Source organism: Plectrocnemia conspersa, unplaced genomic scaffold (assembly GCF_051122295.1).
Source record: "Plectrocnemia conspersa isolate PC_06_02 unplaced genomic scaffold, ASM5112229v1 ptg000009l, whole genome shotgun sequence".
Taxonomy (NCBI): Eukaryota; Metazoa; Arthropoda; class Insecta; order Trichoptera; family Polycentropodidae; genus Plectrocnemia; species Plectrocnemia conspersa.
This window is the reverse complement of record NW_028277173.1, coordinates 20,181,041-20,243,240: the sequence shown is the minus strand read 5'-3', so window position 1 is coordinate 20,243,240 and position 62,200 is coordinate 20,181,041. Positions and strand designations below refer to the sequence as shown.

Genomic DNA, 62,200 nt, shown 5'->3' with positions numbered 1-62,200 from the left:
GTCGTATTGGATAGCGGCAATGTCAAAATATATTTGTGTTCGATTAAGCTATTTCACTTGAATACTCGTAAACTTACTAAAAATATTATTATATTTAATATAATAACAAATTTTAGCAAAGCATCTGGAATCAACGTAATTTATTGATATTTTGACTGACTTGAGAATATTTGCTTTAATTAAAATATTACATTTAATTGTTAAGCAAAATTGTATCCGACTATTTATCTCTCTATGTGCCATATTTTGACAATTGTATAGCAAACTTGTAAATAAGTTTAACTCTGAATAATTGTACGTTTATATGTTTAATATATACAATAAGCACGTATATATTATTTTAATTAATGTTATATTGAATCTAGAAGGTAACATTGTTCGCTCAAGACATTTCTATTGAACTGTTAATATTACTTATTAATATATAATTTTTCTCACAGTAGTAGTTTATTATTATAATTAAGACCGGTTTCAATTAAACGCTCATCATCGACTATTGTTAAGCATTTATAATGGAAAATAACTATTTTTACAATATGATAATAAACAATTGATATTTATTAGGAAAAATTGGTAATCTATTTAATATAAAAATACAGTAAAAGTATTTATTAATATAAAAATAACCCGTCACGTGCAGCTTATGGTTAAAATATCACTGACCGCATTGCAGTGAGATACATATAAGTAGGTATAAGAGAAATATTTTTTAGCATACACGCGATATTTTTACATCGTTTACAATAAATGGTGTAAAAATGCACTTTACCGTAATTGCCTTTATAACTAAGAAGTTTATTTTGTATTTTTGTATAAAGATTTACTGTTGTGAAAATGTTAAATACATAAAATACGTTTTGAATAGAGGGATTTTTAAAGAATCAGACACATTTTTATTACTATAATATATATATTTTTATTATAAATATATGTTACATATTTTCCTTTTTTTTTAACGTTAATTGTTGTATTATTGATGACAAATTTGTACTGTATTAATAACTATTTATTAAAAATAAATTTAATCAACAATGTTTTTACTAGATTTTATAGATGTAATTGCAAATAAAATAAAATATTCAACTATATCATATTATGCTTTAATTTTCATTTTACTATATGTTATTTATTCTAGAGAATTTAAGAAAAAATTCTTTGGAAAAATATAGCTATAGATAATTTAAACTAAAATTTATTTTTATTGAGGTAACTTATGATTAAGACTATATCATTATATCATTATCTATTATATTAAACTATTAAGCAATTGTTATTTTATATACAAAGACAATACCATATTGAATAATAAAATTTATAAAATATGTCAGCGTATTTTATATTAAAAATATAGGTCTTAATTTTTTTTCTCAGATAGCTAAATCGTTTTGGCATTATACATTGACTTAAATACTTAGCACTTAAACTATTATAAAAATTACTTTGATATAATCCCTTAAAACTAATTAAGCGTTCAAAATAAACATTTCATAGATATATTTATTATATATTTTATGGTCTATTAAACCTTGTTGGGCATAAATCGATTGATTAATTAATGGGCATCGCGGAAAAAACTTTTTGTGACAGCATTGTAAACGATTATCCAAATAGTAAAATTTAATAAATTCACTCTTGCGACGAATCCAATACTAAAATATACCATAACACAATCTTAACCACTTCCACGATATTGCTTTTCCATTATTTGCAAAGCGTGTCTTAGTAAATCCGTGGAAATATTACATGAAACCTAAACACGAAAACCAGGCATTTCTCATAATTTATTCACGCGTATTTTGTCGCTACGGTGAATTTTCGTCAAATGAGTATAATAATTCAGCCTATATAAATAAAGTTACCTACTGAAAATGATACAATATACTTAATTTTACATGATGCTTAATTAGAAGCCCACTCTATTTTTAGGTTCATAAAATATGTATTAACTAACAATAACCGAGCTATAATTAATAATATGTGGTACAGTATTAAATATATATTTAAACGATAATTAAAATAATTTGATAGTCTATTTTTAATAAATGTTATTAATTAATTTATATATATTTAATATACTTTTTAACGAACATAATACTGATATATACATAAGATACTTATTAATCAAAATTGTAATTATAGTAATCATATAGAGCTGAGTCTTGAATTATGTTTCATTCTGTTTATTTCAAGGTTAATCTTAGTGAATCTTTGGAATCAAGAATATCTTAACAACAATGTAGGCATATTTCGAAACAACTATTAATCACTTTGCCCCTGTGCAGAGATCATACACATAAGGAAGGTTAACAACTCACAGTAAATAATTAGCATTGCGGCCTTCGCAATTTTTTCCTTGCAAACTGACATTTAACTCTCTGATCCGCTTGCAATATTTGTTGGCTTTGTTTCAACATCTCGGAACATCTCTAAATAATATAATATACAACATATACATACATACATATAAAGGAAACGCTTATCTACATAAGTATACCTGCTTAGCAATCTTGACAGTTTAAATTGAATAGAACTTTCAACGTAGACATTTGATATTCGGAAAATTTTCGTTAATTAAATGCCGTGTTGCTGAATTTCACAGAAGACTCTCCTTTAACGTTTAATAATAATGAATATTGTGTTTATCTACTATCTACATATATAGACTATTTTTGAAAGTTTAGTAGATATCCATATAAAGGATTTTCATGCTCAAACATGTAGAATTATGCAAATTCGCATTTTATCCGTGACCGCAACTTTATAATGTTATTTTACGCTGAAAAGTATATTCTTAGTAGGATATACCTGAGGCTAGATAGAAAATACAATAAATTATTTGTTTTTATATACTGCATATTTGTTATATAATTTAATCAATAAAAACATTTTCTCATTTTATGTTTACTTTAATGTAATTTGGTACATCCATAAAATCTGACCTATATTTTTGTATATTACCAGAGTTGTTGTGCTATAAGCACTTATAAAAAAATGATAACATTAGTTATGATGTATTACCCACTAGTCATATTTTTATGTAAATATTGTATTTTATTAGGGATATTCAGAAAAATAGTTCTAACAATATTTTTATTTAATTTTGCGACTGAATAATATATAATATGGCCATACTTTTATAACACTCCTATGTTTATAATTTAACATAGTCACAAATAAGTTTCTGGATTTCATCATAGAATTATATTTTTTTGGTTTGTCTTTATAATATGGCAAGCATTAGATTAATACGTTACACTGTAAATACAATTAACGACGATTTCTTACTATAAGTAGTTAATGACACGCCAGATTAAAATCAGTAACTATATTATTGATTATAAACTATTATTACAGCTGTCACTATGCACGACCTATCACAATTTATTTTTAATAGTAATCACAAGATTAATTCGCAAGATTAAAAAAATCTAGGAAAATCTTGTCGACTGAATTTATAATTATATGATATTCACTAATTCTGGTCTCACAGACAATAGTCATTCAGATATTGTGCTAGTGATATAATTTTTTTTGCTCGCAGCTTTATTCTGTTTGCTAACAGTTTTACTTTACAATATTTGATATTTTTTAAACTATTCTGATTATTAATCATCCATTACATATTTTTAACAAGCTTATTAGTTAATAAATCATGTGCTCTTTTAAACTTTAACTTCAAAACACCATCATGTCATATTTTCCGTCACTAAACGAATCTCACAAATTAATTTTTATTAAATTATTTAAAATTAATAAAATCTATGCACCCATTTTAAACACAATGTAATCAAAACGTTGATTTAAATGATCCTGTGCACTCGTACATAATAAAGACATAAGTTGTAACACATGATTTTTGTTAGATATTTTGCTCTTCATGCATAAAGTATTAAACTTTTGATTGATAAAGTACTCTTATGCCACACTCATATGGCAATTGTAAATTGTTAATTCAAATTGTCTTATAGTGAGATTTTAAACTAATCATTAAAAATTTATATGGCAAAAATGGCGTCTTATCCATTGTTTCATCGCAACATGGAACAATACAAAAATCTCTAATTAATAAATGATCAAAAATTCTGCAAAATTTGTAAAAATATATTATACTATTTTTTCTTCCTGTCATGTCATCTTATCGTTGGTAAAAGAAACAAAGAACGATATAGCAAATAACTTACCATTAGATGCAATCTAAGATGCGAATTCTGAAATATTGTCTCTGAGCGAGTAGTTGACGAAATTATAATTTTGTATGATAACTCTTGCCCCAACGGTTTGACTAATTAAATAATATATTTATCAGATCAAAAATAGATTTCAGCTTACCCCAAACTTATCCAGATGTATCAAGGGTTCGATTGAAAATAGTAATGTTACCACGTATTATAATATTTTTTGTGGTATAATAACATATTTAATAATACAATTATTGCGACATAATTTATTATTGTATTATATATTAACTGTTCGATCAAATAGAGCACATTATTATAAAATAAAAATATAAATTAAACGCATTTCCTATATAAAACTATATAAATATGTTTATAATAATCATTTAAAATAATTTAGCTGTAATTCTTAAATTAATATAAATATCAACGTACCGTCCCGCGTCGTCGTCGTCAATGCGGGACAGTGTAATAATATTTGTTAATGTTAATCCAAGGCAACAATCGGTTTTTTTCACGAATAATATTCATTAATTAAAATAAATATTTCAAAATAAAATATAGTACCTAAACAGACTTACAATATCCACAAAAACAATTCGGTTCAAGTTTGTATTTCCTCAAAGAGATAAAATTACATTTAACCCATTTTCTAAGGAAAAGGGTTTCTTCACCAATATATCAGGGGCGTATATTCAGGGTGTGCTAGGTGTGCGGCGCACACCCGCAAAACCATCTAAAATATAAATTTAGAAATTTAGAAAATTTAGGGCGTAAAGCGACATCATTTTGCATACAGTAGTATGCAAAATTATAAAATTTTAATATGCAGTGTATAGTATGCATTGGTATTTGTCATTCGCTCTGAACGTTTTCGCGCGAGCGATCGTTTTGGAACAACACATATAACGCGCCGACCTTGCGCGCGGCCGCCGACTAAAGTAAATTGTTCCGAGATTTAACGGCTGAAGTCGATCTGTCGGCTGGCAGCGCTCAGTAGTAAAATTGGTCTCGAATTTGGTGCACGTACTTGCGTCCGTCGCTGCTTTTTTATTACATTATATCACAATAACAGGTCACTCATTTTTTTATATTTTGGCGTAAAATAGTTTATTATCTTATTTACATATGATCAATATTTAATTTTCTATTCTAGATTATATTTTTTTATTTACCCCAATAATGATGAAGAATACTGTTGAAGATATTTTGAATAATCCATTTTAAAAAAGAAGTTATGAAATTAAATTGAAGATAATATTAAGGAAGAAGTAAATTCAGCAAATTTTGTCGCTATTATTCTTGACGAAACTTCAGATATAATGACGAACTCACAGCTCTCAACAGTTTTGCGTTTTGTTTATGAAGATAAAGTTTACGAGCGGTTTATTGGCTTTACAGACGTTAGCTCTGATAAAACAGCCGATGGCTTATTTTGCCACGTTGTAAATATAATTGAAGAATTTCAAATTCAAGAAAAATTAGTTGGACAGACTTATGATGGGGCGAGTGTAATGAGTGGGCATATTAATGGTTTGCAAGCCAAAGTACTCGAAGTTTATCCACTGGCCATTTTTACACACTGCTATGCTCATATGTTGAATTTAACATTACAACAAGGTCTTTCCAATATAAAAGTGTGCAAATCATTCTTTCAAACTTTAAATGGATTGTCTGCATTCTTTTCGAAATCTTCCAAACGAATAAATGCTTTACAAGAGTTTTTAGCTAGAAGACTTCCTTCTGTTACACCTACAAGATGAAATTATACATCACGGTTAAGTAACACAGTGCGAAAATACAGAAATGAATTTACGGACTTTTTTCGAGACGTCGTGAAAAATTGTGAACTATGGGACCCCGACACTGTAATAAAAGCACGAGGTTTTCTTAGCTTTTTGGAAGATTTTGAAACAAGAAAACTTCTCCACATATTTTCAAACTTTTTTGGAAAAACTGATGTGTTATACAACATTTTACAATCCAAATCTTTTGACATATTATATTGCTGTAAGAAAGTTACCGAAATTTTGCAACAACTCAGACATGAACAGGAAAATAATTATGAAACATTATGGGATTCTTATGTAACGGAAGAAAATTATCCAAGACTGAGTAATGATTTGCTTGTTGAAGAAAAGCACGCGTTTAGCCAACTATTTAATACAATAGTTGATAATATATGTAAGCAAATTGAAAACCGTTTTTCTTCAATGTCCAAATTGGAATATTTTCCTCTTCTGGAGAAAGAAAAATATGAGCAATATAAAGAAAAATTTCCAAATTAATTACTTACCAAACTGCAACAATTCTATGGAGCATTATTTGATTATATAAGTTTAAAAAATGAGCTTGCTGTTCTTTATCATTTACCTAAATTTGCAGAGAAATCTGTTCATGAGCTTGTACAATTTATGAACACAAATAATCTTGAGTCAGGTTTTCAGGAAATAGATAAATTAGGCAAACTAATATTAACTCTTCCAAGCAGTACTGCTTCAGCAGAACGTTCATTTTCTGCTCTGAAACGAATTAATAATTGTTATCGAAGTACCCAAGGCCAAGAAAGGCTATGTGGCCTTAGCTTGATTTCAATAGAAAAAGGGATCCTTATGGATATTAAAAAGAAGAGCACTTTTTGTGACAGCGTGATAGAAAAATTTATGATGAAAGAAGGAAGATTAGATTTTATATATAAATAATTATAAGTTTATGTTTATTGGAAATTTGATATTTTTATATAATAATATTTTAGATTAAGTTTGATGTTTATTTATTTATTTATATATGGGAAAAAGCTGTAAGTTTAGGCATGTCAAAACCTCGGCTAATAAAAATGAAAAAATGTACGTTTTTTTTATTTTTTATAGCACACCCAATATTAACACCCACCGTACGCCACTGCAATATATAGTTTTGCTACTCTTGTTTGTGTTATTGTGACAAAACAATTTTATTTACATAGATATTTAATAACTAATTGACACAAAGTATGATATATTTATCATAATATTTTATAACAACCTATGTAATATTTTTTTCTGTCATATTTATAGTTACCCCGCATAAATAAATTAATCAAAAGGCGTTGTTTCAAGAGCCACATAATAAGTTTTTATTAAAGTACTAAGCCATTATAAAAAGCAAATTTGTCTTACTTGAACTCTGATATATTTTGAAAAATACATATGCTATAATAACATATTTTTTCATACACGACCTAGATCGATTCTATTTATTTATTTAACTGATATTTATTCGTATGATTAAGAACATATAAAAAAACCTAATATGTGTCGATTGATCAAAATTTTAATTATATAATAATCTCTCAGACACGATAAGAATTGTAAAGCATTAGGCTCCATAAAATGATTTAAACACAGGACTGTCAGGTATTTAACCACTGGTTTATCGTGTTTATTAAATAAAAACATTTTAATATTATTTTTTGCAATTTGTTTACTATACAGGTAAAGACAATGTAGAATAAAAAACAGTAAATTTATATTTTTTTAATATTGTAATGCTATTTTTATAAAATAAAAACACGGATGAATTCCAGCAGTGTGCGTAGTAACTCATAATGGTACTTTGTAGAAATTATTTTTGACCTTGTCTAGGTTTAAATATTGCTTTGAAATATGATCGAATTTGGCATGAACACAATGAGAGGTCGTGTTCTCAAAATGGATAAATGTGTATATATTTTAATATTATATACATGTACAAACATATGTTTATATTATACTCGTACTTTCGACAAGTTTATGAACAGCATACCGTAACACAACTTTGTAAATAGTTTCTTTGGAAAACTTCTAACTCTGTTTTAGATTTACTCGGACATCATTGATTTCGGAAGAACCCATCAATATATTTCTTTCAGGTAAACTTGTAGTACTATAAAAAACAATCCATAAATATTACTCAAGAATAAATTTATTATTCTTGTGATAATTAAGAAACGGGTTTACTACTTCCTTGGGTACCTTTTCGAGTACAAGTGCACCTGTAGTACAGTACGTCCCAAAGACAAGAGGCACTGACGATTGGTTCTGCGAAATGACGGAGAGGTAACGGACCTCTGAGATAAATCGGTCGTCCGAGGGCAACTGCTGTCCTCGGGCATTGTTTTGTCTGTGATTTATAACTAACGATCGTGAAATTTATCCATGAAACTCATGGGTCGTCTAGTTCTAAAATCAAGAAAAAAATTTGGTAGTAAAAGACTTACTTTTTTTTTAATTACACTGTCATGCAATTATTTTAATACACGTGTTTTATATTATAATAAATTTAATCGGTTTGTGTGTAGTACAATAGGTTTTTTTATTTATTAAAATCATCCCAACAAAAAGATTCGAAATCGGTGTGTAATTATATAATATGCTACATAAAAATAAGGTTATTGAATAAAGCATTGCAAAACACAATTGTTATTTATTGATTTTTAAATTAACTGTAATTAAATTATACATTATAACAAAAAAAATCACTACATCACAAAATTATTTTTCTAATAAAAAAAATTATTATACAAAACTCAAATTTATAAAAACATATGTTTTATAAAATACAGTGTCTAATATTTTTTTTCCAGTTCCTGGCCAAAGCCATTTACCTGGGTATCTATTAATTGGTTCTCACTTTTATTTATTTATTTTTAGGGCAAAAAAAAAAAGTAAAAAAAAAAAACTTTGTTTCTTATTACGTTAGCTAGCACTTTTTTTTTACAAATATTCATGTTACCTTATTAAGGTTTTTAACTAATGGGTTAGAATGATTTTATAAAATATATACATAAATCAATATTAAAACTGTAAGTAAATCAATAGGTGTTTTGCTACAGAAAGAGAGTTAATAAATATAGAATTTCTATCACTAAATATTATATATAAAAATATCAATGATATTTAGGCTACGAACATTTATATGCAAACCCAAATATAAGATGAACAATAAATGTACATTTGTGAAAGTATCATATCTTTAAGACAAACATATTATTGTAATTTATCAAATTTAGAACGTAATTACAAATAAGCGTGACTGAAGTGTAGGTGATATAGAATTATGTTGTTAAGAATATTATATAAAGTATGTTATATAAACAAAAGGCTACTTACAAAACAAAGTTTCAATGGTATTGTTAAAAACTTTTGAAAAGTCAAGAGGTACAGTTTAAAATATAACAACATAGAAATTATAAAAAAAAATTCTCAGATTTCAAGAAAGCATTTTTAATAATGGAAAAAAACATAAAAAATGATGTTTAATGAAATAATGCTAAGCTCATATATTAATTAAAAAATAGGAAACATAAAGTACAAATACTTCGTATTACGCTACAAATACGAAGTATTTGCAGCGTAATACGAAGCAACATGATAATTTTTGAGAACTATATGATGAACGACTTTACATTTTTTTAGAACCAATTCGAAACGCGTTTTTTTACAAAAATAAGAAAGCGTGATAAGACTTTTCAAAAAAAAAAAACAATGGAAAATGTTTCACACAGTCACTAAGTGCTTATTAAAATTTTATATTTTTTGCCAGGCGCAAGGGATAGCAACAGTTTTTGAGCTACGATAATCAGTTGATTTAGGGTCGTCAAGCTGTGCAAAGAGGACTGGCACTTATTCTTGGCCTAATGCTGGGAGCTTCTTCAAGACCTTGGCTTGTTGAGCTACAATTTCAGGCCCCATAGAAGGCCACATCGCAGTGTGCTACCATTTATTTAACTTATTGAATCTATCGACAGAGAACCTCATCAACCAGAAGTATTCTCCTCCTCGTCTTTCTGGGGATGATGAAGCCGGACACACCTGGTCAACAAATCCTTAAAGGGCGCGTCGTTGAGGGTCTGCACTCCCGGATAATGTGCTCTAAAGCTGTGTTTCCAGTGACGTGCTTCTTTTCGTGTTTTTTTGAAATTGCTTAAATTGGGTATGATTGTACTCATACAAATGATTGAGAAGTAATCGATGTTTTAAATAATAAATTAATTAATATAACAAAATGGTTTAAAAACAAAATAATTAATGGTATAAAAGCAAATAAAACTCAAAATATAAAAAAAGTATTATGTAAATAATGGTTATAGATAAGCAAATACATTTTATTTTATTATATAAAAATATGTCAACTGTATAGTAAAAAAAATATATAAATGTAACTAAAAATAGAATAGTATATTGTCTCATTTTAACTTGTATTTAATCATTAACATATGCTCAATGCCAGTTATTATAAAATATGCAGAGTAATATCAAAAAAGGATTGTAAAAGTATACATATAAAAATATAAAAATTATTATATTATAGAAGTTAGAAAATAATATGTTTCGTGATATTTTAATACACATTTAATAAAAAAAGAGATGTTAAATTCTAAAAAAATATATAACTGAAGAGTAGCTTAGTATAAGAAAATGAACACGGCTGAGGAAATATTTTTCGGAGGTGTAGATTTATATACTTTTATCTCTCGTATAATCTACAAAAAAATACGATATTATTAATGCTGTTTATCACAAATATATTATTTAATAATGGTAGAGTTAAAAATTATAATCTATTAATTTTTTGGTAGTTTTGAAGCAAAACGACTCTTGTGCCAGATGTTGGCGTGATATATCGGATGTAATTTGGTGAAAGAATAGCGCCGTAATATTAAAAATATGTACAATGAGTGAATAACAATCCCATAGACATACTTGATTGCTGTGAACGGTATTCATGCTTGAATGTAATGACTCGTGAAAATTCTGAATTAAACATTTTCCCGTTAATGATTGTTGTGATCCGAAGTTGATTGATTTATTAAAAAAAATGCGATTCTATCTGTATCGAAAGTTGTAGTTTATTTTTATTTATTAACGTTAGTCACGGATAGTTTTATTTTATTTTTGTCTTAATACTATAATTACTCAGGACTAATGAGTATTTTAAAACGAAGATAGCATTTTATATACCGAGAATAGGAGGGCTTGCGTAAACTTCCCTAGGGACTAGCGGAATCGAGAGTTTATTATTAAGCGAAACAACATAGCTTTAACCTCGAGGGTATTATGTATTATGTGGGGAAGATAATCGGGGGTTTTATGTGTAAATAATTAATATAATAAACTGTGCCACATTGTCCCATATATTTTAATTTTCGAATGATGCGTAAATCACATGTTATAATTACAATTGTAATTAATTGTTATGCGAGAAAATATTTGATTACAAAGATTGCAAATATTGTCTTCTTGTTATTTGCCTAATTATATTTTTAAAAAATATACTGATGTTTATTTATTTATTAATATGTATAAATATAAACTCGAATAAAACCTTTTCAGTAATCAGTCGTGCGTTTTAAAATGATAGATAAAATTAACCGCAAAACATGTACTATTCAATACTAAACATTTAGGTCACATTGGACATTTATGAACATAATATTAATTAAAAATATCTTCAACTCAACGGCTCTATATACTCTAGTCTCAAGTGTAATTAGACTGAAATTAATATGCAAATATGCGTTTGGTCGAGCGTGTGAAAGTGGTTATGGTAATTAGTAGACGTGCAACCATAGACTTTCTAGCAATATAGCGGGACCTATACATCAAAAATTTTGCAATTTAATTTTTAAGAAATATATTTATATAAATTTGCAACTTACCGTTAACAATAAACTTATGGTTTAAAAATAATCATCATGTACCACTAATTGGCTAAAATAAATTAAATATATAAAATAAAAGTAAGTATAATACATAAATACAATAATATATTGAGAATGAATACGGTTAAGCTGTTGACATGACAAGATATTTTTTTAGATAAAAATGTATTAATATTTATTGAGTATTTTCAATGTTCTTTATACACATTTTTATAAAGTCCTTGAATTCTTTTTTACAATAAATAGTAAATTTGTATTACATGTTTATTATTTATTATGATATACTATTATGCTACAAGGAATATTTATAAAAAAAAGAGATTTTTCACTCACATGGCAAGCTTCGTCATGTGATGTGTGAGAGCTAACAGAGATTTTATTTAATTAAATTAGAAAAATCGAGGATAACATAATTCGACCGATATTTTAATTATATAATAATCGCTAATTCTGATCTTCAGGATATAATAGAAATTAAAAAAATATAACGGTTCACATGGTTCTGTCATACTGGTCTATGCCTTGTGCATAAAAATGTCATGGATCTAATTAACTGTGCGCTTAAATAAGTACTTAAGTTGTATAGTAGAGGTAAACGGTTGTAAAAATTTTGATTAGAAATGTTTTTTGCTACATCTTTATGAGATTTTTTTCGAGGTATAGAACTTTAAAATGAAAAATTCATGGTAATGGCTATGGTATTGCCTTTATTGAAAATATAATTTTATGCAATAGCGTTTAAATATGATTTTGGGCATATAGGCGCCACGGCTGGATCGAATAAAGCGTAATATATAAGTCTAATTATCGTCCTCTTTTTTGAGCATCGTATATCGGCAATAACGCAGCGAATGTTGGCTTCCAAGTTACCGATTGTCACTGGTTTATCGGCGTAGACTAGCAATTTGCAAGCGTTGCTCTAGCGTAAGTCTATTCATGGTAAAATGGCAAGCAAAACTGTGTACAAATCAGCTGTCAGCAGTCGAATTGGCTGTCGATGGAAAACGTGTTGGCAATTTGAAAAAGCAATGTGTAAAAAAAAACACCTTTATATTTATATAAAATGTTGTTTTAAGAATTGATATATGTAATGTGATTGTTAACATTATATTTTTTTATTAAAATTATAATATTTAGAAATTGTAGAAGTATTAATAATAATAATTAAATTAAATTTTAGCGTGTATGGGTTTAATCGTTAACAGACCACGAAACCAGCTATCGACATTGACCGCGAACACCGGTCAAATACAAACCAAAACATTTGAATATCAACCATAAATCCATCAACGATTTGCCATTTTAAGTTTCATCACCATTTTAGTGATTAATTGAAGCGTTTTTATCAAACGTTCAACTGCCAAATAAGATTAATGACGTGCGAGCAAAAACAAATAAATTGGGATAACGTTTTGTGCTAAATATGCTAAATTACCTAATAAAATAAATGTATATTCACCGTTTGTAGCTAAATGATTATTACTTAAGATTTCAAAAGTATCATAATTAAAGCATAATTTTAGTATACCATAATATCGAGTTTATAAAATAAGTTTATTATTGCGCCTGTTTATATTTGTGAATGCAATGTCTTACCATATACGTCCAATATATTGCATAAATATAAAAATGACAGGCGCTTTATTGTACTTAAGATTTTACCGTCAAACACATAAGGCGACGGTAATTTATGAAGGGAGGGATGTTGATTCGACGCTCGTTCAAACATTTGCAATCCATTAACTGGCAAACTCAAGAGGAAGTAATATTGTGTGAAGTAGTAGTCGGACGTCCCCAGGATACGATCTGTGGGTTTCGTACATGATTTTGCAATTTCGCTGACAGAAATGTTTAAAACGAATCTGACTATAAATATGTGCTGATATATAGATCAATTGATCGAAGAATGCAGAAGCGATTTGTGAACTACGATTGACAATTAACCCTAATTGATCTCCGATTGTGAATGTTGCAGACGACGCAAATTGATTTACTATATTTTTGCATAGATGTTTTATTTGATTAAATACAAAAATATATTTTTTTGGTATTGAAGATTTTTTAATGAGTAAAAGCATATATCTTATTTATTTTTAAACTTTTTATAATATTTAAGAATAAATTAATGCAATATCATTTAGCAAGTCAGAGAACATACATTAATGTTTATAAAATATGGAGAAAGGATGCTGCGATGGTAAACAAAAAAGCTATTATTAGATTCGCACCTAAGGGTGTCTTTTATATTTCGCACGAAAGCTTGTGCCTATATTATATTTACCGCAGAGAAATACAAATTAAAAATATATCTCGGCGGTTGTGCTAAATGTGTGGTTTGCAAAACCGGAAACCGGTACTTTGATATCATAACGTTATCATCAGATTTTTATTTACATTTAAATTTAAAGTCACATGTGTCAATGGCTTTAGAAAGTTCCTGCTACTATTTCTAAAACATTTTTCATTATTCTCATATTATAAAGACATATTCATTATTACTGATATGACTCTGGATTATTTTTTGTAATTGTGCCAGATCGCTGATAACATCAAATGATAAGGTATGGCTCATTTATGAGAATTCCGATATAATCATTATTATTGTTGCGCTACAGTACAAGGCGGGCCTTGTAAAAGGTTAGTCGCTTCACAGGTTTCAAGACGTCTATATAAGACAGATGTCTTGCTCACCTGAGACGTTGCCTTTTAATATACTTGACGAAGTCGTGCTTCTAATATAACTCGTTGTTCTACCGACAATGCCAAGTAAGCCCGAAAATCTACCTTAGGATTCTTATACTAAAACTGAACTTACTGGAGTCTTATTTTGACTTGTTTGTATTATTTTGTGTATACCGAAAATATTTATGAGTCATCCATTATTTTAGAATTCCGTTTCTTAAAAACACATGCCACGGGATACAGTCTGGGATATAGCTGCCCAAGAGTAGGAGCTGAGGAGATGTAGAAGTAAGAACCGTTGGGGCTCTTCCCTTGATTGATTGGGCCGCCAGGAGCCCTTCAAGGGTCAGCACTCTAGGAACTTGCCTCACAGAGCGCAATTAAAGAATTTGTAAAGTAGAAGAGCAGGCTTATACTTTCTCTCCAAACTTGGGGGCCACAGAGAGACCACAGAGATCACAGTTGATCAACTCTGCAGTTGCCCCACATGTATAAAGTTGTAAAAAAATCTTCATATACAGTGTCACCAGAGAGCCAGCGCCATTTGGATACTGCGCATCTTATCAGCTGACTGTTAATTTTGTTTTTATTGAAGTTATGAACATAAATTATATTGATGTATTTAAAAATCCAATTCTTGAATTGCGTCTTCTTTGCCACAACACAAACAAACTGCTGCTGCCATGCAACCCAGACCATAACGCTTCCGCCACAATATTTTACTTTGGGTACAATTGTGTCGTAAACAATTAATGTGTTTACTAATTTTTGATATATTCAATATAAGACTACAATACAATTATATTCGCTCTTTTATCATCACTTAATTCGCGTTTTTGGCATTTTTAAAATATACATATAATATCAAAAAAAATTATAACGACAAATAAAGGTCGAAATCACGCAATCAAACATAACAGTCACTTAAACCAGACTAGACAATTTGACCTGGAATATTTTTTTAAAACTCTAGTGAGCAATTAAAAACGATAAATTCCCTTGTATTGTTCTCAGAATCCTGTTAAAACTACATGCTAAAATATTTTAGCCAGATAATGCACTTGTAAAGAGTTACACACCATTTTAAGAGGTGCCCCATTTTGATGGCCAATGCTGTATATTAGTATCGATCCGTTTAATTATTATTAAATATCTATCCCGAGTATAATGTCTCACGACTGAATGTCATCCTAAAATAACATTGCACTCTTCAGTTTATTTTAACGACGGTTCAAGTTTGTAAACGTCTCTAGATAACCCCTATTAAAACGTGTATGTTATCAACTCCAACGTACGCTTATTCTGCTATTTTCTGCTTCTCATATGGGCGTATGTTGTTTTAGAATTATAATTCGGCCATTTCTATACGAATCGAGAATGAAATATACAATAGAAAGGTATAAACCCTACGGGACGTTGTTAAATATTCATACGAGCTTTATTTTGCCTTGTTTTCAATGAAAAACCACAGCCGGCGCCAAATTAACACTTTCAGTTTTTGGCGATAAAATTCGATATTGAGAATGAATTTGCATAATCTGATCGTGCTGTTCCTTATACAATTTTCAATTTGTATAAAATTTGTAATGCTGTACCGAAATAAACACCGTAAATAATTTTTAAAAGGAAGTGCTTGAAGGTATAATTTTAGTACAGTATTATTATGTATATTATGATATATAAGGACAAAATAGCGTAGTCCGTAGCGTCGTAGACTAGTAACTCTGAGGTTGTGGGTTCGAATCCCAGCAGCAGCACTCGAATTTTTATTTATAAAAAAATGCGCTATTGTTAAAAACCGGCCCCAACTGCAGTGACGACTATTGTTTATACATTATATTACACATAGTATAGATAATTTATAATGTCACCGATTTCGAGACTTTAAGCCTGATGGTTAATATTTACTTGTAGGATTTCATTTTGTCTGAGTGACTTATCCAGTCGGTAAAATTTAAGGTTTGATACAATCAGCGGTGTATCAAGCCGGGGTTCTCCACTTTCAGGTTTCTAACTCTTGTGAGGTGTGTGACTTAGCAGCCGGTAAAACGCAGGTGGAAACTAGTGAGAATTTCATTAGATTATATTACATATTGCGACAGACTATGATGTTTTCTAGGAACAGTTGTGAAGAAGCTGGCGCAGGGATGTTGTCGGTGGAAGCTAAAAATAAAGTAAATAGCAAATCTTGAAATTTATGGCTAAATTAGGGTGAAAAAAATAAAAAAAAGCAATAATATTATGAATAATAAATTTAATTTAATATATGTGAAAGAATTAAAAAAAATGTTATTGTATTAGCTGGAAATTATTATGAGATTATATAACATATTGCGACAGACTATAATGAGCGAGATATTTTCTCGGAACAGTGGTGGAAAAGCTGGCGCAGGGATGTTGTCGGTGGAAAATTCTTAGAGGTCTTGTAGGTTGCGTGGCAGCGACAGTATAGCAGAGGTTGATCCCTCTCTGAATCAGTGCTTGTATGTATGAATATCTCTTAGGATGTGAGCGTCCACGACAGTATGTTGTCAGCGGGAGAACGCGCGTCTGCTAGATTCTTCATGTGTCTGCCAGAGTCTGTCAGGTAACTGCCTGTGACTGTCACTTCATCATTCTTCATCATTCAGTTACCAAATGATCGAGAAAAAGCCACAAAGATTCAACGTATTGAGTACGAGACTTTTACATTTTGAATGTATCTATGCACTGTTGAATTAGCATGGTTTAATTTTACGGACAGCTGATGGATAGTTTGAGTAGGATTTTCTTTCATTTTTGCAGCCAGGATATCATTGTCTATTTTACTTAGTCTCTCACATCCAGGACCATTCTTGATATTGTAATTTTTCGATCGAATTTTTTAAAATCACCTTTTACATTTGCGTATATCTAAGGAATCACCTTCTACTTCACAAATATTTTTAAGTTTCGCAGTTATCATTTTTTTTAATAAATTCATATAACATGCTAATTTGTATAAATTGTTTCCTTGCTAGAAATTCTGCCATAAACTTTAGGTCTTAATTTTATTTTTAATATCGGAACGTGAATATTAGATGTACACCTACACAAGGTACTCAGGTAGCAACGACCAAAGCACGAGTGACTGTTTAAACTTAAATTAAAAAAATGACATTTATTTCGAGATCACCTAAGTAACAATGCAAACAATCTTCATTTTTATCATTCAGTGAAAAATAAAATATTATTATAATAAAATTATATAAAAATAAAATTACTTATTTTATAATGATTGATTTTATTTGATTAACGTTACGAAAAATAAACATGAAGAGTGAAGTATAAGCTTCATCATAATATTGCAAATTTCTAGCAAGAATCTCTAATTACATATGGTAATATATCATGAAATGGAACCCAGACAAATAGGCCTAATCAAATACTGAAATATTAGTCTAATAATACTTGTTTTATTATATATAATACGTATGACATTTATGTCATTGAAATTATAATATTTAGGTAAGAAAACTATGCAAACGATGTTCGCGAGATTACGCTTCATGAGTTAATTATGCTTACTAATTACCTCATAACATCTGAAACAGATATAATTTAATAAACAAAGAACCTTGGGGGTTGCTAAACGGCAAATACGATAAATTATACAATATTATATACATCACAAAGGTTGTCGTGATTACAAAGAGAAAGATGTTCTACAATTTCTTCTGCAATGTGAAAAAAACAGAAAATTGAGAAAAATGTATTATATTTAGTCGACCGATACTAGAGTTATTCAAACAAATCTTCTTACGTCTCTTTGGAAAAATTCGCCAAAAAAATCATTGAGTTCCCGCTCTTTATAGACCTGTTTCTAAGTCTGACTTAAAGATAAAAACTCGTTATGGTAAATTTGAACTAAAGTTAAATTGACGTTTAAATCGGATATAAAAATAGACACGCTTCATTCATCTCGCTTTTGTGAATCGCAAACTCAGCTCATTCACTAAACGTGTATTCACATTTCACACCCTTTAAAAATGTTTAATTTTATAGTTAATAGTTTAACAGATGGCAAATTAAAATGGCTGTGTATTTTTAGCACTAGTTTCGACCTTGACAAATATTGTTTTCTTGAACGGATGCTTTATTTTGCGATTCACGTATTGCGCAGTTAAACCGCATTTCTATTACGCAAATATAATTTGAGCACGTTGCTCTCATAATGGATATGATGCTTAAAATATTTTATGAATGCCATTTTTAGCGAGAAGTGAATTGCTGGGGAAAGGTGGTAAAAAGGGGTGTTCTATATTGTGCTAAATTTATAAACGTCTACAAAGCATGATGAAGCATAAAATCAATTTATATTTACGCTATATTTCAATAGCTTTTCAATTAATTTATTTATTGTAAATTGTCAACGATGACAGCTAACAATTAATTTTTAAATTAATAGTGAAAATAGCAAAAATCTGATTAATAATTTAATTACTTTTCTTGATAAATCCCTAATGATAATATTAATAATGTAAAGCAACACAAATATAATATTTAACTTGAGTTAGATAATAAATTCGCTTACATTAATCAGCAAAATGTTTTTCTCGTTTATTATTGAAAAAAAAATCCATTAGTGCATAAACTCGAATCGAACGGCAAAAGGGTAGAAAGGCTCCAGTTTTATATACCATACATATACTGAATACGAATGTTATGTTTCAAAGTAAAATTTTAATTTACACGTATAAAGCTCAGACCTTACCTTTTGCATTTCAAATGATCAATATGTGGAGAATACTATTTTTTCAATCCTGTCTCACCTAACCTTTCACTAGAACATTTCTGACTGAGTGATTTACAAAACAAAAAGTAAAATCACACAACTGGCTTTAAGGAACATAAATTATTTGTTGTTAAACATTCTATAAATAGAAAACCTGTTTCGTTTTTAGCTTTATTTTTGGTATTGAAAGCCGGATTTGTCTTCGATATTGGTGACCATATGTACATACATACCTATATGATTTTTATGTCACAGTACGTGTGAAACTGTACAAATGGAATTTTAATTGATGGGTAGTGACGTCAAAATTTTTGCAATAATTGAATAGTGCTCGAATGAACGATATAATGATCAATTAAAATTAAATTAAATATTAATTATCGGCGTTTTTATTATATATCTAACTTCAACGAAAAGGAAAGCAAAAATATATATTGCTAGTGTCATCGCTGAATATCCTATATTATTCTAAGTTATTATGTTCATACCTAAGATTATCTTGGTTCATACTATATTATAAACAGAAAATAATAAATTAGTTATAAAGGTTTAAGTTTTGAGAAAGTTTTTGATTGATTTGCAAATCGTTCTCGACCATATTTTTTGTATTTATTTAAATTAAATTAAGACCATCGTGACCTAACAGGCTAACCCAATAGTAAAAAACTAATACATAGTATTATTACAATACACAAAATAATATATTGTAATAAATAAAGAAATATTAAAATTAAATAACACAAATCGGACAAGCTCAACCGTGCTAAGTCAAACAAACATGCTACTGTTAAAATTTAATTGAAAACAAATTTGATATCATGTATTTCTAGTTAAACTTTAATGTTAACTAAGTGAATCATACTGTAAATTTTATATGCGCAATATACTAATTCGTTATTATTGTTAGGGTATACTTTAATGGTTAATTATTTATGTTGGTTTACTGAACAATACTCGTAAAATGTTGTAGTTGCTTAATTATTTAAACGCAGGAAATATACCTGTATTTAGGAAATGTGTTTTCGCGGTATTAAGTTCCAGTTATGATTTATTAATAGCAAGGAAAAGTTAAAGGATAATAAATAAAATCGGAGGAATTTCTGTTGACGTAGTTTTCCGCATTATTTCCGATCGTTAGGATATAAATTCTTGGTAAGCATTGCTGTGAAATATAGGCCCAAAAATTAACGTATATACAAATATCATATATTATTTCCTAAACTAAAATTATTTTATATTGTCATTTATTTCTATCTGCTTCTAAAAACATTAGTATGTTTTTACGTTTTAATGAAGTAATTTGTTTTATCTGATTTTTTCGTTGTAAGGCGAGTTGTAAAAATTAATAAAATGTTTATTTCGGCGATAAAAGTCGCCGAGTTTAATTAACTCGTTGACCCGTTTCCTGTAAAAGCTCACTGAATTCACTACACTGTTGGGAGCTTACAAATTTAGTAAAGCAATTGTAGGGTGTGAGCAAATTCTCACGTCACGCATTCCGCAACTTGAAAGTTTGGTCGTTGATTTACGTACACATCGTAATTTTTTGGCACTCATTGTACATAATAGAACGCGCTCGAGTTTGTGAAACGAATTTAAAGAATTAAACTCAAATTGCAATGACAAATGAGAAATTATTATTCTACGTAGTTAGTAATAAAAAAATGCTTATAAAAAATGTTCGCAGCTTACATTGCATATCTTTTTATAAAGTTTCCATAAAATGAGTCAATATTTTGACTATTAAGTATTTTCTAATGTTGATGATACATTTAATAGGAAAACCCATATTAAATTCTTCTAGATTGAAATATAATAAAAAATAAACATCAACAGGAAAAAGTAAATTTAAACGTCATATTGTATATGTGTATGATACATTCGTGTATATTTTTCATTGACTGTTATTTTTATCTAAATAAAATATCTAGGTTTATATGTAATTATACAAAAATATTTTTCATATATTTTTCCTAAATTTATATTTTAAAAAGTAGGACATAATTTTAAAATTTGTTTCTAAATATTTTACACATGTCTTAATTAATCTTGTACTTAATTTATTTATTTTCATTGAGTGTCTAACTGGTTATTAGGATTTATTCCGAATTTTATTTTTTAATGGTAGTTTGTAATTCTACTTGCTTTTACGTGTTAAAGTTTAAAATTAAATTCTTAATAAAATAAAATATTTTTAAAATTAAAAATCTGCTTGGTTTTACCTTGCTTATATTAGGTATTTTTAAATCAAATTAGCTTTGTTCATTGTGCAAATTCATTGAGGTGCGTAACTATATGAGTCAATTTACAGTTATTACTAATTAATCGATTTTTCCTTAATGACATTTTAATACAACTATGCATGATTTAATTATTGTTGTTTTTACACTGTGTCAATAGTTTACGGTTTTGCTTAAAAAAATTAAAAGATACTTTTTTGTGTGCGTCATCTATCACTAAATAATTAAAGACAATAATTTAATCAATTTTATGCGTATATACTATTTTTTGGATTGTGCTTTATTAGATCATATATATTTTTTAATCATTTTTATCAATGATTTCATTTACGAGTAATTAGTGCATTATATTATAAAATGGCATTTTATATGTGATTGATCAGAAGTAAAATAATTAATTTTAATTTCCCAGACACAATCAGAAAAAGTGTAACCTTAGACTTTACATAAACACTGACTTAAGAAAATATTGATCTATTGCGTTTTATAAGCATCAAAGCAAACTATTTTATTAAGCATCAAAGAGACAAACAATACTTAGACTGCAACATCACTGAAAACATATTAGGATATGATTTTTTTTAATACCATAAATACAAAAACATTAGTTTCAATGTTAGATTTATCAAGGTCAGATAAAATTATTCTTGAATTATATTTTTTTGCACGTTGATGACATTTGTATACATTTCTTCATATGACATTCATTATGTATGTTAATTTACCAGGCATGTCCGGATATCTACTAAATTAAATTATAAGTGTCATTGAACTCGTTAATCTAAAAATGCTTATGTTGTGTATATATAATTTGTGAGCATGCTAACGTTTATTTTTGTTGTTCAAGAGATAGACCATCGAATGTAAAAGAAAATATGTTTTATTTTCTTTTGTGAGGTTTATTATCGCGTGGAAAAATTGAAGCTTGAAAATATTGTGCAGACTATAAATTCGTTCTATTTCGCTCGGCTAAATTTTCTTCCTTATTCCAACGTGTGTATCTACTATAGAGATACAATCTGTGGTAATGCTCTCACCAAACCAGTTCGTGTTCTTACGTGTTTATCTTCACGCCCATCCTCTCAAAGAAAACGTGCAATTAGTCAAATTTGAACCGGCAAGAAATTTTCTATTAGCCAACGAAGGTCGAGGTTTTTGCTTTGTGATTCGTTTAATGTTCGGTTTATCTTTCCAATTTGACCAGTGCAAAGTCATAAGTTCACCAAAGACCGTTTGATAAATTTTCTCACGGCGACCCAATGAATTCTCTTGAAATGCCAAAACATCGTTGGAATTCTCATTTATCATGCAAACTCTGAAATGCAAGGTTAATGGAACAGTGCCAGCACTTTATCTATTGAATACTATTGTATGAAATATAGTATAATTTATATTAAATTTAAAAAAGAGTTACATATAGAAACATTCTAATGATTCAGGGATTGTAAAATATATTAAATAATCAAAATCTGAAAAAACAAATTTTTAATATGCGAAAAAATCATAAAATGTATGAAATTTCAGAGAATTAACGATAACTGAATGGACAGTTATTGGCTAGTACTGACGTCCTCGATCTAATTGTTTTACTTGTAGATATTTAATAAATGTTTTTATTCCTTAAGATTCAAAACATTTATTAAAAATAAAATGGCTACGCAGTAAGAAATCGCTTTTAACAATAAATTGTATTTTTAATTTTTATTTGTTTTTAATAATTTTACGCATATATTATAATTTCTTTACTTTGTCTAAACTACAAATTTTCATGTATATTTTCACTTTACTTACAAACTAATAGTGTATCATAATTTATTTTCTCTTTTGCATGCTTAACTTTCATTTATTATCCTTGAATCATTCTTCAATGTTACTTTACAGTTTTTGTTTAGCAAACACACAATAACTTTTACATACATTAGCATTATTTATAATAATTAATAATAAAAAACTTATAGATATGTATATATATAATACAAATAAAAAAATAAAATTTTCCTTTTATTTTATATGTTTTACTAAAGTGAAAAGTTTTATTTTATCATATATTTTCACAACAGTTTTCATAAATTCTTTCAGCCTTACTAGTGATATAGCTTTTATTTATTTACGATTGTTGTTTTACGGTTGGTTTTAGTTCAATCACCACTTTTTATTTGAATACGTACATAAAAAATCTGGGGCATTAAGATCATGAGATCTGGGTGAGCAGTTGAATTCAATAAAACGTGAAAATAAACAAAATGAGACATATCCATTGATATTAATTTAATCTGTTTCAAACCACGTATTCACCAGCTATATATTTATAAGTTTTTGACTAGCTATGAAAATCAAAATTTAATATTCTGGGTACACTTTTGCCAGGCAACTTTATAAGGTGTATACAATAAAGATGCAGCAAAATAAAATAGTAACATGTCACTCACCGCACCCGTTATATAAAATATATTTTTTTATGCAATTATTATTTTTTAACTTTTACCTTTTCCAATTAAATACAAATTTATTCCATTTGTAAATTAATTAAAATTATATTTCTTTTACAAAACTATGAAAATTTAACGTTTCACTCATTTGATAAGTAAAGAAGATTAACATAATAATTGCTTGTAAACTTTATACAAGAAAAATATTTTTTAAGTATTAATTGTTTTCGCTGTTATAATTAACAATTTTCATTACAAAATAAAAATGATAAGTAACTTAAAGTATCAAGCTCCAGACGAGCACGTGAACCGGATATTCTACAACCCCCGCAGCAAAATGTTTTGTATGTGTATGATTTTATTTATAAATGCATATTTCTTTGAAGATGTTACGGTTCTCTCTGAGAACTGTTTATTTTTTCAAAGGAAATGCCTTAAGACATATAATGCGCGTAACAAGAAATTTTAGATACTAGTATAATGCTACTTTAGAAGCACCTACATTGATGGAGTGGCTTAATAATGAAATATTTAATATGAAAAAATATTAAAACATACAATATAAATTATATTTATATTAAAAAAACTGTACAGTAGATTTCGAATACCAAAAATTAAAAAAAAACACTTCCATAATTATAATATAAAAATATTATGTAAGACATTATTAACATACTAATCCCTACGCATTACGACAAAAGCATACTAAAATTTTAATATAGTCATAAAATGCTTTAGCACATCTTACGTTAGAGGCATAAATTCAAATTTCGTTTGCTCCAGGTAATTTGATAAATTTTCTAATAAATTAAAATCATTTTTAATTTATTATATAATTAAATTTAAAATACTGTTATTTCCTTTAATGATTGTATAGTGAACCTTAATTAAAAAAAAATTAAATAATTTATATTATTCTAATACTGTTTAAAAAATCAATATGTAATAAAAACGATATTTAAATATTTTTATGTATTACAAAAACAGAATCGATCATTGTCATTGTAATTTTAAGTAAATATTTTACAAGAAATAAATTAAAATTAGCGATAATGGGTATACACATATATGTATTTTATTCTTATCTAGTCGTAGCATAGTGAGCTATAAAATTTTCATATTTATCAATCAAAAATACAAATATTTCTTTTATTAGAAAACACTTGCGATCAATAATGAATAACATGTGCTGCTTTAAATAATAATTATAGTAAGTATTGTATTATATAGACGCGAGAAAAAAAAATAATAATATTATATTTTATTATATCGAAGTGTTATGTAACTGATAATATTCTGAAGCGAATCGGACAATCGGTAAAACCCAATGGAAATATTCAGATACAGCAAGAAAAAAATAGCACGCAAAGTATTGTGTAATACATAGAGAGAAAAACTCTGTAATCACTGGTCCGGAACGTGACTAAGGTTTTAAAAATATATTTATTTGACCCTTAAGGTGCTGTTTAGAAATTTTCACATAAATTTCTCGGGCAACTTTATCTAAAGTATTTTGAATAGCTACGAGATAACCTTTTGCGGCAGGTGAATTTTTTTATTATCCGTTTGTTATGTCTGTTTTATTTTTACCGTGCATCGTATACCTCAATTATTAAAAAGTCACGTTTCAATATGTGTTATTTTGCAATACACGATTTTTTCTGATTGTTAAATATTATTGTATTGTATTGGCAGATATTTTAATACATGTGCATAAACCCATTTTTTGTATATGCAGTGAATGAAAAACACTTACATCAAATTCAATATCTCGTGTATTGCACGTAAATAGATTTACTCTCTTTGAGAGAATAAATAAAGAGAAACCTAGTCTTAGCATATTATAATATAACCTTAACCTTAACAATATAAAGCCTTTTGACTTCCAAGTATTTAATAAAACTCGAATAACAGAGAATCGAATTTTACATCAAATCTTTTATAAAGCTGCTATTTTCAGGTTGATTTAATATGTAATGTATTTTATAATAAAAATAAAAAAATATTATTTAAATTTTGATCCATTAACATTTACTATGCAAAATACTCAGTTTTAATACCATATACAGGGTTAAACATGCATTTATTTTTATACGTAACAAACTTAAATAAAATGGATCTGACAAAAATAATAAGAGATTTATATATATAATAGTAAAGTGTGGTAGTTCGATCTCAAGCGTAAGATAAGTATTTATTGTCGTTTATCTTGTCTGATACGCCTTTTGTCATTCGATTTGTGACGCATTATATATTTATTTTTATATTTATTATATCTACAAACCTAAAATTTTCTATTTGCAATATATATAAATAACATGCATATTTTTAGCACGGTATATGTAAGGATAAAATGTACATTTTTAATTTTTGCTTACACCAGTTAATAATACGCAGAATTAAATTTATGTAATTTATTTTAACAATGTATTTACTTGAATGAAAACTGTAATCAATAATATAGTCATTTACATACTAGGAAATACGTAAAAAAAATCGTTATTATTATAATTTAAGTTTATATATGCATGTTTATATGTATGTCAAGGTTTTGGTTTACATATGTCAAAATCATGAAGTTATCGATAATAATTTGACATATTTTGATGAATATTTATAAAGCGCAATAATAAATGCAATGGTTCTTGGATTTATTTTTATTTTTAATTATCATGTCCCCATCGAAAATAATAATAGGTTAAAAATATATTTTGTAGATGGAGATAACCCTGAATTGTATTTAGAAAATGGAACAATTGGTAATATTAGAATGACAATTATTAATAATTCAGTCAAGGGCAAATAATTTAAAAGCATCTTGCAGCTAAAAAAATAATTAGTAACTGACCTAAAACTATGATTGAAGCGAAGTATTTTAAATTAAATTGTTTTTCTACAAATAATGTAATTTTTATTAATCATATTTTATTCACAATTTATCAAGAAGGAAATCGTGTTACTTATTACGTTACATATGACTGTGTGACTAAATATATTGAATCACATCAGGTAATCCTATTTGTGGTTTATGTTAATTAGTAATTATTAATTTGTACAACAATTGCTCTAATATATGAAACTAAGATTGACATGAATATTATATAAATAAATAGCATAAATTTTATTTATTTGGATATAAATGCATTACTAGCACGACTTAATTATTTGCATGTTAAACATAATATAATAACATTTTTTTGCTATATATATAATACAATAGTTTATTTAACTGCATATTACATAGAAAAAGTAAAGCTTATTATATTGGTTTTATCGTTCTTAAATGCGCCAGTAAAATGTATTTAAAGCAAAATATTTTCATCGTTTATGTATCAAATAAATATAAGAAAATCTTTTTATGTTTATATATAAAATTATTTTTCTAGGATAATAAAATTTCATTGATATTTTTAATATCTGATAAAAAATATATATGTTTTTACTAAATTATATAATCGACCTTTTTATATAAAACATTAAATATTATTATATTGGTGTAGTCATTATATTTAAGAGACATACAATTTTCTAGAACCAAACATTTGAGTTTTCCCAACGATGTCATTAGTCTTTGGATTCTGGAAGCTTAAACGAGAAAGAATTTATGCTTTGATAGATCAACTCACGCGATTTAGTAAAAAGTATTTTCGGAAATGCACACATTTTCTCTAATGTTATTACATAGAGTATTATATAAATCACACGTGCGTGCTTGGACCTCGCAATTTATTAGCAGAAGGCCTCGCATTAGACGCATGACAGGTTCTTGCCCTCGACCTTAAACTCGAACTGCAATTGCGCAAATGTCTTCAATAGATCTTGAAAGAAATCGCACATTAACGTACGAAACAACATTATGCAAAGTGCAAATAATAAATGACGTAGTTGTGTCAATAATATTGTAACAGTTCAACGGACAGATGATGATAGAATAGCGAGAGATTTCCTTCAAATGTGCGTATTTTAACCTTCGCTAGTTTAATTCTAATGTTTGTCAATTTATTACTGTAAAAATGAAATTATATTACAAATGTGCAGAAAGAAACTTGAATTGTGGATTATGTTCTCGAAGCAAACTTTTCTTGTAAGGCGAAGTTTATTGTTTGTCTTTTGCATACTTACATTTTCATTTTTATGAGTTTCTCCGGAACGACATTCAAAAATACATAACTTAGAATTGATACGAGGGTATACAAATGAAATACAAAGAAATGGAGATATTCGTTCTGCAAAATTATAATTTAAAAAAATTGTAATTTACCGCAAATATAAGTTTTTTTTATAACGCAATAATAAAAACGCCATAAACGACATTAAAACCCAGTTTCAAGTGCTTCAGAATTGCTAAATTACCAACGCATAATCTTTATCCAAGTACATATATAATATTCCACAAATGCTTTCAGTTTCTCGTTATCAAACGAAGAAGGACGCCAACGAACTTCATTATCTTCTGGGCTCTCGTCCCCATTATTTTTTAAATGCCATTATACTTAACAATACAATGTCAAATTTACGTACAGATTCCGTTGCTTTGCCACGTGTTTAAAACTCGTTCAAAAAATATCCAATTTGTAAATTTTTGCTCTTAAAATTAAAGCAAAATTTAAGGTATTCTACAATGATTTAAAATTAAATTTTCATTGAATAAAAACGAAAGTTGAACTTGAAAAACAAAAACCGCAATTATTTTACGTGCAACTTAACTTAAATACACTCCTTCTTGCAACGGTACTTGTAACAGTACTTGAGAACGCAAGCGATGGTAATTGGGTGGCACCAAAAAACGGTATCCCTCAAGAGTTTGCAGGTTTGAGCTAAAGTGCTTTCTCAGTAATATAAGCTGACGCAACTCTTGAGATTTGTATTCCATCTTGCCAAGCAGAAATTTATAAGAAATTAAAAATAATTGTTAATATTTCCTCGTATATGCGTATTTAAGAAATCTCTTTTAAACTTTCTCTGCCATAAGACAAGCAGTCTGAGCTGTACACTAATGCTAGCGAATGATGATTTTAACATCATGAAAGCTACAATATATCTGTAATATTCAATCTAACTAATTAGTTAAAACATCGCAAATTAAAATTGAAACAAATCTTTCAGATTCTTTCACAATTGTTGATAGAATGAAAAAGTCATTAATCCTAAAGCCTATAGGTAAATTAAATTCCTACTTCAGAGTAACTGCTTGTAAAAGTTATTATGACGCGTTTAGAAAGCCACATGATCTGCCAATCCTCTCAGGAAGTATGTTATGAATGTTTTTCTCAATATCTGCGGGGCATTTGGTCATGCATGGTTACCATTAATTTTAGACAAGTTCAAAATACGCAAGATTATCGAGAAAATTTTCCGTCTTGTTTGCCGACGAGTTCTTAATAGGTTGAACCCTTGAAAGAGTTTTTCCCAAGGGTTTTATACTCAATCCTATGAAACATTTTATTCGAAAAAAAGTAATTTAAGCTTTACAATTTCATTCCGGGGAAAAAAATATTCGACTCTCTTTTGCACCGCATAAATTGCTTCTCATGTGCACCCTTAATTCTAGTCAGAATATTTGTGTAAAACTAAGTGGGTTGTCAGTATAAATCCCTTTGCAGTCATTCAACTCTATTGCAAAATAGACTTAGATGTCGAAAATTAAGATCTGCTTTTAAAAAAATAAGGATTTTATTTGACTAAGTTTTCAGAAATAATAGTTAAAAGTACAGTTACGAAGCAGATTTTAAAGTCCTGCATACTTACTGAGACAGATTGGTTATATAACAGGGTGGGAAATATACATACATAATAGAGCGATTTAGTGTAACTATTGGACTATTAAGACATCATATATTTAGGTTTATTTTAATTGTTATTGTCCCTGCGTCATTCGGCATATATTATGGGACTTGATTGTTTTAAATGATGCACATCTCGTTATTTGAGATGCATAATTCCCATAATTAACAGTAATTTATAAAAAAATAAACTATTGCGACTCTCTTTTGACAAAAGCTATTGACATTATGCTTGTCATAAAATTATCTAATAATAAAGGTGTATAATTGCATATGCAATTCAGATATACTGATGTAAAATGTTGTTTAAAAAAAATTTAAACAAATAATGTTCTTAGAACTAGAATTATAATTAATCGCATGTTGCTACTAACCCTTCAATAATATATTTTTTTTACAAAAATAAGATAACTTGATTTCTATAAACAACTAATTGTTATGGTTCTCTTTATAAGGTCGAAGAAAAATTTAATGTTAAAAAATAATTTATAACATTTAAAACTACAATAATAAAGTAATACAGTAATTATTTTTTATGTTTAAAGAGTCTTTGCATTTTTGCCGTAATAAACTAGATAAATATCTATGAATAATATATTTATAATATTCATACCCTTTATATTTGATAGAATATACCAAAAAAACTGCCTTTTTTATTTGTATTTGATTTGTGTATAATATATTTTATTTGCTTATAACCTTATCAGTTCCATACTCACTATACACATCTCATAAAATATAGAAATTATTCGAATTTAACGAGCGAGATTATTCTTGTTTAGTATTCTTCGTCCAATTATATTGATATCTGGTGTAATTGTTTTATAAATAAATTTTGGTCCCCCGTCACAATTTGTCCTTTTGTTCTTGTAATAAATATCCTCGTTATCAAATTTATGAACAACGAACGTAAAACGAATGACGTCCATATGTATTTGTATACATAAAATAATAACTGTAGATAACATAACTCATGAATATTGACATTTAACACTAATTTATTACTCTCTTTTGAACTAAATATTATTATAATATATATATGTGCTACAAGTGCATTTTTTTTAATATCATTAACGTTTAAACGTTAGTTGTCAGTTTAATCTATATGCAAAACTAATTTAATGATTTAAATACATAGTATGTATGTACGATAATAATCGCAATTAAGCTTGATTGTGTATATTCATTATATAATATTCGTTACATAATATATTTTTATCATTATTATACTAATTAAATAAACATATTTATTGCGCTTGAAATGGTTAATAATATGCTTTATCGCTCCTATTTTTTTAACCAAATAAAAAAAGGTTTTTACTTGTATTATAAATAAAAAGTATTTTAAATATTATTTTATATGAGATTGTACGGTGTACTTTAATCAATAGTTACGATATATATGCTATTAAAAAAATTATATTTATATATATTTTCTAGAGGCGTTATTGTTTTTGTAAAGCTATTAATATCTTAATGTGCTGTTTGTCTTTTGCTCTAAATAATAATCGAAAATACCATTTCGGATACGAATTTAAATACATAAATTTTAATTTTATTTTTGTGTATTTATTAAATAAATTATAAATGTTTTGAAAGTATCACAAAGTTTATAATATTTAATACATATTGTATTAATATATTATTAAATATTTTCTTTAATGTTTGACGAATAAACTTATTGTAAAATATTTCTAATATTCATTTAAAGTTGCTCTTTTTATTCCACATAAAGCTCACCTAAAAACTTTCTGACAAATTTCACAGAGGTCTTGGAAGCTTTGAACCTGAAAAATGTGTACATATTGACAGTAAAAAGCACAAAAAGACGCAACCAAACGTATATAAATATTTTATAATAAATTTTCGAGCAGAAGAGCGTTCATAAAATTTTCGCGCACATATATCATGTTTTTTTCACACACAGCGTCTTTGACGCTTTTTTTCATTTAAATTTGTCATTAATATTATTCTTTAGCAAAGGCAAAAACTTTCTTTGAAATTGTACATGTATGACGTCAAGCAGTTTTGTCGTCAAGTTAATTCTTAATAATGATCGCTGAACATTTTTTTATAGGAATCGTTACAAAAGTCGAATCAGAATATTTGTTTTGTAAAAAGGAGACAATCGAATTTTAAATCTGACGCAAACTTAACGTTTTTAGTGATAATTTGTCTTTTAAATGGATGCATTGACGTATGATAAAATTTTCCTGGTTTAAACTTGTACAGTCATGTTTTGCAAATGTTTATTTTGAGCAAACTTTCACGGGGAAATCCTCCGGAGACGCTAACTGAAACGGTCAATACGATAACTTTTTATGTTGAAAATTATTCATAAATTCTGTGAAATAATTAAAATTCAATTATAAACTGAATTTGAAATTTAATTCTTAATGCATGCTGAATATGTATTGATACATCAAATTGATTATGATTGCTAAAATTATAACTAAGCCACATAATTAGAGGCAATGTAACTTTTTAATAAATTAATTTTCTTTACATCTTAAAATTGGTTTCAGAATAATAAAAGTTTAAGAAAAATAATAATGATTAATACTGAAAATTAATTAGATCCTTACTATACCCATGAAATTACTTTAAATTAAATTTACCGTGTGTAGTGTACTTTTTTTTGTAGTTAATCATCTTCTTTACATTTTTTTTGTAGTTTGTAATATTACTAAATTAACACAATGCCTACATGTACAACTTGTATTAGTATGAACTTTGTTCTATTATTAGAAATTTTATTCAAAATAACATAACGTTATGCAATACCTTTTCATAAGTGTGTGTAAAGTAATATACATATGTATAAATACTATATTCATTTGCAATTTGGATTAGTCATATATAAATATATATATCAATCATTTACCGTTGGAATTTAATTTACAATTCAACTTAAAAATATTTTATAAATGTAGTAAATAAATATATGATTCTATTTATATGTTTAATTGTGTAAACATATATTTTTTAAATAAATTATTAAGATCAAAATAAAATTTACATTATATTTTATAATATTATAATATGTGTAAATTTTCTTTACAAATTAAGTCATTCTTAAATTGGCCATTCAATTTAAAGAAAACTTAAATGTTGAGTTGGTAAATATTAACGAAAAATATAAAAAAAATATTAAGAGTTAAATTTATAGGAATTTATTTAATTAAAATATAGAAGTAATGTATGTAGGTAATAATAATACTACATTTATATAAAAGTATTTATTAAAAGAATTTGCTTACTAACTATTCGTCAGCTAATACAATATTATGATATATATTTATGTTGCCTATATCAAATGCTTCGATACTGGCAGTTTATAAAAGCTTTTACATATATACATGTTAATGCGACTCAAGGGAATCGTTTCGCAGCATACATTGTTAGAATCGATAGTGTTTCTATTTGTACCAAATTCATATTAGATAATACGTTTTTGTGAATAAGTGATTGAATGAAGTTTTTTTGGTAATTCTTATTAACTTTCATTAAATTTAAGCTAGCTCGTGTAACGCATTATGATATAAAATGAATTATTGTTTATTGTTAACTTGAGAAGATTTTTTTATCATGTATGGCGCACATAATATGCAAACTACAGAATAATTCTCAGAACATTGTATTTTCCCATCGTCATGTATGTAACATTGAACTCTAATAATTAACGTACTGAATGGAAATCTGTCGCAGCTTAACATGACCCCTATAGAAAAAAAACAATCATATTAAATTCGTATTTACTGACATGCAACTGAGTTACGTTTACAATAATAATATATAATGGTCATTTTGTGCTATTACTACTACTATAGTAAGTTTAGGATTATAGTTATTGATACACAATTAAATTCTGCTTAGAAACCAATTGAGGTTTGATAAAAATTCTACGAAATTAGAAAAACTTAGTTTAGCTTAATCTGACATTGTAACCATGTAGTTAGTGGTTGTTGTTTGTATACATATAATACAATCATCATTAATATTTATTTTTCTAGAATACAATGAACTTAATGTGTTGTATAATACATATAAAATAAAACGGTGAATTGTTAAAATGTCACGTAAAATATTTTCAATGCTCAAATATATTATAAAAAAATATTTTTCGTATCACATACCCTAAAAACGTAAGATGCGAAATTTATGATTGTCATTAATGCGACTGTTCATATAACATGTAAACAAAGTTGTAAAAAACCATAAGTGATTTTGTACAGTAAAATTGATTGAATTTATTATAACGCTTCCGTAATCTTAAAATAAACCAATTAAATATACATTTGTGGAATGGTGAAATACCAATTAATACGCATTAATCAACGATCGTGTCGAATTGGCCTAATTGTGTTAAATATATGATACTATAAGAATGTTCATTTTAGAACTATTATTAAAGGCAATTTTAAAATAATTACGATGAAGAGGAAATGTCTGTCTTAACAAGGGATTGTCGTTTCCAAACTAAGTAATCTACTAGCCTTTCAAGAACAAAATTGGGCTAACGAACTATAGAAAATAAATATACATATAAAGCAAAACACGGATGCTGCTACAAAAATATACACGAATCTCTCTCTAATGCTAAGTAATTCTAAGAGAAATGTCTTTTTTTGTAAGCAAAAATAAAATAAGTTTTAAATGTTAATTTTATTGATTCAGAAAATATTTTTTTAAGATATACTATTTTTTATATTTTTATATCTAGAAAGTGTTTCATCGATTGATATGAATAAAAGCCGGAGAGAGGAAGGTTTAGAGAATAAAGAGGATAAGATAAAACCAAATGTTCAATTATGTCAAAAAAATACCAAGAGGGGGGGGGGGGTTAGGTTGTATTTGTAAAATGAGATTTTATTTTGAATCAATATAATACAAATAAACAAATAATAGTGATTTTTAAGTTTCACTTATAACTTGATAAATAAAGTGTTTTGTGCTTCAATTTAAAATAGCTTAAATTGGGTTTGCTTTTTCGACCTTTGCGTTTTCGACCTTAACATGTTATATGAATTATTTCACATTCACATTTTTAATATACCCTTAATTTTATTTAATACATATACAGACTGTATTTATTGTTTAATAAATTACTTTCCTAAAATGTTAAATATATATTAAGACCTGAATTTTGACTAAGAATGAAAACATATTTTAAGCATACTAATCAGCTTTGCATATTTTCGTTAAAAACTAAGTATAATAAATATTAAAAAAACACACTTCTAGCACCGTATATTTAAAACCGATTATTTTCTTATGAAATGTCTAATAAATAATACATCTATTTAAAAATAGAAACTTTAGTATCCAAGAAAAAAATTTTACCACTCGGATTAATTTTACATACATTATAACGGAGTTTATATAGAATTTGTTGCTATGCTAGTTACCAATTGTATTTTTAAGCTTATGTTATATCATCACTCACATACCTTAGATCACATTTCATTTTATTTAATATATTTCATAAATATTAATATTCACGAACCTCTAAAATTCCACATGTATTGTAGCATGTGTTAACACTTGCAATCAATAAAAAAAGCACAAAAACATTTTTCCCGACAATCGACTAAAGCCGAAACCGACGATATCCAAAGTCAACAAAAACCGATGTTTTACTGTATATTGTAATTGATTAGATTTTTTATTATTGAAACCAGATTTTTCTAAAAATTAAATTAATAAATAAATATCGTACTTAATTAAAAATATTTCACAACCAGTAAAACCAGATTTTTCCACATTAGCTAATTACTCTTTTTTGCGAATAAAAACAGGCCACACAGAGAATGTTTATCTTTATTATTAACTTTCCATGATAGTAATATTTATTTTATTTTTACGTATGTGACGCACTTGCGGTAATCAAACGGTACATTAAATTTTACAAATTCCCAACAGGATATTAATTCCTTTGCCGCAAAAATGCAGTTTACTTTTGTGCTATTTGAACGTGTTAATTTTTTGCATATTTATTATGTACATTACAACACGTATACAATTAAAACGTTGCATTTTACAATTAATAGTTAAACAGAACTCTTTGATTACGGCAATTAAGCACTAATCGAGATTAAATGGCTAACCGTATATTATAACCAGCGTTCAAATCCAAGAACAGTTTAACTCGCCCATTTTTCTTTTTAAAACAAACTATAAGTTATCGCGCGAAACTGAGTTCAAACATAACCGTGACCCTCGATTTGAATACAGGCTTGTTTTGACCTCTTTAGGGTCAAGAATCGATTGCGCGCAGTCCCCTCATATCATTTAAACATGAGATAAATTAAATAAATTATTATCAATATTAAAAACAACTACACGTGACACGTGACTTCAATTATTATACACAATACATAAAATATATCCATGTTTATTAATTAATGAATCGCAATCGTTATATTATTATCATTTTTACGCTTTAATTGAATACAGAAATGTTCGTTGTTATTATTTAAAATATTTTTTTTCTGTCGTTTCTACGTATTACATATATTCAATGTTTGTTTATTACATTTGTGCCATTTAACAGTTGTAATTATTTGTGGATGTAATTTTTGGATTAATTAAAAATATTAATTTGGCATCTATTGCAATTTGAGTCAATGTTTATGACAACGACATTAAATATTCGTTAAATTCGTATCAAATATTTCACAATCAATTCTATTTATTGATGACTGTAATATATTTTTAATTACCATATAAACATAGGTATGGGTATTTCTTAAATTACATTTAGAATTTTCTAGTAAATAGTAAGTATAATATGCGTAGTAAAATATTATAATTTATCAATAGATGTATATAATTACTCATTTTTTTACATTTTTGGACGAAATATTTAGATTGTTATTCTATGATATGAAATATCTCAAAAAAAATGTATATTTTCTTATAGATAATTCTATAATTTATTGACTTGTGCCTACTTTTATTAATTTGGTCACAATTATAGCAATAACGCAAACATATTCACACGTGCTTGATTCCTCTTAAATACATAGAGTATAATTTAAAATATTTAAAATGATATTAGATCTGAACGGAACCTAAAATAATATATTATGTTTTTAAAATAATAAATTTAAAATAAATATGAGAGTAATTTGTGTATATTTTATATTTTTTTATTACATAAAATACCCTTATGCGTACTACAAGAAAAAGTATGTTTTGAGTGTGAGCCTAAATGCTCCAATTAACATAATTCGTATGCTGTATATATTAATACGTACTGGAGGAATTAATTCTAAGCCTCAGTTTGACTTAAATATAGTATTATACGTATATGTTTGTTTATTATCTTAGCCATGCTATCATGATATAAATGTATTTATTATTAATGCATTTTTTGTAAATTTAGGAGGTTATTTTCACCTATTAATAGATACATTTGTTATTCAAATAACTTAATGTGATCAAAGGACACGTTCAAGGATTTTGAAAATTTGGGCTAATTAATCTTAATAGCGTATTGGAAAAATGTTTTTGGAAGACGTCATAGGGGAGTACCAAAAAATGCCAATATTTGCCCTTACCAAAATTGCGTGTGTCATAAGTTCACAAGGTCTGGGTTTTTTCAATGGCGGGACAGTCGTTCGACGTGACGTCAAAGACCGGTACTGAGACCTGCCCATATGACTGACGGTCAGTGGTATATAAGCGAAGGTTGTAAAACCGGACGGTCATAGCATCGTTGACAGCCAACGACAAAGCAGTCTTTACACAGCTAAATTTTTAAAGTTCAAATCAAAATGTATCCCAATCCATTCGAGAGGAAGCACTCGCAGATCAGGCAGATAATCGATAAAATCCTTCACCCTGACCAGAACAAGGCCAAGAAGCAAAAGTTGGCTCCCAAGACCAACTTAAGAAGATACGACAGTTCCAGCTCAGACAGCTCTTCTTCTTCCACAATCTCCAAGGCTTCTAGCAAGCAGTACTTTGGTCTGGCGATCAAGACGTGAAAGTCTCACATCGCCAAAATCAGTGCCAATTTGTGTTCATAATGTGCCATTGTGAAGTTTAGTGAAAAATGTGAATTGTGGATTAATGCCAAGGCAGTACAAGATCGTCGAGTATCTGAGGTAATTATGTTATATTATACTTACAATAATAATAGTGTACTTTTAACCTTTGTTATTGATAATTTAATCGTTGATAAAACGCTAGACGTTTAAATATAACAAACTATTATTTTTCAATTTATTCTAATTAAAGTTTAATTACATTTCACTTACAGCCTTTTCTTTTTATTTTCACAGATGAGTCGAAACAAGGTAGCCTTGGTGAGAAAGATCCTTCGCGTCCTAGAAAGGAGTCAAGTTATTCTTCTGATTTATAAAATACTCCTTATATAATATTCATAAGGATCAAATACTGATATTATATTATTATCAATTCGAAAATATATTACAACTTTAAACGTATTAAAGACTTTCATTTTCAATACAAGTATCTTTATTAATTTCTTTAATAGTAGCCACTTTATTTTTATTAAAAAATCACATAGTAAAATTACTTTTAGTTTTATATTTAGATTTATTATTCTAAAATACATTACATATAAAACTACATTATGTCGTTCTTTGGAATTTTAACATACATACATTTAAATAAATATCGTAAATATACTTTTAAACACAAATTACGATAAGTAACATATTTGTTGGCACACCATGAAATGTCAGCTTTTAAATACAAAGTATACATAATTATTAAATAATAATAGGCAATTTAAATGCTTGGTTATATAACATAAAACATGGCCTTGATATAATGTTAAAAGATGCGCATAAAATAGTCTAACTTGTTTAATTATTTTAGGCTATTATTAGATATAATGAATACAGTAATACAACTAATACATAGATGTATATATATATATACACATACACATATATGTGTGTGTGCATGTATTTATAATACTTTCAATACTACAACTGACTAATTATACAATTTGTTAACTATTAACCCCTTATGCGTATCGCCGTACATGTACGGTGGTTGATCTTTTATTGTTTTGAGGTACCCCAGATAGTTACATATTTACATATACGTACATATAACTAAAGAAATAATAAATTTAAACAATATATATATTATTTTTTTATATTTGATTTTAAATGATTTTTATAGAAAGTAATACTAATAAATTAAAAAGTATGAAATAAATAAAAGTAATAAAAAATTATTTATATTATTATAAAACAATATTTAGAGCTTCTGAAATATTAATAAAAAAATACAAAAAAGCTAAATAATATATAAAAACATGTAAAATAATTTATTAAAACATAGTAATACAATAAAGTAGTAAAATAAAGCAAAACAATAAAACGTTTAGAATTCTTGGTTTTATTCTATAATTAACTTTAAATGCAATATAAAAAAATAATAAATAAATAGCTGCATAAATAATTATGAAAATATACGTAAAATTATCTTACTCCTAGGCGTATAATAAAAATTATACGCCTGGGATTGTTAGAATCAATATGTTATTATTTTTTTAAATAGCATTCATGGATTTTCAGTGTAACGGTTTTTAATCTAAATACATTAATATCTTATCTGTCTTCGATATATACATGAAATATAACTTCTTTCTTAGCCTGAAATAAATTTTGAGGAAAAAACAAGAGCGAGGCAAATGTAAAAACACATTTATTTGTTTGGCACCCATAGAATAAAGCAGTTAACGTGTTATTATAGCTGTTTTCGAGCAGTGAAAAACATAGGCTGATTGTTATTATAACTTATTTTTGACAAAATATCAATAATCATATTCTTGCTTTAACATATAAATATTTGGCTATAATTGCTACGCTACTATTTATTTTTATAGTTACCAGTATTTAAAACATTATCAATATTTTTGTGTATTGAGTGATGTATATTAAGAAAAATTCATGTCAAATATTCAGTATGATTTTGATCTATCTTACTTATTTATCTTTTGTACATACTGACAATTAATTTTACTTTAAAATGTTAATTAAAAATATATTAATCATTTTAAAAATTAGATTATTTTTATTATATCACATATTGTATTGAAACTAATATATTTTATTAATATCTCTTATATTATATTAAATTTATTAAAATACTTAGGTATAATCATATTAAAAAATTGTGAGCATAAATCAAGTATCAATTTTAAAGCATAGGTTTAAATTAAGAATATGACATTTCATATACGCCGGATAATACTTAATCAGTAAGATTGTTCATATAAAAAGATTTGGTTTTTAATTTTAGTTTCACTGTCTTCCAGTCTCTAAAAATGTTTTAGAATTTTTAAGCGTGAAAAAATATGGCGCGTTCTGTGATGGACATATGAACTTTTGCATCAAGAAATCCATTTTCATCGCCGACTTTCTACCGACTGGTTCCAGCAGATTGTTCCACAACAGATTAGCGGCTGAAAAAAAGAGATAATCAAGGCATGCACGTGATTTGCGAGCGGTTCAAAGTTAAACCTGACATTGTTAATTGAGTTGCTTAAATTATGGCGAACAAAGAGGATGCAAAACAAACTCTGAGTACTTGTGCGGAATAATCTCATTAAGAATGAATTAATATGTGTTTTCTAACAGTACTTGCGCATGACTGAGCTGTAACATATAAAGTAAAATTTACAGAAAATATTATAATAATAATAATTACCCATTGCGTGGCCCTTTTGCGAAAAATGAAAGCAGTCGTATGTTATGTAAGAGATGTCCATGACTTCGTCTAAATATCGCTTCGGGTCTTTTGGCAGATTGAATAATTTATCAAAAGGCTGTATCACGACTGTAAAATCATCACGTTTGTCGTATCTCCCTGTATCGATCTGAAAATAAAAATTTTTCGGGCGTAAAATTGAAAGCTCTTCTTGAATTGAAAGCTCGACTGGACGCGATCGTGATAAGCAAAGATCATTATGAAAAACAATACACGAAAAAGCAGAATCGCTCTATATATGTAAATACATGTTTATCTAGGGTAAATAAAAAAAATAATATATTAGAACCTTCTGCGAAATCGAAAATTTATGTTCAAATAAAATTTCATGGTTATACTTTGATAACATTTTATCCCTTGCGCACTGCAAAGGTAAAAGCATTTATAAACTTTGCGGCTTATTCGTATTCAATCAAATATATGCAATATAAGTATATTTATATAAATGTATAATATATAGAATAATGTATATTTATAAATATTCTACATTTAAAAATATCTACGCATTTATAGTTAATTAAACATTTAAATTAAAACATATACAACTATATAAGAAATATATAAATAGTAAAGATTATCATAGTTTAAAACCATATTTTTAGACAGACTCATTTAACTAGTTACAGTAACGAACGAAAGATGTCTTTTTTAAATTCAATTTTGGTTCATCTACTTAGTTACAGAAACAAACGAAAGATGACTCTTTCTAAATTATTTTTAGCTTTTAGTAGTCCCCTCAATTTTTAAATCGTAATATTATTATTTATATACAATTTAATTTACATAATATACCTTAAACTTAATATTTCCACTAAAATGACAATTGCATAAATATCAAAGTTTTATATGTGACAGCTACCTTTAAAACTTTATTGTATTATATGTTTCAAAATTCATATGTAAATACTTACAAGATTATCCAAAGAACGTTGATAACTTCTTGCCATTGCTCCCATATACGGAATAGGATCGTATCCTTGATTATGATAGCACATACAGAATAATCTATGCACCAAGTGACACTGGATTGATCTTTTTATTCTTACAGATACAGTCACATCTATAAAAATAAATTATACATGTATCACAAAAAATAAATATATAAAAAAATAGCAAAGCATACCGAGCACTGGAATCAAATTAACAAAAGTCCTAGGTAAGTTGTCTTGAAGATAGTCCAAGGCTTTCGTTATACTATTTATATATCCTGAAGCAGATCCTGCTGTTTTATTGAAACACTCTAATGTGCAAATATCGTTGGCACCAAAAAATACAGTGATCATCTTCCAATCATTTTTAAAATCAATCGTCGCGTCTTTCATTATTCTCTTGACCAGAACCTGTGATTAAAATAATAGCAATTTATATTTATTATTATGATGAATTTTAGATAAGACTTACCTTGGCTTGCATTACAGCATCTAAACTAGAAGCTACAGGAAATGCTACATTTAAATGCGAATCACGGAAAAAATACTCTCCAGTTCCAAGAGAATAACCATTCAATTGAGGATTAAACTCTTTCAGGATGTTGGGTAATGTCATTTGGTCTCTCCAAGTTCCATCACCACCTATAAATCTCATTAAAGATTATTGATATTTGCATTTTAGGAGCAAATAATATAAATATAATATTGGGATTGTATACCAATACAGATTGAAAGTAATATCTTATATAATAAATCGCTAATATATAATAAATTAGGCTAACATTAATCAGGCACGTACGGTGAGATACTTACTCGCGTGTTAAGTGATGAGTGTGAGAGATAAGGACGTGCGGAACGCACGCTCTTATCTCTCGCTCACTATCGTCACTTAATACGCGAGCGAGCGAAAGGGAAAGTATATCACGGTACGCGACCGACATCAATACATATTTATGATACATTAACTCATAAATATTTTTTTGATTAAATACAAAAATTAAGTTAAATAAATTACCTATACACCAAGAGACGCCTCTGTATTCAAATATAGTGTAAAATATAGATTCCCCCAAAGCACCACTACCAGCAATCAAAGAGTCTCCCATAGCACCTATCACCTTGATATCTCCAGGTCGTAGTTTATGAACAGAATTCGGAGGAACGCTGCTGGGTCCATAAGTTTTCACGTCGCAAGGAAATGGTAAATTATTTGAAAACACATTTTGTGTTCTCATCGTGCTCGTTCTTTTTGGATATCTTAGTGAAGAACGATATCTCTGAAAAATAAATAAATACAATGAGAGTTGTGAGGCTCAAAAACAGCAGATGTTTCTTAATATAATTATTACAACATTTAAGTGTATAATGTATAGTTAAAAAAATATTTGACGAAATGCTGTGATAGACTAACGTTCATTATTTCGTATGTGTGCACATATAATAAAATATGACTTGTAATGTAATTAATTGAATGGAATAAAAAACATATGATTGGTACCTACTGGTGATTTTGAGGTTTTGCTGTCATATTGACAAACACTTATTTAACATAAGTATATTGTAAAATAATACAATATACTATTTATATTATAAATTTATAAAGTAATGTGCAGCATTTTATTTGTTAAGAGTATTCTAATGCAGCTATTTAGAGCAATTCCATTTAGTTACTAAAACTTTAGGAACTTACTCTATAAAGTAGATTTTATCAACATATAATCAAAATTTTAATTAACAATAGAAATAATTTTTCAATTATGTAAGTTAATATTAAATCCAATATAAGATGTTTTTACTGAAATATTTATATTACGTATAAATATTTATTAAAAAATATATTTTATTTTATAAATATATATACTGGGTATAAATGTATTCAAAATATATTCTAAAATGTTTAAAGACTAACTTTAAAAAACAATATTATTTAAAGTACCTTATATATATTTTTACATTTTTTTTAATAATAATTTATTCAGATACAAATATTACTTTTATTCTGTGTAATACAGGTATAATTGTTATATCTAGTTAATATAATCACTAATGTACTTAAACGTCTTTTGAATACTTAATATATAAATTGCAATTATAGTTTTAATTGCCTTTTACTACATATGAGGTGCTTAAAAAATTAAGGGCGAACCAAAAAAGATTACAATTTATTTTAATTTTTTTATAAAATTTCAAAATAATATAGCTAGAACCCTACAACATAATAACTTAACCTTGATAAATAGTTCTTAGCTTATGAATAAAGTTGGTTGTTAATATTAAAAAAAAATTATAACCAGCATGAAAACAGTTCGTATCACACATGGACCCTAGTGTTTTTCAGTTTCTTTTGTGTCTGGGAGAATAAAAATAGTGATTATTTTTTAAAAATAATTTTGATGAGTCATCATAAGATTATTTGATCGAGTGTAGGAATGTCATGAAAAATATTTACAATAAAATATATCTAGATTGCTTATAGTAAGATATATTGATTATAGTCTGTAGTAATAGTTTAAATTTAATAAAATAAATCTGATTGATTTAGAGACTTTGATTTCAGTCAGATGTCTCAGTATTTAATTAGTAGTGATTGTTGATTATATTTACTTCGTTTGGCTTTCCATCTCACAACAAAATATTTACTATAAATTTATAAAATTTTCCACACTTGCATTTAATGAGTTTGTCTTTATTATTTTCAATATCAAATATTATTATAAACATATAAATATCTATTATTGTAAATTCAACCATAGTTTGTATTTATTTTAAGTTTAATTTCCTGCAATCTTTAAGGCTTAAAAAAATATTTTTTAGTATAAAAAAAATTTGAACCCACTTAAAACTTCGATGTTTTGAGAAGATCAGATTGAATTTTTGTGTTTAGAAAATAAATCAAATAAAAGATGACCCATTACGTGTTTTGTTAACTTTATATATTATTTGTCAATTTTTGGCATAGTTTATTTAAAAATGTATTAAAAGATTACGAAATAAATTTATGATTTAAAAGAAAAAACTGTCCCTTATATTAAAAATATATTTGTTATAAGGGCTTCATTTACCAAATCGTAAATTAGTGTCATATTATAAAACTTTTTCTATAGATAGCATCATATATGCATATTTTGGTCGATCTTTTCTCTTTACGTAGCATATGGCAGGATATTAAAATAAATTATAGTAGGAAGAAGGGTTTCGTAAAAAGTTTCACACGTATTCAGTCGTATAGGGAAGTGCGAAAATGGTAATGCGTATGCGTGATTCGAATCCGTAGCATGCCAATGCCACAGTTACGAAATTGTGGCACATTCTTCATGCCATTCTTTTTTACGTTTGAGCATCACCGCTTGAATATTCAACGGTGAGGTGAATCAATCGATTGTTTGGCGAATTTCAACGTGTGCATACGCCTGTAGAAAACTTTTGTAATTACGACATAAGTAACGTGTTAAATAAACAATGGTGTATAATAGAACACGTATTCAATTAATTTGCTCCTGTGAGATAGCACAGCCTGTGAAATTGTAGTCCCAGATTTCAAAATCAGTTTCTGTCGAGATAAACTTCAAGATATTTGGCCAAGTTCCCTTGTGGTATTCATTTCCCATTAAGAGATACTGGAGGGCAAGTATAAAGTATGGATTGATTTATTTTCATTAATTCAGATTAGCCATTTAGAGAACCAAGCTTTGACTTTTGAGGGATGATCTTGCAGCTTTTTCGATGCTATTTTTGAATGATTGTGTCGTCGGCAAATGTGGCAAGTCTTGTTAACTTCCTCTAAGAAAGATCTATCGTGTATAACAAATACAGCATCGGTCCAAGAACGCTGCTCTAAAGTATACCCGACGATATATGCTACAGATTGATGTTTACTTCTCAGATATTAATTTTGAAGTGTATACTTTTAAGTTAGGATTGGATTATTTTGAATATGTTGTGTGAATGCAGTCTCCTAATTTTATAGAGTAGTCCGGGATGACACACATTGTTAAAAGCGTGCGTTATATCTATGAATACATGTGAACAGATTTTTTATCTTTATTGATATATTTTGGCAACCTAATAAGTATATAATAATTACTAGTTCTGATATCCTATATACAGTAAAAATTAAAATATTATACACTAGACCACTGGAGTATGGAATTTAATCCCAGATCCTTCATATATACCACTGGTATTTAGTCTTAATACGATATTTTTATAAATTAAGATATAATCCAGGGGTCGACAAATATGTATATAAATTGTATAATTTGCTAAATTCACATGCGGTAATAATCTATAATACATCGACTTCTTATTTGTTTTATTATTTTTTTTGAAAATTATATGGTAGTTGAAGCAAAAATTAAATATTAATTAAAATGATTTCATAAAATAAAAATTAGTCTGACATTCTACTTAATATCCATTGCTTCAGCATTTTCTGAAACACTTTTCTATACATATATATTGTATATATGTGTGTTAATAATTTACAAGCAGGATCAGTGAAAATGGAAGACGAGCTCTGTATATTGTTCTGACGACTGGTTAATGATCTTTATTTATTTTAAATGTTTCATACTTTATCTACATATTTAATTTAATACACGTGTATTAAGGATAATTACTTATTGACGAGACACACGTTTAAATAATTAATTACAAATAATTTAATTGATTTGTAAAATTTATTCATTGTTGCTATGCGAATTTATATTATGCAGTTATCTTGTTGGTTGGTATTTATGCAGTTAACTTGTTGGTTCCAACAAATTCATACAATTCATATCTCGTGTAATATTTTGTTCACATATCTGATTAAATTATACTTGACATGCAAAAAAATAGAAGTAGTGTATATTTTTTTAATTTTAAATGCATCGTAGCTTGCCGTTCTATTGATCTTTTCAGTGCGATTTTTGTCAAGGTTTTTTAAATGTAAAAACATTTATTAATCATATATATAAATTATGATTATATATAAAAAATATAAAATTATACAGTACAATATAGTAACTAGCTGTGTTAGTGTTATATACATGCATATATACATATCTACTAGGTTGTTAGGAAAGTTGATCGTGATTAAAACAAAACTTAAAATATTCATTTTATGAGGTTTTATTTTGTTTTTTATTTATAGACTTTTTTTGGTATCAAAAGTTTTATGGTATCAAAAGTTTACTTATATAGTATAGTGAAGGCCACGAAAATTATTCATTAAAAATTTCGTGTTAGTTTTAAATTTATGCTGGTAATATTAACCTTGAAAATCATATCTGCCGTTGAAGAAGAGAGATTAAAAAATTGCTAAAGTGAATGCACAAGTAACTGTTCAAAGAACAACAAAAAAAACGTTTTAAAGTCTGTTCATTGGTTCTTAGAAACAATAGAGAACCATCCTTAAAGATAATTATTACCTGCGGTAAGAAATGAATACTCTACGATTTCCAGAAGATATTGGGATAATTGTTTAATAATTATTAACCTTCAAAACATGCTTTAAAGTTAAGTTGTCGCCCGAAACAAATTATCGTGACAGTATGTTGTTATTTTTTTTTATTTTTTTTAGTACAGTGGAATCATTTTATAGAAAAAATAACTATATAAGTAATCGATCTTTAAAAACAGATTTGAAGCGGTATTGCTTCATGATTAAACGAAGAACAAAATTTAATAAATAAGGTTTCAATTTTTTGCCTAATCCTTCATTTCTTACAGATCATTACATTGTAAATATTTGGATATAATTCTTCGGAATACTAAAGTAAATAATCAGAGTGATATTAAAAAATTCCTTTGACGGCTTCACAACTTCTAAAATAAACTAAAAAAATATTAAAAATGGATATTGGTAAATAGTTAGTAAAAGATTTCGTGTTAGTTTTAAATTTATGCTGGTAATATTAACCTTGAAAATCATATCTGCCGTTGAAGAAGAGAGATTAAAAAATTGCTATAGTTAATCCACAAGTAGCTGTTCAAAGAACGACAAAAAAAAAAGTTTTAAGGTCTGTTCATTGGTTTTTAGAAACAATAGAGAACCATTCTTAAAGATAATTATTACATGCGGTAAGAAATGGATGCTCTACGATTTCCAGAAGATATTGGGATTATTGTATAATAATTATTAACCTTCAAAATATGCTTTAAAGTTGAGTTGTCACCCGAAACAAATTATGGTGACAGTATGTTGGTTACTCTTTTTTTTAGTGCAGTCTAATCATGTTATAGAAAAATAAACTAAGGGTAGTTGATCTTTGAAAACAGATTTGAAGCGGTATTGCTCCATGATTTAACGAAGAACAAAATTTAATAAATTGTGTTTTAATTTTTTGCTGAATCTTGGTTTTTATCTACAGATTATTACACTGTGAATATTTTGATCTAATTCTTCAGATTACAAAATTAAATAATCAGAGCGATATTATTAAATTTTATCACAGCTTCTAAAATAAACAATTAAATAAAAAGGGACATTGGTAAATAGTTGGTTTCTGTAAGCTGTAATTAATTAATAAAATTACGTAAACTCTACTGAAAAATGTATAAATATGCATTTAAATTAAAAATTACTCTTAATATGATGCTTATTTAATTAATGTTATTTTTTTAAGTCGTATTTTTTATAGTATTATTTTAACAATAATATACAGTAAATTTGCAACACTCGAATATATTTACGATTAAATGCGACAATCTTAAAATATATGCATCTGATTGTACATATCTTACACAATAGTACAATACCATTGCCTATGCAATAATGGAATAAATTTCACATAAGATTTTTCCACCTCATTATCCGCATAATAATTTATTGTGAACACAACCTAATCCATATATGTTTGTCAATCTCTAAGCATGGCATCGTTGCATTTATCACATGAATATATATTGCTCATTTTTTATAATAATATAAATCAAGGTGTTAATGCGAAATTAAATTTAAGTACCTGTTTGTGTAATAGGAATGATATCGACCATTCCCTTGATCTACTTGATTTAAAGTAATTAAAAAAATATTATAATTGAGTAATAGCGGTAAGAGTAAAATTATTGATTCAATATTATATAGCGAGCATATAAACTGATTGTGTTGATTTTAATGTAAACTTACCGTAAGATTTGTACATTGCGATGTGCAATATGCTTGTAAGTGTTGTATCTAAACGGGTAAAACACGATTAGATCAGGTTAACTTTTTATAACTTCTTATTTGACCCTTAAGCTTGATTGCTTTGTCTCGACGAGCGTGTGTTTTGAGTTTTTAAAATTACGTTTCTTATATCAAGTCTTAATTAATGAATATATAAATGAAGAAGATCGTGACTTACTGTTCTTTCGCCATTTCCATTGATAGTGTTGTCTATTTGTGCCGATGTCAAAACACTCACAAACAAAAGCATGACACATATCTTCATTATTTGATACATTATAAAAGTAAGTAAATAATGATAATATCACTTTTTTAAATACTGAAAATCACTTTAGGAATATATATATATATTTCACAAGAACTCGCTATCTTTAGGTATCATGGCGTTTGGTGTTGTTGTGATGAGGTTGGAGTACTGAAAAAAAAAATTTTGGTTCAATTTTTAAGTTCAGGTTAAATAAAAAGTTTGTAATATTCGTTTTAGTATTTATGTTGAATATTCTATATAAATAATATACTATTTTATTAAAATAGTATGCCTTCTAAGAAAAATTAGATCTACAATAAAATAGTGTCGTGTTTAATATAAATATATATAAAAAATTATTTAGTGCTGTAAAAATGCTGTTGTAACGTATGATTTTTTAGGCTAAGAAAATGTTTTTAATCTTCAAATGATTTGGTTCTAAAATAAAATATTCTTAGTTACTGCAGTATTTAAAGGCTCAGTAATTTTCTTTGCTTTTGATGAGTAGTTTTAATAGTGATCAGTGACTTAAATAAATGGTAAATTGTATAATAGTAAGTAATGGGTATAAATGGATATTATTATTATTAATTATAACAGAGTTTGCTCTTTTCATTAAATGTTCTGTTTTTAAAATAAAATATTAGTTATATATTTTCTGTATATTGACATTTTAAAAGAGAACGTTATTGAGATGCAATATAAAATTCGACTATTAAATATTTGTGTAATTCTTTTAATAATATCAGGGGTATTAAAAAAAATACTAATTGTTGCGTTTAAAATTAATGACCGTTTATTTGTTGCTAATTCAAACTGAGGTCATATTACCTTGAATTGAATGAAAGCAATAGAACATGTATTGCTATTTAGCATTTTTCAATATGTATTTATTTATATAATTTTGGTAATAAACATTTACTCATAATATTATTTCACGATTTACTAACTTAAATATGTATTTATTTTTATAATTTTAGCATTAAGGTTTTACTCAAAATAGTCAAAAAAATTAGTATTATTGTTGTGTATTATTAATTAAAACCACTAGTAGTAAAAAGTGTAAAGTATAATAAATAAATCATATATATTCACGGAAATAGTTTATATTTTATGGTAACTATATAATGCAATAGGTCATATGTATGTATATAGGTCAAAAACTTATCTGCAGTGTTTAAACACTGTGAAAGTGGCGTTTTTAATGCAAGAGCGGTGCATCACACTCGTCTCGGTCTCAAATACTTTTTTCTTTGTAAATTGCACAATGTGTGCATCGATGACACAATGCAAAGAAGTAAATTGCATTTTCGAGCCAGGAATAATCGTCGTTAAATATTCACCGTAAGTCACCTGTGTGTGCTATAATAGCAAGAGAGTGAAAGTGTAGAAGTACTGAACCTGAATATACCAAGTAGGGCTCTATTGCCGGCTTGTTATTTGTTAGAAACAAATAGTAAGACAAAACTCATATTTTGAATAGATAAATTTAAGATAAATCATGTTTATAATGTTATTAAAATTAATTGCATATTAAGAAAAATCGCTTTATGAGGTACAACTATTTAAAGCACGATGGTTTGTAACGAGTCCACCGTGCAATTCCATTCAACCGGTTTCATAGAAAATTCAATAACGGATCCTACAAATTATTCTATTGGGTTACTTTTCTCTACATTTCTCAATAAGTTGTGCAATCGATCCTTCTTAATATAAAAATCAATGAATAGCAATTAAACGCAAGGTGTAATTATATTGGCAAAAATACAAGGATGAAGGTAAATTGCATCATATCGGATTATAGGTAAACTATTATGTGGTATCGTATTTGTGGTTTTCAGCTTTCGAAATGCCAACATTTACTATTGGTTTGTTATTAAATAGTAGATCATATGCGAGAGATATTAGGAAAGTAAATAAATATATTTTTTAGAATACTTGGTTTATTAATTTTGATCTTTAGAATGAGATTTGATTGATTTTTACGTAATAAAAGTCATATGTTTGAACATCCAACGTTTGCCTATACTGTTTTATATAGATATGTATTGCAATTATGTATAAGTTTGTTGGTTGTTTAAAGTTATATTCCCCCTTAATTTTTGAATGACTTAATCGGTGACAAAATTGACCTTCCACTCCTTTCTTTTGCATAAACGTCATTTCTTTCCGATTTAAATTCAAGACAGCATTTTGTTACAGTTTGCTTGTTAATAACGTCATTGACATAAAAATAAACATGATGAATTTTAGTTGCAGTTTCTCCTTCCCAACATACTGAAGAAATTTCGCACTTGGTAAGAATTGACACGGTCATTTTAAGCACACTGAGAAAACTGCAATAGTAAGCAGATATCAGGCGAAACGGCAAAGTTGACAATCGAGTAATAAATTATTTAAATTTGACTAGAGATTTTACTTAACGTATGCATATATACATATAAAAAATAATTGATTTATTATGAAAGAGCTGCACGATATTCATAAATGATTGATGGTAGAATAAAAAATCTATGTTCTAGTTTATGTATTGACCTTAAACAGTATTTATTACAATAATATTTAAAATTTAATTTGTAGGTATTTAATAAAAATATATCCAAAATATTAAATAAATCTATATCTAGTCATATTTTCTTCATAAAAAAATGTTGTACACAATAGTAATAAATCTTAATTTTCTTCGCTGGTAATTCAGTGTTATTTCATATTAAGTTTAAAGTGTGTCGCAGCGTGATCACGACATTTAACATTAAATCTTAATAACAATGAGACAATTCAACAAAAACGTACACTTTCATGCTGCATATGATTTTTTTATTTCTGTAATATTCTTGCATCGGAGAAATCAAGTGCTGTGACATTAAATTTTGTACCTCTCTCGTTCCCATGTCGTCCAAGAATAAGATAAGATCTTACAAAATTTGGTGACACGAGCCTGTTGAGTTTCTTAGGCCTTGAATGTTGGAATGTCATCCTGGTTCATAGACCATATGCACCAAAAATATTCATTGAATTAAATCTCTCATTACAACAAGAAATTTAGAATAAAATTAAAACTACGCTCATATACGTTTTTCTATTTTTAATAGTAAGTGAAACTAACGTAACTGAGCTACTATCGTTGTATAATAGCTGATGTATACGAAGCACTCGAGATTTACTGCATACAGTAATATTGTTGATCAATACTATCTATGAGAGTTAACTTGTAAAATTACTAGAAAATAATAATTAAATTTAACTAATGAAAACACTTTATTAAACTATTTTAAATAATAAATAAGACTGTTGCGATGTCAATAAAAAAACGGAACTCAAGCATTGAATAATGTCATAAGTGCGTTTCTAACTGCATCACAGTTATGTCATTGACAAGTTTGATGTATTATATACAAGTATTTACTACATACACTGATAAAATAAATCTGACTTTTAACTATTGCAAAATATAAATAATCTCTGCTTATTCATGTAAAAACCCATACGGTCTGATTCATTTAGGATGTAACCTACTTAGATTTCTTAACATAATTTTATTGCGCACACTTTAATGTTTCTTTAACCTTTAAATAAATGCATTAAATCAACCTGTTGTTAAAGATTTAAAAGAGATACTCTCACATTCAAAGACTTGTATTTTAAGTAACTTTACGATACTAAAAGCAGTATAACACTACTTGTTATATTGTTCTTTCACGATCCGTGCATTGTGCCATCATTATGGCAATTGATGAGTTATGTCTAATAATAAGAAACGTAATGATTCCTGCTTATTCTATAGTGTACGTATAAATCTTCAATAGGAATAATTTTTAAGTTATATAACATGTTTAAAGATACAATAGCTCAAAAGGAAAACAAGTACATTCAGATATAATAAAATAACTATGGGATTGTGAAAAAGTTAAATTAACTTTCAGCAGAAGAAATATTTAATTTGTAAAGAAAATTTAGATATATATGAAAAAATTAATTTTATTATATTTAAATAATCAATAATTAATTTTGAAGAAATCGAATTTGATATTAAGCAAAATAAGGATTTTTATTAAATATTTTTAGTAAAGTAAATTAAGATTTAATTAATGGATTTAAACTCAGAAACAATGGACTTTTCATGCATGTAAATAAATAAAATTAGGTCGTGAAATCGTAACTTGACATTTACTAAAAATAGTATTTTGGTTATGTATTGTATTTTCCATGAAGTAAATTTAAATTTATGAACTGTTAAATTAGGTATTAACTTTAAATGTCAAATATATGACAAGGCAATTTATTTATTTTTAATCAAACAATTTGTCATAAGAAACATTCTTTTTATGAATATATTTTTATTAGTATTTAAAAACACTTGGGACATATATCAAAGCAAAAATATTATTTTACTTTCATTTTCAGGAAAACAAAGTTCATATCAGAATCATATATTATTTCAAGCATTGAATTATTAGGTCTATTGTATTATATAAAAATATAGAAAGATAATTACCATAAAATTATTAAACACTTAATTTATGACATACACTCAACTTTAATATTTTTTATTATAAATTACCATTTATGATTATTTTTAATTTATCATATTAAATAAAAACATAATTTTCAGAGGTACTTCGCGGGTCGGAGCTGTCCGCACTATTAAAGCTCCTAACTTGTACTGCTCTTGGTTTTGTCCCTGGCCTCAGCAGCCACCACCCAGGCCAGTACTCTTCTTGCACAACCTTCTATTACCATAGCACCTTGTAATCGGATCAAATTCATATTGAGATTCATAAGCTACGATTTTATGTGTCACAAAAGAATTTTCCTCTAAAAAATAGTGAGTGCATCATTCCAATATATTATGTCAAGTAAAATTTTTACTGCTTTTATGTCGAAATGCATCTTGGGTTTAAAATTATTGATGCTGCATCTTACTGGTTGGTGTCTATTTTCATTTTAAGAACCACTAACACAGTTTTGTAATATGCGTACCAACGATAAAAGTAAAAGCAAGTTTATTGATGATTAATTTAACAACGTGCGTGCTTTTGAGAAAATTGTCTAATTATTTCCTGTAGAGGTTTAGCACTATTTCAAGGATCTATGATAAATAATATTTTAATGTATGATTCTACATTATATTTTTTAGTCCTTGAGCTACGTTGCTAAATAATAAGCCTAATAAAAAATGTAATGTTAAATAATAATAAATATTGGTATATTATTACTGTGTAAGCAAGGAAATGGATTAATAATTTGCATTTATAATACTATACATACATGTATGTTCATATATCAATAATATTTTGATGAGCACACTGGTGAAAAAAAATTAAAAAATTATTCTAAATCAATTTATTAAATTTTAGTAAATAACAGAAATTACAATTAAAAATATAACATGCCTAATAAACTGAACTCTTATAAATGAAAGTCTTCACAGTTTAATAAATATCTATAAAAATTTTATAGTTCTTACTAAGATAATTACTTAGGTTATATTAGATTGTATACAATTTTTCAAAGATATGATTATATGAATTTTAAGTACGTGCTAATTCCAGATCGTCATTGTGCGCTTAGTATATTTGTATTGTACGTTTTTTGTTCTACTCAATCTAATCATATACGGCTTGTAATTTTTTACTACATATAAATCGAGATGTCAAAAAAAAATTAATGTAAAATTACTTAGCAGTATAACATTAAAATTGTTATAAAAAAAAATTTAGTTTTTTTATTGTATTATAAGTTCTAATAATCTAATTAAACGATAAATTAACACTAAAGCACAAAATATATTAATTATTGCAACCTTCTTTTATATAAAAGGTTCATAAATAATTTACTCACGCATAATAGATCACTATCTGTCCTCGAAAGATGTATCACATAAATAAAAATAAATTTTTAATAAAATATTTATAAAATATTCATTAATTTTCACAAAAGCCTTAATGAAATTTAAAGTTTGACATTATTAATCGGTGAATTAATTTGTCGCTCTAGAAAAACTTACGCAATAGGCCTTTACCTCGTTACTTAAATTTCGAAGAATCACTAATGGACACTCTCATTGTGTTAAACAATATATTTTGCGGTAAAGCGAAACGTAATGGCTTTTCTTACAAAAAAATAAGATAAGGATGTATGCCCATCTCATATATTTGTCAATGTAATATAATATTTAAATATCGTGAGGGGAAAAATGAATCTTTTCGTTATAACATAATAAGTATTTTATGATGAAACTATTAGAAAAGGAATGTGTATCCCATATGACATGTAATATGTAAATGTTAAATTATTAAAAAAACAAATTCCTGTATGGGTGTTTATTAAAATTTGAACGCATGGATAATGTATATATGTCATGCTTCATAAATAATTATGTTTCTTATGCAATATCCATTTGACTTCTAATATGAATTATTATGCGTCTGCATTACATGTAGGCTTAATAAATTGTAGATGTTGTTTTACAATTTAATAAATTAATTTATGATTTTTTGTATTAAAATATGACACAATTTATTTAAATATGATTAGTAAAGATAAATAGACGTTTCCTGACTTTATATGAACAAGGTATTATACATACAAATACTATATACTTTGACAAAATAAATATTAAAATGTTTAAAATAATATTAAATATGTTTCTTATCATCTTTAAATTACTAAAGTACATATACTACATACATATGTATATGTATATTTAATTAAAAAATAAATATTATGTTAAGTAATAAATTAAAGTGAACAATCAAAATAATAATGGCGTAATATTTAATTATTTTTAAATACGACAAATATTTTTAAAGGAAAACGCAATTCTTAACTATTAAACGTTTTCCATTCTCTCTTGTAATTATAGATACTTCTGACTATTATGCAATTAACTGCTTGACGCGGTGTATGTTTTTATATACATTATTGAGTCAAACTGTTTTTAAATATATCTGTAACAGAAATTTTAAGAATAATATTTTTTTAAACAGATTTTGCTAAATTAAAAAAATCGATGTATGATACTTTGTGTCTAAATGTAGCATGTGCATCAATATTTATTAATAATAAATAAATTTTATTTAATTTAAATTATATTACACATTAAATAATGATTTTATAACCGTTCTATATGATATTATAAATAAGTATAGGTACATATAAAAAATGGGGTGAAAAAAGTGCAAAAACCCAACCTTGATCTCCTAATAAACAAGTTCCTAATTATTTTTAATATAGCAAAAAAATAATTATATATGATTATTGCCATCTATTTGTAGGAAATTATACTTTTTTTTGCAATTCAACAGACTTGTAAATAATATATATTAATAATATTTTTTATAGTGACATCTTACGAGAGTTAAAATATTGTAAATGAAAATTTTTTAGATATTATATAAAATTAATACATATTTTATATATTACTTTTAAGTATTATTTTATAAAGTGTAAAATAAAAATATTTATTAATTGCATTATATTTATTTTAATTATTAATATTTATATAAAAAATATATTTACAAAGGTACTCTGGTCAAGAAATTATAATACATATTTAATTATATTTCTAATAATTTATTGCGAATAAATGTACAAACAATTATTTAAATAAAATAAATAAATAAATATTATTTTTATAATAAGAATCAAAATTCGCCGTTTATGTTTGTTTATTCAGCCGTGCTGCTCGATGTGATGGATGAAGACGAGGACGGACTTGAGTAGCTTGAAGAAGAAGACGAAGAAGAGCTTCCCGGATAGTAAGCATTGTAGGCCAAATTATGGGAGGCAGTTGTGTCCCAAACTCTGGAATACGGTCCAGATGCCGATGGTTCCCAATGAGGGCTGTAAGAATCTGAAGGAGTAGCTGCTGATGGGGCTGCAGCAGCTGGTCCATAAGCCGACGCAGGAGCTGATGGGGGAGCTTCAGGAGCTGGTGTCATAGCCATAGCCATGGGCATAGCTAAATATAAAGTATACATTATAAAAAATCCAAAACAAAATGTAGAAAATGTGAAATTGTGTATTGACCTCCTTTTCCCTTCACCAACTGCAAGACAATGAATCCGACGACTAATACGATGGCGAGTTTACTAAGGATAAGAGCTTTTAATGCTTTGACACCAATGAGAGCAACAAAGATTGGCATTAAAGCTTTCATCTTCAGTTTCAACAGAAGGAGAACTGGCAAGAGAAGCTTCTTTTTCAAAAGTCCGCGAGCTGTAAATGCAATAAAATCAATTAATTTGTAACACATGTATGCGTTTTCGATTAATATTACCTTGAGAGTTTTCATCGTTATCTTCTGGTTTTTCTGGAATGTCGACATCAAGTCCTCGATCGGCTCTGTAGGAAACTTGAGCGTTTTGGAAGATAAATTCGGGCAGAGTGAGCTTGAATTCATTGGTGTTGAGGATTCTCGAGACTCTATTGAAGATTACTTTGTCGATGTTCTCGCTGGAGAAAGATCTAGCGCTTTCCTCGCTGAATCCAAGTACGTTGTCTAAGTAAGACAAAACCTTGACCTTCAAGCATTCCGTCGCAGATTGGGCACTGAAGCAGTCATTGACGATGGAAGACAGGAGCTCATCTCCGCTGTTGATCCTCGGCGTCACTTCGTTGGTCAAGATCCTTGCTTGGCATGTCGCAAAAGCGAAAGCCACGATAAATAACGATATGCGTGTCATATTTCCAGATGTATTTATCTAATTGCACTTATCACTCGTTGTGTGCTCCTTGATGTGCGGACGATCGTAATGTGTTGTACTTTTAAAGTGGGCTTGGCATTTATACTCGGAAGTAACGGACAAGGGGGGCATCGGCTGGGTCCAATGTGTATTGAATATTGATTTGAAATTAATCAATGGTGAATTTGAAGTACAGTAGCCACCTTATATTTGGCGATGAAGCGCCTAAAACATTCATTGCAATTATATATTGGTTGATGTGGAGCATGTCCGCAATGCAAGTTATCGACAACTGAAAAGGAAAACTTTTCTTCAAGACGCCCAAGTATTTCAGACACCGTTCATTTAATCAGTGTCACATATAAAAAGTCCTTTGATTCGCTAAATTTTTGTAATAAATTATCTTCTTATTAATATTTATTTATTTACAGTGAATGAAAAAGGATTTATCAAAGTTTATATCAACCTTTATTTAATCGCAAACAATTTTAACGTATTTTTATCTATTATTTTAGAATGACCATAAAAAAATATAGAGACTTGTTAATGAGTGGTTAATAATGTATTAATTATACATATAAGTAACTGTTTTTATCGAAGTTATGGAAGAAAAAATAAACAACACCAGTACATCCATTACTTTTAAGTAATGATTATAACAACTTCATAATAATCTCTTTTCAAACCCTGCAAATATTATCCACTTTGGTTTAATTACATTAATCAAAATAATATGTAGAAACAAATAATAAAAAAGAATGCGATTTCAGTAATATATATATTTTAGATAAAGGGCAATCGATAGTCTACAAATTATATGAGTATAAACTTCACAAAACTGTGTGGTTTACTTTATTTAATTAAAATTAAATAAGAGTAACATGTTGTGGATTTATCTTGAAAATTCACTATTAGTATTATATCGAATAAATAAAAAAACGTCGATTGCTTCAAATGGAGATTAGTCAACCAAAAAATGACTCTACAAAAAAATATAAATAGCTGTATGGTTTATTTGGATTTACTGAAACAGATTTATAATAAGATATTCTAGATTTATATCAACGTACTATATGCATGTTTTTTCTTCTCTAATAGGTCTCCGAAAACAATGGTGTAGATTTTTGTCCACATTTTGCTGTATATGCTTTATTTAAGAATTAAGTGGTTAAATTTCATTGAGTAGCTTATTAATAATATTAATGTATTTTTAAGAGATGTTAAATTTTTATACTTTAAGTATCAAAAAAGTGGCATTGTTAATATATGTATATATATATACCCAAAAGTAAAGTTGGTTGAATTTCATTTAAGGCTATTGAGACCTAGTTTTTATTATGTATATTTTTTGTGGAAAACGTATGTGTCTTCTTATAACTTCTAAGTAAAGCATTTTTACGGGGCTTAAACCAGCTAGTTAAATTTTAGCGTATTAAAACAAAGTCCCTAAGAACTTTTGATCTATCGATTGTACGTCCACGACAAAAGATTCAGTCAACCATACGATCCAACTGCATAACACCTACAAATAAAATAGTCAAAATGATTTTTTGAAGAAAGAGTTCAATAAATTTAGATACGAGGAGTGACTGAAATTTGCATATTATTATTTCTCAGATTACTGAACATTATAGTTATACAAAAAACATATATGCTTCAAAAACATAATACATCTGTATATATACTTACTTAACTAGGTGTCTAATAAAATTCACTATTGCTATTATTTCGATCTTAAAACTTCGTATGGGACTCATTTTATTAAATACAAATTTCGTAAACCTCGAAAAAAAAGTCATTGCTAATCTTGGTCTAGGTTACAACAAGACAGACCAACATTGTTTTTGCTCACAAGTGTGTATTTTTTAATCAAAATGGCAAGTTTAAATAACTTTATCACGAGTAAATATAAATCACGATTTGATTTGCTTACCTATATTTAGATTGCTTAAGAATAAGATACAAATTTCAGCCACCCCTTTATTCAATTTGTTTGTGTATGCCATGTCGTAGGACCTAAACCCTTTGGATCAATTGTCGGTTGGAGCTTTTGTCGGCTGGATCTTTTGCTATAAACGTATAGTTGTTGAACCAAAAATCATTTAAGCTTTTGTCGCGAAACCAAATAAAAATAGTATTTTAAAAATATTCTTAAATTGTACTCTTCATACTTGCCAAAGTAATTTCTTAATTTAATGAAAGTACTACTTTATTGATTTATTGAATTATTTATTTTAATAAAAAACAGAATTGTCAACTGACTAACTCACACATATTATCATAGTAAACTAGTTTACTCATAGTAAAGTATTTTGATCCAGTAAAAAGAATTTATCGAATCTGGAAAAATAATTAAATTATTAATAAATTAAATTTATTATTATATTTATATAAAATAATAAAATACAACATGTAACAATTTTTAATGTAAATTTATTAGGCGCGTGTTACTGTACACATATTAACAATCAAACGGTTAAATTTGACAGTTTAATTGCTCGGTATAATTTTGATAAGTGTTACATCGAAAATGATAAGTGAAAGCAGGATACTGTCGCCAATGTTAAAGGATTTATATTTAAATTTTACATTTTTAGGCTAACTTTTCATTATTTTATGTGGTATACAATTTAAACCACGTGTCGTGATTAAATGTTGATACATACACACTAATAAGTAAATTGGTTAAAAATGGTTCTAATATTTACTATACAGAAAAAATACTCTTAGCAACAAATATGATATAATATAGGTTTTGAGGTTACAAATACAAATTCTTTGATGTAGTTGTGCGTAAAAATCAGGATGTAGGACGTTCACTAAGGAATGATGGCAATTGTATGCTGAATTTTAATAGAATTTACATTCGCTGCAAAACAAAGACTTAATCGAAAATGAATCTGGTTTTCATTGAATGAAATACGAACTTAAGAATATGTAAAACAATTTTTAGTTTTTTAATTAAGTAAAATGTTTTTTTATTATTTTTTTACTAAGCTGAATTTATCCAAGCTTTTTATTTTAATTCGTATCAAACATATATAAGTTTGTATTATTATTTGTGATCTTAGATTTAATGTGAATTTTCTATTCAGGTGTAAAATTAAATACATATGTCTTTTCATGAAATAAATTATATTTAAATAAATAATAAATACATTATAAATAACCAATCTATGTATACAATCTCAATTAACTAGTTTTTCGAGGTTCTTAGGCATAAGCGTTGTAGGCCATGTTTTGCGCATCGTTTTGTGGAGTATCCAAGGAACGAGCTCTGTAGTTGCTGGCAGCTTCCCATCCATGTGAGATTGGGGGATGAGAATGATCGGCAGCAATCTGTAAAACATATTTATTAGAATATATTTTTGTATATTAGATTATTTTTAGGTATTGATTATTACTTTTTTGCAGAGCTGAAAGACGGCCAAAGCCAAAGAGGTAACGAAGGAGAAGAATGAGAGCTGAAGGGCATTCCAGGCTTTGAGACCGAGGACTCCAAGGGCCAATGGTACGAGGGTCATGGCTTTCAAGAGGACGAACACTAGAATGGGCACGATGATCTTTTTCAACTTGGATTTGCGTGGTTCAGCTGCGCTGCGACCTTCGTCAGAGAATTGGATGTTCATGTCGAGTTCGTCATCTCCGAGCTTCCTTGGGCTGAGAGTCACTTTGGATCCGACCATTGGGAGTTTGAAGGTGACATCGTGGCTCTGGACGTAGTTTTCAATTGTGTCGAGGAAGTCTCCAGATGAACGTCCTGTGATCTCGTTAGCGTTGCTGTTCCTGACCACTTCAACGGTTTCAGAGATCTGTAAGTTTGAGAATTTAGCTTAGTAATCTACTTATGTCGTGGTTTGATATTGTTTGTTAGAACCTGATAGGAGTCCTTCTTGAAGATTGTGTCCAAGAGTGACATGACCTTGAACTTCATGCATGAAATTGCATCGTTTCCTTCCAAGCATCCAGACCTCATCTCTTCAACGAATCCATCCATGGGGGTTCCTTTCCAGAATGCTGGTTTGGCTGGTTGAGCTACAGCTGTGCCAAAGATGGCTAAAGCCAGAAGGCAAAACACTTTTCCAGACATGTTTGTTAGGATGTGGATTGATTGGAACTGTGGTGTTGACAGTTGTGAAGGTCGAATTGTACTACTGATTTGTGGGTGCGGACTGTGATATTTATACCGCAATTCCTTCTTCACTGACCATCGCAGTGCCAAAGCGGCTCTTTTCTTTGGGTCAAGCGAACGAAATACGACGTTTCGGATCTACATATGTCAGTGTTACTTGTAAGGGAAAGCAATTTTCAATACTGATCTACTGGCGTAGGAAAAACGTCGTAAGTACGTATAGTGTGACTTCTTTGATATTATTTCTCAGTGGTTTGTCGTGCTAACACAATGGTAACATATGACTCGATTTGTAAGTAATGGTCTATTTTTTATCCTTTGCGCACATATACGATTCCAATTCCGTAGAGAGGAACAGTTATAGCTTAACTTGAAGAGGATGGAAGTTTGATTATAATGCGAAGCATGTGTTTTCAATATACGACTTGTGCATTTAAATAAACTGCGCACTTGTTGGATTTGAGGAACGAAATAAATTGTGGTCGTTTAAATAGCTATGAATTTTTAAACACTAAATTATATAAGTTATGTAAAATGACTGCTTACCAATGTATGTA

At 27.5% G+C, this 62,200-nt stretch overlaps 3 protein-coding genes and 1 long non-coding RNA gene across 4 annotated transcripts; 1 reads left to right on the top strand and 3 right to left on the bottom strand.

The window, feature by feature from the left end:
* The first annotated feature begins 37,447 nt into the window (after positions 1-37,447).
* On the top strand, positions 37,448-38,196 carry LOC148232190 (uncharacterized). The gene is made up of 2 exons (XR_015810800.1): positions 37,448-37,854; positions 38,032-38,196. It is a non-coding gene; the product is annotated as an uncharacterized LOC148232190 (long non-coding RNA).
* LOC148232189 (phospholipase B1, membrane-associated-like) lies at positions 37,455-53,469 on the bottom strand. Its single transcript, XM_088193178.1, has 8 exons — positions 53,320-53,469; positions 48,756-48,992; positions 42,443-42,704; positions 41,900-42,069; positions 41,622-41,838; positions 41,410-41,558; positions 40,439-40,607; positions 37,455-40,193 (listed from the first exon to the last, which is right to left on the bottom strand). The coding sequence occupies exons 2-8, from the start codon at positions 48,852-48,854 to the stop codon at positions 40,033-40,035; spliced, it is 1,227 nt and encodes a 408-aa protein (XP_088049304.1). The 5' UTR covers positions 48,855-48,992; positions 53,320-53,469; the 3' UTR covers positions 37,455-40,032.
* Positions 53,470-56,455: 2,986 nt separating this feature from the next.
* Osi20 (DUF1676 domain-containing protein Osi20) lies at positions 56,456-57,589 on the bottom strand. Its single transcript, XM_088191849.1, has 3 exons — positions 57,106-57,589; positions 56,856-57,044; positions 56,456-56,787 (listed from the first exon to the last, which is right to left on the bottom strand). Exons 1-3 carry the CDS (start codon positions 57,509-57,511, stop codon positions 56,495-56,497), a joined length of 888 nt encoding a protein of 295 aa, XP_088047975.1. The 5' UTR covers positions 57,512-57,589; the 3' UTR covers positions 56,456-56,494.
* Positions 57,590-60,629: 3,040 nt separating this feature from the next.
* Positions 60,630-61,912, bottom strand: Osi19 (DUF1676 domain-containing protein Osi19). The gene is made up of 3 exons (XM_088191615.1): positions 61,389-61,912; positions 60,916-61,323; positions 60,630-60,850 (listed from the first exon to the last, which is right to left on the bottom strand). Exons 1-3 carry the CDS (start codon positions 61,599-61,601, stop codon positions 60,725-60,727), a joined length of 747 nt encoding a protein of 248 aa, XP_088047741.1. The 5' UTR covers positions 61,602-61,912; the 3' UTR covers positions 60,630-60,724.
* Positions 61,913-62,200: the final 288 nt, after the last annotated feature.

Bases quoted from the DNA above. Each gene is read 5' to 3' on its own strand.
- LOC148232189 (XM_088193178.1), bottom strand. From the start codon at position 48,854: ATGTATCAAATAATGAAGATATGTGTCATGCTTTTGTTTGTGAGTGTT. The intron at 42,705-48,755 runs GTAAGTCACGAT...TTTATTTTTCAG, and splicing joins ATGGAAATGGCGAAAGAACA to AGATATCGTTCTTCACTAAG. The intron at 40,608-41,409 runs GTAAGTATTTAC...TTTTATTTTCAG, and splicing joins AACGTTCTTTGGATAATCTT to ATCGATACAGGGAGATACGA.
- Osi20 (XM_088191849.1), bottom strand. From the start codon at position 57,511: ATGACACGCATATCGTTATTTATCGTGGCTTTCGCTTTTGCGACATGC. The intron at 57,045-57,105 runs GTAATATTAATC...TTGCATTTACAG, and splicing joins TAACGATGAAAACTCTCAAG to CTCGCGGACTTTTGAAAAAG. The intron at 56,788-56,855 runs GTCAATACACAA...CTTTATATTTAG, and splicing joins GTTGGTGAAGGGAAAAGGAG to CTATGCCCATGGCTATGGCT.
- Osi19 (XM_088191615.1), bottom strand. From the start codon at position 61,601: ATGTCTGGAAAAGTGTTTTGCCTTCTGGCTTTAGCCATCTTTGGCACA. The intron at 61,324-61,388 runs GTTCTAACAAAC...TCAAACTTACAG, and splicing joins TCAAGAAGGACTCCTATCAG to ATCTCTGAAACCGTTGAAGT. The intron at 60,851-60,915 runs GTAATAATCAAT...TATGTTTTACAG, and splicing joins TCTTTCAGCTCTGCAAAAAA to ATTGCTGCCGATCATTCTCA.